Source organism: Lampetra fluviatilis, chromosome 3, assembly GCF_964198595.1.
Source record: "Lampetra fluviatilis chromosome 3, kcLamFluv1.1, whole genome shotgun sequence".
NCBI classification, from domain to species: Eukaryota; Metazoa; Chordata; class Hyperoartia; order Petromyzontiformes; family Petromyzontidae; genus Lampetra; species Lampetra fluviatilis.
This window is the reverse complement of record NC_136277.1, coordinates 10,338,330-10,410,418: the sequence shown is the minus strand read 5'-3', so window position 1 is coordinate 10,410,418 and position 72,089 is coordinate 10,338,330. Positions and strand designations below refer to the sequence as shown.

At 51.1% G+C, this 72,089-nt stretch overlaps 2 protein-coding genes across 2 annotated transcripts; one reads left to right on the top strand and one right to left on the bottom strand.

Moving 5' to 3' along the window:
- Positions 1-22,991: 22,991 nt before the first annotated feature.
- ATP2A2 (ATPase sarcoplasmic/endoplasmic reticulum Ca2+ transporting 2) lies at positions 22,992-61,260 on the top strand. Its single transcript, XM_078882497.1, has 23 exons — positions 22,992-23,532; positions 28,083-28,100; positions 29,331-29,413; positions 31,652-31,756; positions 34,984-35,122; positions 36,085-36,165; positions 36,762-36,847; positions 37,874-38,029; positions 38,695-39,003; positions 39,648-39,736; positions 40,371-40,473; positions 41,318-41,449; positions 42,428-42,553; positions 43,200-43,418; positions 44,872-44,994; positions 46,817-47,029; positions 47,792-48,012; positions 48,578-48,780; positions 49,660-49,745; positions 50,943-51,079; positions 51,743-51,860; positions 52,833-52,950; positions 60,162-61,260. Exons 1-23 carry the CDS (start codon positions 23,415-23,417, stop codon positions 60,185-60,187), a joined length of 3,009 nt encoding a protein of 1,002 aa, XP_078738623.1. The 5' UTR covers positions 22,992-23,414; the 3' UTR covers positions 60,188-61,260.
- A 168-nt stretch (positions 61,261-61,428) lies between these two features.
- Positions 61,429-70,169, bottom strand: ARPC3 (actin related protein 2/3 complex subunit 3). The gene is made up of 7 exons (XM_078882558.1): positions 69,975-70,169; positions 67,702-67,801; positions 67,455-67,531; positions 66,517-66,585; positions 65,508-65,634; positions 64,702-64,796; positions 61,429-62,148 (listed from the first exon to the last, which is right to left on the bottom strand). The coding sequence occupies exons 1-7, from the start codon at positions 69,978-69,980 to the stop codon at positions 62,086-62,088; spliced, it is 537 nt and encodes a 178-aa protein (XP_078738684.1). The 5' UTR covers positions 69,981-70,169; the 3' UTR covers positions 61,429-62,085.
- Positions 70,170-72,089: the final 1,920 nt, after the last annotated feature.

Below are 72,089 nucleotides of genomic sequence, written 5' to 3'. Positions count from 1 at the left end.
AGGAGTGAGACTGCAAACTTCAAATAAACAGCAGGCGTCAGCGTCCGGATCGAACCTACAAACCTCCTGTATACCACGCGAGGTAGTTAACGTCTCGCCCTCCGTAGCACAAACAGACTCGACTGTGACCATGGGATCGGTCCTCCCTTCCATCACGCTCTGTGCGTCCGAAAACCTCTGATTAGCACGGTTGGTTACGTACAGTGCGAAAGAAGTTCAACATATAGACGGAAGTTTAAAGGGTTGAGATTGCGCTCCTACCAGGACACCCCGCGCCCCATTGACAGACACGACGTGCGGATGGCCGACTTAGCTCAGCCAGTGGATTCACAAAGTACCGCCAATTATCCTAATTATTGACATCGTTATTCATGCATATCTGTCATGTGACACGCTGCTCCTGCTATGCCTTAACTCTCCTTTCTAGCCCCATCCAGGACCTGCTGCCCATGATTTCGCTGCCCGCGTTGCCTTCACTACCCCACATGGCCACGCGTCTGCAGAATAAACCCAAGAAGATGTCCTCTCCTTCTCAAACATCCCCCCCCACCACCACCACCCCCACCCCACCACGTCTCAGAGGGCGCTGATTGAGGCAGGGTGGGAGGGAGGTGATGGGAGAGGAGCAGAGGAGGGTTTTAGAAGCTTTAAGAGGGAGGGTGGTGGCGGTGGTGGAGGTCTAGGTTCCATGTGGAGGGGGATAGGATATTGATAGGAAACAGCCCCCCCCCATCACCATCCCCCCCAACCGCCCCCCCTCCCAAGGCTTCCTCGCCTGTCGACTCAGCATATTCCTTGGCCGCCTATTTTGGTCGCGATGAGGCGCACGAGCACCCTATTTGGCAGGGCCGCGCGCACAGGAGTGCGGGCACGACATGGGAGCCCCCCCCCATCACCCCCACCCCTCCAGCCCACCCCCCCCTTCTACCACCATCCTCCCACCGACCCCTCTACCCGTCCCCTCCCTACTTCTCACCCCCCATCACCCCCCCCTCCTACAATCGCCACCCACCCACCCCTCACCATCATCCCCCACCCCCTCCCCCTTCAAGCTGATTTTATGACTCGCGATTCGGTTTCTGTTTCACGCGACAGCGCGGATTTATTATTTAAACGTCGCTCGCCTTTTTTTTGTCCGCGTCGCGCGTTTCTCGAGTCGCGATGGTGACCCGTCGACTTGGGGGTTTTTTTTTCTTCCTCCCCCCAATCGGTTAACTTCTTACTAATTTGCGCGCGATGTGACGCTCTCCCCGTTACGTCCATAGATACAGAACGCACGGACAAGGATCGTGGTTTTAATAATTAAATCAAACGAGACGAAGGAGGCGGTTATACGACAAGGGCAAATAGTCAATGTATTGTTATTGCTGCTGTTGTTCTTGTTATTGAACGCAATCGCCCATCGTGAACCCGTGACAATTCATTGCATGGAACGTGGGTGGGGGTGCGTGGCGGTGAACCTTTACGCGTATTCGTGTTAACGAACGATAATGATCAGTTCCGTTTTGATTCGAAGGCTGCTTTTGACATAACGAGACCCGCGGGGTATCAAAGGGGAGATCGTAATCAGAATATTTATTTATGCTGGAGGAATCAGACGAGCTATATAAAGCTTTTTTTTTCCCAGATGTCCAGTAGTTTTTACAGATGTCTAATCGAGAGGTTATATCGTTAGCATACAGAACAACACATATTTTTTGTAAAAAAATGCGGTACAATTTGAAAAAATAAATCGACGGAAGGCGTTATCGTGATCAAATGTGTTGAGTTGTTTGATTTTTTTTTATCAATAAAACAAAACATGACCCCGAGTCGGTGTGTTCAATACATATTAAATTATTTTCGCGTATTAATCACCATCAGCCACGGTAAATGCATCCACTGCTGGATGAAGGCTTCCCCCAGCCACCGCCGTCCTCCATTATAATTCACTGCCCCACGATGCAACGATCCCATCACCATTTAGCGACTGCACACGCGGCGATATAGAACTTAATAGATTGTGTCCCAATGCGCCGTATTAATAACTGGGCGTCGGCATCTGCAACCGGAGCCGTGGCTTGAGCACTTAGCGAACACGCCCAGGTGCTGTGGGTGGAGTGCTCAATGCTCGCTGCTGATGATGATGAAGATGTATGGAGGGAGAGCAACATTCTACAGCGTGACGTTAAGGTTGGATGTCCATGCACAAGCTTTGGGGCGCCACGGTGGCGAGATGTTAACTCCCTCGCCTGGTATGCAAGAGGTTGTGGGTTCGACCTCGACCCTGACGCCTGCTGTATATTTGGATTCATATTCTCAGGTTTTTTCGGTAAAGTCACGTAGGTACCGTATTAATAACTGGGCGTCGGCACTTTACCGAAAAAACCTGAGAATATGAATAATTGCAGTCACGAAAGCTTCAAATCTGTATATTTGGAGTTTGCGTCTTTCTCTCCACGTGGTCGCGTGGCTTTTTCTCCAGGTCCTCTGGTTTTCCACGGCCACAATTTAGAATCAACGTCACGCATTTACAATATTTTGCTGCTATACATTTCCTCCGCGATGATAAGCCACCTTGTTGGGCTATCATTTGTGGCCAAGTCTCTTCTGAAAAAGAGCTACGTAGCTCAAGGGGCATCACCTGGTGAAGTAAACATAGGTGGATTATTATGGGATTACTGGATCGTGGGCTTGGGGAAACCTTCAGCAGTGTATTGAGAAATCTGATGATGGGAGTGACAGACTTGACTCCACGACCAACAAATGAACCTTCTTAATGCCGGTCACCCACAAGCCACCACTACTGCACCATTGGAACCTCCTTTGCCAGTAGCAAAATATGATAATTGTTTTTTTACCCCTTTATCTGGCAACAAAACTGACACCTTTACTGCACTCAACGATTTTGCGCTTCTGAAAATGCCTATATAGCTCAGTGGGCCTCACCCGGTGAAATAAAATAAAAACTAGCATATCAAATGGCTTGGGAGGTAGACGATGGTGACCCCTTGATGCCCCCCCCCCCCCCCCCCGCTGTTATGTCAACGAGTTACTACTCTCCGTGTGCGACCTCCTATGGCCACCGCTTCGGATTCCGAACGGACGTCTTACTTCTCGGTCAGAATAGCAATCCTTGCTAGGCCCCGCTCATGGGAGGTCACGAGCAGTTGTGTGCGAGACAGGCCCAGGGAACGTCCTGCAGAAACCAGGGGCCACTCGTCGTGTTTTATCCACCCAAAGCTCTGCGCGTTGTTGTGAGCGCCGTCTGCCCAGTGGCGTATTTCATGGACCTCATCTACAGAGGCCGATCTTGACACCACTTGGTAGCAGTCGTCGGCAAGGGCTTTTCAAATTCACACTGCCCTTTGTCAATTCACTGCTGGACGATGGCCTCCCCACATCATGTCATGTTTTTTTTTTGTATATACCATACTTCACCACGCTGGCCAGTATGGCTTGGTGAAGAGCCGAAGGAAGGAAAGATGGTTTGAAATGTCACTCGCCGCTGATGTTAGCTGTGACCGGAAATCAAATTCAACTGGCCAGGTTCATGGCGCAGTATGCTAATTGGAGCACCACCACCACCACCCACATCAATTCCAAAATATTCCCATACCGCATCAGCCCATCTGTTCTCTCGCCCCCTGCCGCACCCGTTTAGCCCCCCTCTGTCCGATAAAACAGAAGCTGCTTGGGCATGCGGTGGCTGAGCATGCGGGCTACATGACCCAGCCAACGGAGCCTCAGTCTGCTGGAGTTCATTGGAAGGGATTGTGTTCAGATCTCTCCGTGAGCTCCTCACACAATCCAGCCTGCGTGGTTAAACCCAGGATGGGTTATAGGTAGATGCCAGTCAAAACGTTTCAAGCTGACATAATAGGGGGGGTTCCTGTCGAGAGAGGGTAACGAGTTTCGTGGACTACAAGACCCCGGGAGTTTCCTTTGGAGCGGCAGTCCGGGGCTTCGTGCACACATCACGAGTCACACACCTAAACCCTCAGGCAGTGTCCTCTCAAGCATTGGCAGCAAAAATGAACGTGGTCTGGGGGGGGGGCGGTTGGGGGGCGGGCGCACATTTTTTTTGCAGTTGCTACAGACACGGAATGAAATTTTAGTTCTTCTTCTTGGTTCTTTCGGTAAAGTCACGTAGAAGGGAAGTAATAAAATAATAAAAATAAAACATAATAAAATAATTCTCACGACGTTTCGGCCACAACGCAAGCAGCCGTCCTCAGACGCTGTCTCCCCGACAGACCTGGTCTTCACCTGAGGACGGCTGCTTGCGTTGTGGCCGAAACGTCGTGAGAATTATTTTATTATGTTTTATTTTTATTATTTTATTACTTTCCTTCTACGTGACTTTACCGAAAGAATCAAGAAGATGAATCCCTGCAGTCACGAAAGCTTTAAATAGAAATTTTAATTGTTGGAGACTTCGATTGCTAGTCGAATCTGAGTGCATGCCCCTTTCGCAGACCCTTGCCACTTGAGCCAGGCGAGGATGAAGCGGGTGAATGATAAGGCAGACTCAGTCTATCAGAGTAAGAATATTGATATATTGCTGGGAGAATCCGAAGAGCTGTAAAGCTCTTTTCACAGATGTCAAGTACAGAGGCGCACAGCGCGCAGTCCCATAGACGACTTGACGATACACACGGACGGACGCCCTGGACACCAAACGAAAGACGGTAGAAATGACACGCATCTTCTTTCGTATGGTGGGGGGAGTTGATGGGCAACGTTTCTACTTTTAATTTACGAGATTAATGAGTGACCCAGTGGGCAGCTTTAAGGGTGAGTAGCCTGATTAATGTTTGAAAACACTGCTCGAATCGGCAAGTGGCCTCCTGTGTGGTCCATGGATTGCAAGGATTGTCCTGGATGCACAAACATGGGGATCGGTGGCCCAGTGGTTTAGTGCACTGCACGAAGAACCTGGCCACATTTCTGAAGTTTCTATTGAAATTTAGTTTTGACTATTTAAACTACTTTTTTATTTTACCAGGTAAGGCCCACTGAGCTACGTAGCTCTTTTTCAGAGGCAACGTGGCCACAAATGATAGCCCAACGAAGTGGCTTATCACGTGTAAATTTATAGCATCCAAATAAGAATCTAAACGCATGTTTATCAACGTGCATTGGGAAAAACCGGAGGACCCGGAGAAAAGTCTACGCGGCCACAGGCAGAGGGATACCGCAAACTCCAAATATACAGCAGGCGACAGGGTTGGGATCGAACCCATAACCTCCTGTATACCAGGCGAGGTAGTCAACATCTCGCCACCCGCCCACATCTCCCCGTTTCCCCCACGTGGGTAGGCTTTCATCGAGTAATAATTTACATGCGTCATTACATAAACACACATATCACATGAATGCACGGGTAGAAAATGGCATTGCCATGAACTTCGCCAAAAACGAAGATCCCCTGGGGATAGACTTTAACAGGCTGTTGGGGCAAGTGCCGTTAACGAGCAGGACCTATAAAAGGCCGGAACGGCACACGAGGGGGTGGATGGCCAGCACCACACCCGGCCGCCTTTGTCTCCCGACTGGTTGAGTCGACCTAAGGTTGACTACCACCACCACTACAACCATCTCTACACCACCACCTCCACCTCTCTCTTCCCCTGCTAGTACGACTCAACCATAAATGAGTCCCCGGTGCGGTGTGTCAACATCCGCAACTTTGGCGAGACAAATGCGGTTGTGGACGTGGTAGTTGGTCACCCAACACCCTCGTGTGCCGTTCCGGCCTTCGTAGGTGCTGCTCGCTCGCAGCACTTGCCCCAACAGTCTGTTGGAGGCTATACGGGGCATCTTTGTCCCATAAGCAACTCTCTCCCTCTCACACAGAGCCACGTGTCACGGTGTCAAGTTTCGCCTTGACGCGAGGATTTATGCGCGTGCGTGTGTGTGTACGTCTTTCATGTATGTACGTGTATGTACATGCGTACATGTGTGTTCGTGGGGTTCGGCGGTCTAGTGGTTCGCGAACTCGGCGACCCGAGGTTCGATTCCTGCTCACGGCCACCAATACCAGAGACGATTATTTAAACCAGTCCTGGGTCATCCCCCGGGTGGATTTCGCCTAAAACGAGTACCTGGTGCGGTGTGTAAACATCAGCACTGGGAAGACAAAGGCGGCTGCGCGTGCTTCTTTGACCACCTTGTGTCCCGTATCGGTGGCCTTCTGGTAAAGGTTACACGTGTGATGTTTTTTTCGGTGAGCGTGCGCACCGTACGTGCGCGTGCGCCTTATTTACACGCGAACGTTTGTGTCCGTCCGTGGGGTTTAACGTGCGCGCGTGTTACATATGCGTGCGTGTACGTATGGTTATGATGCGCCGTGCCGGCCTTCAAAGGTGCTACTCGCTGTTGAGGCTACACGAAGGCTGGAGGAGAGCGTTGACGCAGTGGACTCACGGCCACGGCTACCATCAGTGGCGAGACGTGATATCCCAACACCTGTCCCGTCCCTGGGTATGCCTAGATTGACCCAGCCTTACATGAGTACAGACACTGCCCAACTCCGAACCCCGAAATAAAACTCCGTCGCATTCACGAGCGTAAATCATAGCCCGGCGTCTAAGCAGGGCATGGCATGGCTCAGGAGAGACACGGACTCACATTGGGCACCGGGAGGCAGCGAGCGGGTGGGTGGGTGGGGGGTGCCAGTGGCATCCATATCTCTGCCATAGCAGCAACAGCCGCTGTTTCCACCAACACAAAGACAAAGATGCCCCGTATAGCCTCGCAAATGATCCCAGCCCTAACGAGTTGTGTTCGCGTGCGTGCGTGCGTGCATTTAGTTGTAGCGGTTAGCGAGCCGCGATTACTGCCAACAGCACTCGGTGATGGTTATCTGAACCGGTCCTGGGCCTCCCCTAGGTCGACTCAGCCTCAAAGGAGTAGCCGGTGAGAGGTGTAAAACATCGCTACTCGGGGAGACAAAGGCGACCGCGCGTGGTGTTGGCCACCCACCCACTCGTGTGACGCCGTGCCGGTCTTCACAGGTGCTACTCGCTGACGGCACTTGCCCCAACAGTCTCGTAAAGGCTTCTCATCTCAGCTCTCACCCTGTCCTGGGCCCGTCTAAAGCTGGACTGCACGAGGAGCTCGTAGATAGATGACATGTCTTTTGTTATTCGTGAAACTGAACACCGAGAAAGCATTCGCTCGTAAGATCATACCTATTTAAAGGAACACCTGCGTCAGCTTGAAACATTAAGGCGGTCCTGCCTACGACTCAATCGTGTGAGCTGGTCCTGCCATGCAGCGTTTCCACCGGCATTATAAAGTAGATCCTAGCCGTTCTCGGGGAGGACTTGCCTTGCAATCAATCAATCCGGGCTGGATTATGTGAGGAGCTTTAATATCATTGAGAGATCTTGACCCAGTCCCATCAGCGAGTAGATCCTACGCAGGCGAGGCTGCGGTTGGCTATGCCATGTAGTCCCGCATGCCCAAGCCACCGTAATGCCCAAGTAACTTTCGTTTGGTCAGATAGAGGAGAGGGGGGGGGCTCAAAGGGGGTTGGCATGGGCTGCAGAGGAGATGATGAGCTGACGTGGCACGGGAGGGCTTTGAAGCTGAGTGACACCACTGGAACGACTTGTACTCGGGATGTGGAGTAAGCTATTGAGCTGTTTAGTGCAGCCGCAGCATAGTTCACGTCTATACTGGTAGAAACCTCCTGGTTACACCAGCCCACAGAGGATTATTGTGTCCGTCGTGCAGGGAAGGGCTGGGTGGGGAGGGGCTGGGTGGGGAGGGTGGGGAGGGGCTGGGTGGGGAGGGGTGGGGCTGGGTGGGGAGGGGCTGGTCACCCCGTGGTGCCCTTATAAAACTCAACGTTTAACCTACTCACGCCGGCTTGTGGCCGCCCTCACAGTCGGGCATATTTGCGGAATAAACCACGCCGCCATTGACCCTGGCCATTGACCAAGCAACCCAACGTTCCTACCAGCTCCCTCCGTAGGAATGTGTTTTTGTTTAACCAGGTGAGAACTCGAGGGTAGGATGAGTCCCGCTTGCAAGTGTCTTGAAGCATTCGCCTGCTGCCAGTAAGGGACTGTGTATAATCCAAATTGTGTAATATGCCGTTAATTTTCGATTTTTGGGAATAAAACAATTGTCGAGCCGGATGCCGGAACACAATGGCCCTACTCTTGCGAATGACGTCAGGGGAGCTATGATCGACGTCCACTGTGAAGCAGACGGCTCGTAGAGTTGTTATATATTGCTATAGAAGGATACTGCATTACAACTGGCCACAAAGAGTTACCAACGTAGAAGTAAGTAAAATGTTGCACGTAAAATAAGACCTCATAATGCAGGCAGCAATGAGAAGGAAACTGGCACAATTTGGACACATATGTGGGATGAACAACAACATGAACATTAAAAGCGAGTTGTTTGGAAACAAGTAATATATTTTAAAACGTTTTTTTAAACACGCTTTTATGTAATGTACTAGTCATGGCAAAACTCCACGACTCCAGGAAGTGGCCCCGAAGCTTGCCATAACGTAAGGGACCGTTGTCAATTACAGCCAACGTCAGTTGACCGTGGACAATTAGACCCAAGCCGAAACATAACATATACATTTTTTTGAAATATATATATTTGTTATGATAGAATATAGTATTGCCATCAATATGACACAAGTATACCAAGTTTGCAGTCGATACCACATTGGGAAGTGGGTTAAAATTGAGTTACGAGATTTGAGGATACAACAACAACGACAACAGACAGAGTGAGTTAAATAAAAGCGTGTAAAATGGAAGGAACCGGAAAGACAGGACGACCTAACAGAGAATTGCTTGACCACAACACAAGAGATTGGTACCAGAAAGTTGTCCGCTGCTTGAGCATATTGGCAGAAGACGTAGGGAAGTGGAAACAAGTTACGAAATGTGCAGTGGACACTCTACGGAGCTATCCGCCCATGGATCATAATAATGATGATCTCACCCGCACTATTAAGCAGGGCGGCCACTTGATTCGAACCGTAAACCTCTGCAACAAGCGGCTGAGGCCCCCATGCCACCGCCCCTAGAGGAAGGTAGAGGAGCGACGCTCACAACAACAAGCAAAGCGTTGGGCGTCTAAAGCACTACACGTCTGTGTGTGTAGGAGAGGACAACAGAGATGGCTAATCTATCCGGGTTGGGACCCATTACCTCCCACACCACCGCTGAGAACACGGCCGTAGCGTGCACCTAGCCTGGCGCAGCTGTGATTTTGTGGAACAGTGTGTGAGTGAGAGCACACAAAGGCGTGATTGTACACGGGTGTGTTTGGGAATGCACACTTGTGTGAGTGGGTTAGGGTATAATGGTGGGTGATAAGAGTATAAGTGTGTGTATGCATGTATGTGATAGTGTATAAGTCCGTGTGATAGTGCATAAGTGTATGTATGTGTAATAATTGTATTGAGTGGGGGGAGCGGTAGTGTAGCTGTTAGCGTGCTGTTCTACGAACCTGGCGACCCGGGTTCGATTCCCGCTTACGGCCAACACCGGTGACGATTATCTGAACCGGTCCCGGTCCTGGGCCTCCCCCCTCGGTCGACTCAGACTCAAATGAGTACCTGGTGCGGTGTGTAAAAATATTCGCCACTGGGGAGACAATGGCGGTCGGGCGTGGTGCTGGCCACCCACCCCCTCGTGTACCATTCTGGCCTTCATAGGTGCTCGTTAACAGCACTTGCCCCGACAGTCTGTTAAGGCTATACGGGGGATCTTTGTCTTTTTGTGTGTGTGATAGTGTTTTCCAGCAAAAACAACCCCCTACCTCCTCGTTGGTTCCGGACAGCAGCACTGTGGTGAGCATTGCCGTGGGGGGTAAGGGCCAATTTAGATTGGCCATTCCCGTCATGGCGTTTATAACCATTACAGCGGCCAAAAGGGGGCTCTGGACGGGTGCGAGGTGCTGGTAACCTCTCCACCTTCAATTTATTACCACCAAACCACGATTTTAAAATGTAATAAAGCTTGTGCCGGAGGCCCCGGTGGGACAGGCGTCAATGACGTCTCCTGGCCAAACCCCATTTGGCGGAACCAGGAGACTGAATCCTTACCCTCGGGGCTCATCCATAAACAACAACAAAAACAATACGGGTGGCCACGTGGAATGTTCAAACGCTCACTGCAGAGGAAAGGCTGCCACTCCTCTGTCGGGAGCTGGACCGGTACCGCCTGGATCTCTGTGGTATTCAGGAGGTCCGGTGGACTGGCTGTGGCTCCTGTCATCACGAGGGGTGGACAGTCCTCTACTCGGGGCAGGAGACTGCCAAACAACAGGGAGTGGCTCTTCTTCTGAACAAAAGAATGAAGGGGGCGTGGGAGCGTGGCGGTGAGGTGTGGGAAGCTGTAAGCCCCAGGCGACTTTGGGCTCACCTTCCCATTAACCAGAGGCGAGGAGTGGTGGTCGTGGTTACTTATGCCCCCATCGAAGACGAACATCCGTAGAGGGATGCAGGCAAGGCTGATGACTCAGATGCCCCAATGCGGTTTCAGGAAAGGGCGGTCCTGCACAGATGCCATATTTTCTGTCCGTCTGTTACAGCAGAGGTGTAGGGAATTCCAACAAGACCTACATCTCTGCTTTATTGACTTGGTCAAGGCCTATGATACCATCAGTAGGCCTGGGCTCTGGGTTGTTCTTCGTGCTTTCGGAGTCCCTGACCCTCTGCTCACGATCATCACTTTCATGATGGTGAGCAGGCCCGGGTAAAACTACATGGCCAAGAGTCGGAGCCATTCCCTGTTCACCTTGGGGTGCGACAGGGATGTCCTCTGGCTCCCACATTATTTAAATCTATTTCGATCACGTAGTTTGTGAAGCCTTCAATGCTTGTACCGGAGGAATTTCCATCTGGTACAGATACAATGGGAGGTTGATCGATGCCCAGGTGCGGTCAAGGGATGGCTCCCTATCGCTCAACCATGTTATGTATGCCGATGATCTGGTAATTGCTGCTCACTCAGAGGAGGAGTTGGAGGCGCTGCTGCTGAACCTGGAGCTTGCCACTAAGAAAAGGGGCCTTACTATCAGCCTCACCAAAACTAAGCACCTGCCTGGGTATTTTGTACCATCGGACACTCCACCCCCACAACTCCCAATTGGTGATAGGGCAGTTGTGGAGAGAGTAGAGAATTTTCCATAGCTGGTCAGTGTGCTCATGACCGGCTCCGGTTTGACTGCAGAGGTCTCACTCCGAATCAGCCGAGCGGCATTATCTTTTCATCGGTTACGTAACGCTGTGTGGAAGCTACCTGGTCTGTCGCTCCGTACGAAGCTTCAGGTCTTCTTGGCCACAGTCATTCCCTCCCTTCTTTACGCTTGCGAAACGTGGACCACCTTAATGGAGCATCTTCGCCGGTTAGAAACATTTAGGCTGGCCTGCCTACGATCCATCCTGGGTTTAACCAGGCTGGATTGTGTGATCTCACAAATCCTTAAAAGATATGGACAAAGTCCCATCGGTGAGCTCCTCCGGCAGGCAAGGTTGCATTGGCTGGGCCATGTAGCCCGCAAGCCCAGCCACCACTTGCCGAAACAGCTTTTGTTCGGCCGGATCGAGGGGGCTAAACGGGCGCGGCACGGGCTAGATAAGAGATGGAGTGATGTGGTACAGGAGGACGTGGAGCTGAGTGGACTTGCTGATGACTGCTACCAGCGGTGTCAAGATCGGCCTATGTGGAGGAGGCTCGTGAAGGAGGCTACTGGGCAGTTGGAGACAGTCGACCTTCAACAACAACGGAGGGTGGAGGAGCGACGCTCACAACAACGAGCGGAGCGCCGGGTGGCTAAAGCACAGCAAGTTGTCACAGTCGGTGGCACAGGTGGTGCATCAGCCAGTCATCTCAGTCAGTCGACCCATTGCACCGTGACCTCGTTCCAGGGGGCGTTCGACACTTCACGTGGCCTCAACGTGCACATAGTCTGGCACAAGCAATCGTGGTGACGTCACCGCCATTGAGTGGCGAATGGCGGTTGTTGTATAAGCATGTGTGTAATAGTGCAAACGTGGGTGTTTATACAAGTGTGCGTGTGTGATAGTGTACAAATGTGTGTGTTAGTGTATGTGTGCGTAACAGTATATAAATGTGTGTGTTAGTTTGCGTGTGTGTGACAGTGTATAAGTGTGTGTGTGTGATAGTGTAGAAGTGCGTGTGTTGTTTCTTGTGTGGGATTTGTTGACATGGCAACGTTATGTGGACACCAGTTGCATAACACGCGGCGCGCGCGCGCACGCGCACGCGAACCCCCCTCCCCCCGTCACTCGCTACCCCTCCCCCCTCCATGCCGCCCCTCCCCTCTACCCTCCCCCCCCCACCTCCGCCCTCCTTCACCACAGGGGTCAGGACGAGCTGTCCATTCGCGCTGCTCACGTGACCGGGGGGGGGGGGGCAGCGAGGTAGGGGGTGAATTCTCATCATCATCATCACGAACACGATCGACATCATACATCATATTGGGGAGGGGGGAGGGACACCCCCTCTAATATTAAAATATGCTCAAAATGTCCCCCCCCCCCAATATATTGCTATAAATAGAATTGATATAAATATAATATGATTGTGGTTATGGTTGTACTTTATAAGTCCCTAATCTCTGTCGTTACATACAATGAAACAAGAACAGGTAAAAAATAAAAAAACAGAGCAATGTAATACAGTACACTATTAGACATTATTGTAAAAAAAAAGCCCATCCGATGTGTTAGTGATTTTTTTTAACATTTTAGGCAGGAAATTCGTTTTAAAATGTAGATTTTTTTTTTCTGGGGGGGGGACCCCCAGACCCCCTGGAAGATTTGGTCCCCCCCAATGTTGACTCCGTGGCTACGGCCCTGCATCACACCATCACGAGTCACATCAAACACGAGTCGTATCATCATTGTGAACCATATCAACAGCAAGAGCCAGATCGTCATCGTCACAAACCTCATTATCATCACGATGAACACGATCGGCATCACATCATCACGAACCACATCATCATCATTGCAGCCTACGGCCAAATCAGCCTTCCTGCCATCGATCTCGTAACATCTCGAATGCTAAAACCAGGCTACGAGTCTGGTACTGGTAGGAACCCACTGGTTCCACCAGCCCACAGGGGATTATTGTGTCCGTCCGTCCGTCGTGAAGGGAGGGGCTGGGTGGGGAGGGAGGGGCTGCGGAGGGAACTGGTAGGAACGTTGGGTTGCTCGGTCAATGGCCAGGGTCAACGGCGGCGTGGTGTATTCCGCAAATATGCCCGACTATGAGGGCGGGCACAAGCCGGCGTGAGTAGGTTAAACGTTGAGTTTTATAAGGGCACCACGGGGTGACCAGCCCCTCCCCACCCAGCCCCACCCCTCCCACCCCCCCACCCAGCCCCACCCAGCCCCTCCCCACCCTCCCCTCCCCACCCAGCCCCTCCCCACCCAGCCCCTCCCCACCCTCCCCTCTCCACCCAGCCCGACCCCTCCCATTTTTGGATGCACGACGGACGGACGCACACAATAATCCCCTGTGGGCTGGTGGAACCAGGTGGTTCCTACCAGTATAAACAGAGGCCATTGTTGCAAAGTCGCTTCTGAAAAGGAAGCTAATAGCTCAGTGTGCTTTACCTGTTACGATAAAAAAATGTTTTTACATTTTTATTGGAAAATATTTAAAGTGATTTATTACGATAAGATAATGATAATAGGGGGTTTCCCCTTTTCTTCTGGCGACATCTGGACCACCACCCTGTACATTATCATTTGTTTACGTTTCCTTTACTTTGCACTTGTATCGTGTTGTCTTGTTGTAACGTTCTGACCCGCCCCTACTGGACATTTGTGCAAAAAAAAAGCTTTATAGCTCATCGGATTCCTCCAGTGCAAATACACATTCTGGCTGATGTAAATTCTACCGATATTTCGAGAAGAGCCGAGGAAATGCTTATAAATATGAAAACTCACGAAGAGAATGCTTTCTTGGCAGTTTTTTGAGTGCTGAAATATGTACGGCTCGGAGGTCAATTAATTTTACTCATTAAAGGCATCGTCAGCCGAAATTTAGTCGACAGTTTACATTATAGACTGCCAGTACGCTCCCCGAGGTGAATAACAAGGCTCCAGTCTACATTATAGACTGCCAGTACACTCACCAAACTTAATAACCATTGCTACAGTCTACATTATAGACTGCCAGTACACTCACCAAACTTAAAAACCAGGCTACAGTCTACATTATAGACCGCCAGTACACTCACCAAACTTAATAACCATTGCTACAGTCTACATTATAGACTGCCAGTACACTCACCCAGCTTAATAACCAGGCTACAGTCTACATTATACACTGCCAGTACACTCACCAAACTTAATATCCAGGCTGCAGTCTACATTATAGACTCCCAGTTCACTCACCCAGCTTAATAACCAGGCTACAGTCTACATTATAGACTGCCAGTACACTCACCAAACTTAATATCCAGACTACAGTCTACATTATAGACTGCCAGTACACTCACCCAGAATAATAACCATTGCTACAGTCTACATTATAGACTGCCAGTACACTCACCAAACTTAATAACCAGGCTACAGTCAACATTATAGACTCCAAGTTCACTCACCCAGCTTAATAACCATTGCTACAGTCTACATTATAGACTGCCAGTACACTCACCAAACTTAATAACCAGGCAACAGTCTACACGAGTGTTTTAGTTATTTAATTATAATTTTATTTATTTTAGTTTTACTCACTTTATTTTTTATTATTATTTTTTATTCTATCTACGTGACTTTACCGAAAGAATGAAAGAATATGAAGTTACAAGTTCAACAGCAACACCACATCCGATTCAGAGTATCGGCGGACCAAGTCATTTCCCTCCCGTGGAGTTTGACGCTCAAGTCAATTGAAAGCAGACCAATACCCGCTGCTTGTGTGCTCGTCATAAAAAAATAGACAAAGCAGCCCCGCGGTGTTAGCGAGACTACATGTACTGTGGGGCCGTCCATAAATGACGTCACGCGATTTTGGACGATTTTTTACCACCCCCCACCCCTCTCGTCACACGGCGTCACAAAAAGTCAGACCCCCCCCCTGAAATATGACGTCACAAAGATTTTCCCCCCTTACCCCCCGCCAAAACCATATTTCCATTGTGAAAATAAAACATGCTTCAAATCGCTTTCAACTATTGTCATTGTAGTGCGTATTTAATGTGGCGCTGCACTCTAATGTTGTAGGAGTGTTGTTATAACATTTAGTGTTGTTATAACAATTCTATATTTCGGTAAAGTCACGTAGAAGGGAAATAATAAAATCATAAAAATAAAACATTATATTTTACCGAAAGAAAGAACCAAGAAGATGAATCCCTGCAGTCACGAAAGCTTTAAATCGAAATTCTATATTTATTTAAAGTTGCGCATTTTGATGTGACGTCACATTTCTCAAACACCCCCCCCCTCGTCACACATCGTCACAAATGTCTGACCACCCCCCCCCCCCCCAGGTGCGTGACGTCATTTATGGACGGCCCCTATTGGGGCAAGTCCCGTCAGTGAGCGCCATCGGTGGGGAGATTTGAGCTGTGTGATGTGACGGGTGGCAATGCGATGTGAAACGATACCGGGCGATGTAATGATCGTGTTTCCGTGAAGTGGAGTGAAGTGATTCGAGGGGGGATGCACTCCTCGTTGATGTGGGACGTTACAATAGTATGATTGTTGTTTAATTGATGGTGGTGCCACGTGATGTGTCGATGTGTTTCGAAGCGACTCTGCGTGGTGATGCTAGAGAATATGTAATGCGAAGTGATGCGATAATGTAATGTGATGATGTAATGCGACTAATGTCACGTTGCGGTATTATGATGCGATGGCGAGTATAATGAAAAGTTATTTATCCAGCAACGCTTCACTGGGCCTCAAGATTCCTTATCGGGAGGGAGCCACGGTGGCTCGGAGATGTTAACTTCCTCGCCTGGTATGCAGGAGGTCGAGGGTCCGATTTCCGACCCTGACGATGCCTGCTGCTGTATATTTGGAGTTTGCACGTTTTCGCCGTGATCGCGTGGATTTTTCTCCGTGTCCTCTGGTTTCTCCCCCCGCAGTTAGGAACACGCGTTTACTGCAATATTTGGCTTCTATAAATTTCCACATGATAAGCCACTTCGTTGAGTCTATCATTTGTGGCCGGGTCGCTTCTGAAAAAGAGCGAAATAGTTAAGTGGGCCTGACCCAGTAAAAAAAAATAATTGTTGCATTGCGATGTTGGGCAAATGCCACTTAATTAATATTTTATACTGGTAGGAACCTCCTGGTTACACCAGCCTACAGGAGATTATTGTGTCCGTCCGTCCGTCGTGCATCCAAAAATGGGAGGGGTCGGGCTGGGTGGAGAGGGGAGAGTGGGGAGGGGCTGGGTGGGGAGGGTGGGGAGGGGCTGGGTGGGGCTGGGTGGGGAGGGGCTGGTCACCCCGTGGTGGCCTTATAAAACTCAACGTTTAACCTACTCACGCCGGCTTGTGCCCGCCCTCACAGTCGGCCATATTTGCGGAATACACCACGCCGCCGTTGACCCTGGCCATTGACCGAGCAACCCAACGTTCCTACCAGCTCCCTCTGCAGGAATGTGTTTAAGCGTTTGTAAGGGGTGGTGGTGTAGTGGTTAGCGTGCTGCGCTACAAACCCGGCGACCCGAGTTCAAGTTTCATTTAATTAGGTAATAGCCCTGTGAGCCATGCGGCTCTTGAGTCGGGTGCAACCGCAACAAACAAAATATGAACAGAGAAGATCTTAAAGCGACGACGCGCAACAGAGACATCCTGGATAAACCCTGCAAATCTTCCAGAGAAAAAAAAGAACACCGCATTACAACGCTGTGTGCAAAAATCCCAGTTCAAGTCCCGCTCACGGCCAGCACGAGTGACGATTATTATGGATCCGGTCCTAGGTCGACTCAGCCTCAAGTGAGTAACCTGGTGCGGTGTGCAAACATCGCCTCTGAGCAGACAAAGGCGGCCAGGCGCGGTGTTGGCCACCCCCACCCCCTCGTGTGTCGTTGCTGGACTTCATAGGTGTTCGCTAGCAGCACTTGCCCCAACAGTCTGTTAAGGCTATACGGGGGATCTTTGTTTTTTTTGTATAGCTTAGTAGCAGTTACGTATTCATCCATCGCGGTGGATGTCAGTTCACAATTATCCATCGTATCCCCTTCGCCACCTTCCCTAACCACCATGGATGGCTTGGTAGGGGAGAGGGTTTTGGTGAACGCTGGGGTAGGGAGGGTGGGAAGGAAGGGGAGGAGGGGGCAGAAGGGGAGGGGCCGTACGCGGGGGGAGGGGGGGAGGGAGACACCACAGCAAGTGACGTCATATTGGGGAATCCCGTACGCACGTGGTCGCTCTCGATGGCAGTGGTGGTGGTGGGGGGACTTGAGGGGGGATCGGGAAGGACGACGAAACCTGTGCAGGTTTCATTGAGAATCTTCTACAAGGGAAATAATGAAATAATAAAAATCAAACATAATAAAATACAATTCTCACGACGTTTCGGCCACAACGCAAGCAGCCGTCCTCAGGTGAAGAACAGGTCTGTCGGAAAGACAGCGTCTGAATGAACACCACCAAGCTTGGCAGCTTAAATATACGGCTGCTTGCGTTGTGGCCGAAACGTCGTGAGAATTGTATTTTATTACGTGAAAATTTTATTATTTTATTATTTCCCTTCTACGTTAATTTACCGAAAGAACCAATAAGATGAATCCCTGCAGTCACGGAAGCTTTAAATCGAAATCTTCTACAAGTCAAATCTATATATTGTATTTCAGGAGCAGCAGCCATGACCAATCCACTGCTAGATGGAGGCCTCCCCAAAGCGATCCTGCAATGCGTTGATTGGCAGTGGCGTGGCGCTGTTAGCGAGCACCTGTTATAAGTTGCGTGCCTGACACAACGCCCGGTCGCCTTTGTCTCCCCCGCTGATGACGCTTTGACACACAGGCTGGGTCGACCCAATCTAAGTCATAGTTATAGAGCACCTTCGCTCAAGGCACTCGACGTAGCCTCCAACACGGTGAGAGAATCGAATGATTTAGCTTGTCCAAGGGCGTGCTTACAAGGATTGAGGGATGAGTGACAGCGATGGACGGGCACTTTAGGGATCACGAGTGTTGAAGAGTGAATCCACAACATTTACAAAAAAAAATACAAATAAAATTGTAAATGTTGTGGATTCACTCTTCAACACACCGGTGGGCTAAAGTAGTGAACTATTTGTCTTTTGTCAACGTGACACTTTTTTTTACTGTTTGGCCGTGTCGGGTGGTGGAAGGTTCCGCGATACATTAATGATAATAATAAAACCAATCATCATGGGACCTACTTTGCGAGTACTAAAATATGATAATAGGTTTTCCCCCTTTTTTCTGGTAACAAAACAGGTGTGAATATGTTAACACACCAAACTGAAACCTTTTTACAAGGAATCATGTCTGCATTTACCACAAAGCTTGTGGTCAGAATGCAAACAAAAAAAACATACTCTGATCATATATGCCTCGTCTCAAACGGTGTTAGACCAAAGGACGCCTTTTGGCTCAAAAGAAAGCTGTCTCTGGTGTGGACCAATCAGTTTCAAGGACAATGGGCTTCAACAAGCTGCAGATCACCTTTCCTGCCAGCAGCCAGCGCTATGCTACTTAGTGACCAATTCATGTCACTACATATGCCCTAGATAGTGAAATCACTGTGTAACAAAAAATAAATATATGTTTTTGTTCCTGGGTAGTAAGTGTTATTTCCTAACCGCGTATGCCTCAAAAGTACAAAACATGGCTATTATTCCCCACAAACTTTGCTTTTGTGACCAGGACAGTGGTATTTTGAAATGTACCTATTTTCAATGAGAAAACGTGTGCATTTGTGTAATTCCTTCACGCAAAGTCCCGGTCACAAAAGCAAGGTTTGTGGGTGATAATAGCAGCCATTTTCTATACTTTTGAGGCATAAGCAATTAGAAAATAACACTTACTACCCAGGAACGAAAATCGTGTTACAAAGTGTAATCACGCATACACAAGCATACGCTCATTCGTATATCGTGACATACACACATGCAAAGTGACGTGTCATAGGCTCGCCGGCGGGAGGTCACGAGAAAGACCCAGGCTATACGTATATATAAAGGACAAGACAAAGATCCCCCATGTAGCCTTAACAGACGCTAGAGGCAAGTGCTGTTAGCGAACAACGAAAAAGGCCGGCACGCCACACGATGGGGGTGGGTGGCCAGCACCACGCCCGACCGCCTTTGTCTCCCCAGTGGCGATGTTTTTTATTTTAAATACCGTACCAGGTTCTCATTTAAGGCTGACCGGATCGCCAGTTTAGTAGTGCAGTGCGTCAACCACCGTGGCACCGCTCCCCACATACGTGTATGCACATACATCATGACGTACACATAGATATATATTGACACAGACATACATGCTCGCATACGAATGCACAAATGCATATCTAATGACATACGCACAAACACAGACACACACATATCTATATACATGTGCATAGATGCAGCAACAAAGACACACACTGACAGCCATACATATAATTACACACACGTGTGTACACACACCCACACACATATCTATAGACTCCTACTGAAATATATGAATACACACACAATGATACGAGTAGGGTAAGCAAACACAATTACGTACATAATTCGGCGCAAAATTAGACACGAAAAATATATAATCAATCAACTTCGGATTACGATCTCCAAGCCATCGTCGTCTCTCGATCCAACCAACGCCAATCCATCGAGCTCGCTAACAGCACTTGCCCCCCCGCCAGTCTGTTGAAGGCTACACGGGGGATCTTTGTCTTTGAGCCACGTCTCCCCTCTTCACTGCCACTCCGTGCAATTCAAAACCTGCGTGTGCTCCTCCTGGGGTGCTTTCCTTGCGTAATTGTCAGACTCCGTTCCGCTTTCTTTTGCCAGTGTCCCATCGTTGAATGAACGCACATCGTGAGCACACAGCGCTTTGCCAAAAATGAACGGCAGTACCTCGGTGATCTCGTCAAGGGGCACGAACCATCACGCGAACTCCGTGTCATCCTCACAGCAACAACTTTTTTGGCTGCTGCCATCGAACGATGAGCGGCCGTCTGAAACGCTCTGCCTTCCGATATTGGGGAGCGCTATGCGCTTTTAAATCGTCTCGGTTGAAAACTATTTTGTTGAGAACTACCGTCTGTGTTTAGTTTGTTGGCCTTCCCCCGCACCTACGCTTAACACGGTTGGCTACGTACGGTGCGATAGAAGTTTAGCAGACATACATAACAGATTCAAGTTCAAGTTAATATACACACACTTGTACACAAATACGCACTTAGATACATACACGGTAGACGAGGGGGTGGTGTGGCCATAACCACCCATGCATCTGCCTCCCCAGTGCTCATGTCTACACACCGCCCCAGATACTAATCTAAGGCTGAGTCGACCTAGGGGAGGCACAAGACTGGATCACAAGTATTCGCCACGGTTATTAGTCGTGAGCGGTAATCGAACTTTGGTCGCCAGGTTCGTAGCGCAGTGTCTTAACCCTTGCACGAACGCTCCCCAATGCACCTATAGATGCACAACGACAAAGACCCCCCGTATAGCCTTAGCAGACTGTTTGGGCAAGTGCTGTTTTCGAGCACACGAGGGGGTGGGTGACCGACACCACGCTCGGCCGCCTTTGTCTCCGTCGTGGCAATGTTTACACACCGCACCAGGTACTCATTTGACGCACAACGCAGTTACACACACACACACACATCGTACACGTATACATGCATACATAAACACATTTACATATAAAGAAACATACACACGTACATGTGTGTATTATATCCACACGCGCATATAATATACATGAATAACCGACACGTATGCACACATAGACACGTAGACACGTATGTAACGTGAATACGTATTGCACACGCGTACACACACACGGTACACACACGTGACCAGGCATCTCCACGTAAGCAAGTGCACATTTATAGGACACACGTGCATGCCCCTTCGATTTTTACACGGTTGGTTACGTACGGTGCGTAAGAAATTCAACGTACATACACAATACAGCAACACCGTGTCATCGCCTGGAGTAAGGAAGAGGAAAAAGTGGGTTAAGAGAACATCCAAAAGTTGGATTTATCATCGTCATCATCATCCCATTGACCGTTCAGAAATAAAAAAAATTGTGCCGATGCAGGTCACGTGGCTGGAAGGGACGATGACCGAAGCGCTTTCGCGGCCGTCTGGAACGCCCTTCCTTCCGATGCGAGGAAGCACTTTGAAATTTAGATTGAAAACTAATTTCTGGATATAGCCTGATGTGGCTGGTTGTCATCACCAGCGAAACGTCGTAAATCGAATTGTAAATGTTGTCGATTTACTCTCTAAATACGCCGGCGTATTGAAGTCGTAATTGGCGCATTTTGGTTTTCGTGACAAACCTCGCTAATTGGCTGTGTCGGGTGGTGGCGGGTTTAACGACACATTTATTTTTACGCGATCTAACCCAAAACACCTTTATTATGGATTATTTATTTCCAACTGCTTTTTGTGTTAAGTCCGTTGCCCCCCCCCACCCACCGATTAGTGCGGTTGAGTTGGCTACATACGGTGCGAAAGAAGTTCAACACACATTCATCACCGGGTGGGTCGAGGAGCAACCATTGGAGTGGAACCCACAGGAGGAGGCGACCGTTCCCGAGAGGTCGTCCGCCGCCGACTGCGATGGAGCTGCGTCAGCGGCTCGTTCGCAAGAGCTCCATCATGGGATCGTCGCTTCGCGAGACCACGGGGGCGAAACGTCTCCTGCCCTACGGCCTATGAACAACAACGATAAGACGATTCAGATGTACGCGATTTTAGCCGTTGAAACATACCCGCGGGTACATACCGACACATACAAACGCCAACACACGCACGCACACGCGCACACACCACGTAACACGAAGATACCCCGTATAGCCTTTGTTGTTTGTTGGGGCAAGTGCTGTCAGCGGCGAGCACCTGCGAAGGCCGGAACGGCACACGAGGGGGGTGGGTGGCCAGCACCACGCCCGGCCGCCTTTGTCTCCCCAGTGCTAAAGTTCACAGGCTGAGTCGAACAAGGGGAGGGCCCGGGGTCGGTTTCAGATATTTGTCACTGGTGTTGGCCATGAGCGGGAATCAAACTGGGACCGCCAGGTTCGTAGCCGAGTGCGCTAACCACGGCGCCACCGCTCCCGATACAACACTCACGCGCGCACACACGAGTACATGCACGCTCATAGTCACACCGACACTCGCACACACAAACACAAAGATCCCACATATAGTCGTGGCCGACTGTTGGGGCAAGTGCTGTTAGCGAGCACCTATGAAGGCCGGCACGGCACACGAAGGGGTGGGTGGGTGGCCAGCACCACGCCCGACCGCCTTTGTCTCCCCAGTGGCGATATTTACACATCTCAACAGGTACTTCTTTTGTGGCTGAACAGACAAAGCAGAGTCCCAGGTTCAAATATTCGACGCCGTTGCAGACCGTGAACCGGAATCGAACTCGGGTTGCGGGTTGGTGGCGCAGCGCGCTGACCACTGCACTCCAGCTTCCCATACGTACACTCACTCACACTCACACGCACTCACACGCACACACAGACACCCCCGTCTCACATGCGTGCTCAATCTCGGAGCTGCGGCTCAGTTTTCTGCTCGAGCAGAACTTTTCTAAATTTAGGCTCCAACTTTTACCATCACACCCCCCCCCCCCTTCTGACTGCCCCCCCCCTCCGCACCCCACCTACCCACCCCGCGATCCCACCATCCACCACCATCAGCCCCCCCAAATCACCCCCCCCCCCCCACTCACCACCTCTCCCCCCCCCCCTCGCCCGCACCGCCCCCCCGCCACCGGTACCCAAAAAAGAAGAGTGGCGTTTATAAAGCAGGTCCGAGGTGCGAGCGTGCGTTGTGTGCGCGCATAGCGTGGAGTTCAGACACACACACACACACCCGCACACACCTCCCACGCGCGCACACGCACACGCACACACCTCTACACACCTCCCAGGCACCACACACAATACACCACGCACACGCGCGTGCACCCGGAGCACAGTACGAAGAGGAAGACGACGACGAAGAACAAGACAGAAGATAGGGGCCACCATCCCGGTGTGGGCTTATAACTGCAGCGTGCGCGCGCGCGGGACACAGCGGCCGTGGTGGACTGGGGGGGGGGTTGGTGGAGCAAGCGAGGAAGGGTCGGTGTGGGTGGTTGAGTGCTGCTGCTGCCGAGGAGGAGGAGAAGTTGGTGCCGTGTGGTGTGCTGAACCTGGACGGTGCGCGCCTGGAAAGAAGGTCGCTTTAAGGAGTCACCATGGATCAGGGCCACGCGAAGGAGGTCGCCGAGGTTGTGTCGTTCTTCAGCGTCGACCCGCAAAAGGGCTTGTCCCTGGAGCAGGTGCGGCGACTCCGCGAGAAGCATGGACCCAACGGTGAGCACGAGGAGGAGATACACGGGGAGGAGGTGGTCGTGGTGGTGGTTTGAGCGGTGCCCGGGGGCAGATGAGAGAGAGGGGGGGGGGGGGAGGCTGTAACATCGAGGAGAGAAGTGCGCATCGTAAATACGTGCATCACCATTCGTTGCAGAAGAGGAAAAAAAATCACATGCACACATTTAAAACTTGCGTAATCACCATCATCAGCACCATCACCACCATCATCACCATCATCATTACGCGCCAGAATGAGCAACGATAACATCATCACCACTACCACCACCACCACGACAAACATCATCAGCACCACCACCACCAGCGTCATCATCATTAACATCACTACGGAGCACGTGCAACCACCAAAAACACGAATAGCCACCACCATCAATCCGCACGTGCACCGGGCAGTACCGCCTACCAAGGGCACCACCACCACCAACCACCATCATCATCATCGGCATGCGCACCATCACCACCATCAACACGAGCCGCCCCCCGAACACAGCGATGGGCATGAACACGCCACTCGCTGTGACCGGTTATCGGGCGTGTCGCCAGCGGTGAGTTCCCGTACAGCCACCCACGTGGGGACGCAAACACGCGCCCTGCAGTTCGGGTCTGCGAGTCGTCGAGCATTCACATAGAATTGACGGGAATGGTAAATATGTTTTAATTGGAAAAATACTCTTCATTGGCAATCCCATACATTGTGCGTTCTGACGTATACATTATACGATGGTGACGATGGTGGTGGTGGTGGTGGCGACGATTGTCAATGTAAGTGACAATTTTCACGATCGTATTGAATTATTCCACTCGCGTTCCGTCAGATTGTTCTATTCCAAGTTGGGTTTTCGTAAAAAACAATTTTTTTGAAAATAATAATGATAATAATACAACGAAAGCGCGTGGTATGGAGGGCATTTAAACAAACATTTTGAACGGCGTCTCAAAAGCCATCAGCGCGCTCGCGCGATTTGATTGGTCCTCCGCTGTTTGGTGAGTGCCACGTGCAGCGCACAGATTAGCATGGTCGGCTACGTACGGTGCGAAAGAAGTTCAGCACGCACACGTACATACATACGGACACGGAGCAAATGGAGAGACGCGGGGAGACTTCGTTGACACTGAGAATAGCAACTGGCGGCAGCCCATGGAAGGCCACGTGGTCACAAGCGTTTCATTTATTTAGACCATTGAGCCCAGGGGTGTAAATTCTACATTTTCCTATGGTGGGTGGGTAGGGGATGGAGGATGAAGGTGGGAGTCAGTTAACTCACAGGGTTGATGTGCCCTCCAAAAAAAATCGCGGTACCTATTTTATCAACCCGAAGTAGATGATGATATGGTTGATAAGCGGAAGCAGTCTTGTATCACTGGTTGGGAAGAACAAACACAACAAGGGTAGCCACATGGCTCAGGATATTCTCAAGTGCAAAGAGTCGATGACTTCAGCCCAGCCACCCAGTCATTCACATTGAATATCAGGCTTTCAATGAATGACTCATAGGTTGTCAATAAACGAATGGGTCGATCAATCAATTGAATTGGATGATACAACCCAACTCTGGCATGCGACAAACGCAGCTCTCTCATGGCGTTTATGGAAGTTGATAATGATGACGACGACGATGATGATGAGGATCGCTCACAGGATGGGGGATCTCAACGAGGCGGTAGTCCTGGGGTGATGCGTTGCTCTGCTCTGCTGGAGTTTTCGATCGATTGCGTCCGTGTCGTGATAGCGCAACTGGCCTCGGAATTAATTGAAGTTGGTTGATCTCAGCGAAAAGTTTCCATGAATTGAAGGCCGCGCGTAGTGACGGCGCACACACACGTGGCTGTGATCCAGGCACCCGTTTTGGTGGATCATCTGAGCGAGGAGGATAATGTACGGCAGTAACAGCAAGAAGGTTCGCAAACTAGTATGTGCCAGGGGACACGTGTGAGTGTTTATCGCCTCCTATGCTCGTTTGGTGAGAGTTTTTTTTTATTCTCAGGTCGTGCGGCTTCTTCCCACACCAAACAATTCTCTCTCTCGCTCGCTCCCTCTTAAAAACACATTGGCAAAAAAATATATTATTTGCAGGACCATCGTGAATTTTAAAAAATACCTACGACTCACAGGGCATTTCCTCGACAGATATATGTCATCGTCATCGTTCTTTATTCATTCTAACGGATGGTTCCAAAGGAAGACATTTTTCAAGATGATTTAATATTCATATTTTATATTTTCTGCCTTTCAAACTCGATTACACTTGGGAAGCCGGTTTAATTTCGCGTGGCTGAGACCCGAATTCGAAGAACACAAGGTCTCTGCTGGGCATTTGTAAAAAAAAAAAGCCTTATAACTCATCGGATTCCTACAGTATAAATTAATTATTCTGATTGTGATAGAGTGGTGACTCGCCGCATTCTGAACTAAGTAAACGGCATGCGAATGGCAGGCGTTCGAAACTATAACCTCAATTGTGCCGGACTCAATGTCCTGACCGCAACCACCACGCACACCATATTTATTGAATAAGCGTATCACCACACTTTTGTCCGCGCTATGAAGAAGGGTCAATGCCAGAAACGTCGTCTACAGTGTTTTCCTTTTAAGGCCACCCACAATGTTATGATGAATATAAATACATTGCCAGAGGTTGTCCTCTGTGTTTGCGATTTGATCCTGGTCCTAAGGAATGAGGAATTTCCAGTCGCTTGAAACGGGAGATGCGGAGATTTAAATTTTGACTTCGACTGCACGCAGCCTTAATAGGTGTTCGCCAGCAACCACCTGTTCCTATAGATTACCCAGGGCTACACGAGGGATTTCTGGCTTATGTGTGCATCCTATTGACCTTGTAAATGTCACACTCCACAGGAGGGCAAAGAACTTGGTTCACCGATGATAATGATGATGCCGATGGACATCGTAGATACGTTTTAATTTCATGATCGAGAGGCTGAGATAAATTTTGGATTTTTATAGAGATCCTACCCTACAGGAAATAAAACAGCAAATGGTTTTGTAGTTTTTTTTGTCGGGCCCAAATCGGCATAATTAATCACAATTATACTTACGCGATCTAACCCAACACACATTTATTATGAATAATATTGGTCGCGACAGCCTGCGTGTTCAATATGCATAATTAATGTCTTTGCAAGTTTTTTTTTCTCTATCCTAGTGATAAGCCTTTGGGTTTCAGCGATATATATATTTGTCGCAGACGTTCACTTTCTTAAGCCCTCTGGAAAAATTCGTAGAGATTACGTCACACGTCCTCGGGATTCTCCTGAGACCCGCAGACCGACACGCAGAGAGAGACACCCGCATAGCAACCGAGAGATTCACAGAGAGACACAAACTCACACAGAGCCACACAGACGTACGTAGGGACACATAGACTTGCATAGAAACGCAGAGAGTTACACAGAGACATATTTAGATGAGCGTAACGGGATATGGGGTTGAGGTGTGGCGCAGCTGTGCAATGATTTGTTTGTGGCCCTACCCAATGAGTTCAATTTAACGAGTATAATAGGTTAATCTTACATGTCATTTTTTGTTTAAATTGTTGAGACGTTAGTGGTGATATTCGTTTACCCACTCGCGCTGACCGGCGTGGTGAAGTATGGTCAGAAACCTTCATGACTCAACGCAGCATGGGAAAACGCCTTCATCGTCCAGAAGTGGGTTAACAAAGGGTTGGGAATAATTATGGATAATATTGATGATAATAAATATGATTAATTATATTAAATTACCGATCAAACGCGTGTTTTACACGGGGGGGGCAGAGTGGCAGATGTAATCGAGCCACATAATCTGCGGCAACTGGAAAAAGTTACATAATAGGCGACGTTTCAGGGAATGGCACTTTTCACAGCGCATTACCGTGCGTCTCCTATTACATACTTGTAAAAAATCTATTTTAAGCACACAGTCTTGTTATTACCGAATGTGTTGAGTTCTTGTTAATTGTGCACACCGCTGCCAACGTATTATCAGCAGCAGCGAACTTGAGCAAAACGTTGCTCTCGAATTTAATCAACCACCGAGCTGACGGGGACATATATATGGAGGGACGCGTGTGTGGCGTGTGGCGACTGGCATTGGTTATCAGCCTCCAAATCAATCTCACTCGACCAGCAGGTGGCGGGTGATTCGACCTGCGAGATCAGCTTCCGTTGAGACGGACCGGCAATGGCCAATGCCGCGGCACAAGCCACCTCTCTCTGCACTTGAAGACTTTGAAACCAAAAATACGAGGAAATAGAATCTTCCCTTGTGGATGATCGGTGCTCGCCCAGGCTCCGTAGTTACCCCTCGGGTCCGTCTTCCCACAAGCGTGAATCTCCGTTAATTAGGAAACAAAACAACAAAAAACACTTTAAAGTTGCGCTCAATTAGCACCGCTGTGTTGTTTTTTTGTTACCCTGTCCATTAACCCCTGACCTTTACCCATTATAATTAACCCCGATCTTGACCTTGACCGTTTTCTCTGGAATCGTCGTTAATCACCTTTCCTTCTTTTTGTGTTTTGTTTTCGCAGAATTGCCGGCGGAGGAGGGTGAGTAGCAACTCGTGCAGCGCATGGTCACTACCCCCCTAGCAGACCAACACCGGGGTACAGCGTCACCCGGCAGAGAATACCCGGCCCGGTGTAGCCGCCCACTTAGCGTGCACATGGCAGCGAGACTACGATGTCCATGACTTGGCGGCTGCTATACACTTCCACGTGATAAGCCACTTCTGCTGAGCTATCATTTGCGGCCAGGTCGCTTATATAATAAAAAAGAAATCACCTAATAGCTCAGTGGGCTTTTACCAAGTCAAATTAAAATAGTTTTTGCTGTTAGCGATTTGCCTACCTTTCCAACACTTGTGCACTCCTATCGTGCTTGTGTATTGCTTGTCGTTGTAACTTTCTGACATCTGTGAAAAAGCGCTTCATTGCTCATCGGTTTCGTCCGGTACAAATAAAGATTCTTGATTCTAGAGGTCTGCAAGCCACTACATAGCGCCCCCTAACAGACACAGTCGGAATAGCACTCCTAATGGAGTACAGCTGGAATGGTGACATGGAATAAGCGCCTCCAGTTGGCACGAACGGAATAGCGCCGCCTAATGGACGCAGCATGAGACCATTCGTAGATACAACTGGAATAGCAACCCCCCCCCCCCCATGGTTTCAGATGAAATTGTGGCCTCGAGTGGACGCGCCTAAAATAGCGCCCCAGTAGTGACAGGTGACATCGCAACCCTATCGGTTAAACAGAGAATAGCACCTCCTCTGTGGGTTACACGTGGAACAGCAGCCCCTGGTGGACACGGATGGCATAGCACCATTGAACAGCACTATCCAGTGGTTAAAGAGGGAATATCACCCCCTCCTAGTGGACGCACGCGTTATAACATTTGCCGGCCCTTGGTGGGTTGGTGGTGTTGGTTGTGAGGTTGACGAGATGATGATGGTGGTGGTTCTAGATTTGAAGCTTTCGTGACTGCAAGGATTCATTTTCGGTAAAGTCACGTAGGTAAAAAAAAATGAAATTAAAATTAATAAAAGTAATAATAGAAATAATAGAAATAATTTTAATTTCATTTTTTACCTACATGACTTTACCGAAAAAACTAAGATGATGATGGTGGTGGTGTTGATGATGGTGGTGGTGGTGGTGTTGATGATGATGGTGGTGGTGGTGTTGATGATGGTGGTGGTGGTGGTGTTGATGGTGGTGGTGGTGGTGTTGATGATGGTGGTGGTGGTGTTGATGATGGTGGTGGTGGTGCTGTGTAGGTAAGTCTCTGTGGGACCTGGTGGTGGAACAGTTTGAGGATTTGCTCGTGAGGATTCTGCTTCTGGCTGCCTGCATCTCCTTTGTGAGCTCACATCACACCACAGCTCACATCACACCACAGCTCACATCACACCGCAGATCGCATCACACCACAGGATACATCACACCAAATGTGTATCGCCTTTAAGCAGACTGTTTGGACAAATGCTAAGCCCTGAACCTAGCCCCATAGCTCTAACACTGGTCCTAATTATAACCTGAGCCTCGATTTCCACCTTAGTATCACCCTAACATTATTATCATCAGGGACATTTGTCTTGGCAGTGACCCTAACCCTGTGACCCTGACCATGGTGACATTTGACCGTTTATACTGAACCAGTGACCCCTACTATCCACACCATGGCAATTACCTGGACTATTATAGTGGCCCTGATCCTGTTCCAATGTCCCTGAGCCGGGGGAACCTGGTAGTAACCATGACCCAGTGACCCCTGCCCCAACCAATAAACAATGACATTGACCATGACCCAAAAACAATGACATTGACCCTGACCCAATAACAATGACCCTGACCCAACAATGGCATTGACCCTGACCCAATAACAATGACCCTGACCCAACAATGACATTGACCCTGACCCAATAACAATGACATTGACCCTGACTGAGATAGACCCTGACCCAAAAACAATGACATTGACCCTGACCCAATAACAACGACCCTGACCCAACAATGACATTGACCCTGACCCAATAACAATGACATTGACCCTGACCCAATAACAATGACATTGACCCTGACCCAATAACAACGACCCTGACCCAACAATGACATTGACTCTGACCCAATAACAATGACCCTGACTCAACAATGGCATTGACCCTGACCCAATAACAGTAACATTGACCCTGACTGACAATGACCCTGACCCAAAAACAATGACATTGACCTTGACCCAATAACAATGACCCTGACCCAACAATGACATTGACCCTGACCCAATAACAGTGACATTGACCCTGACCCAATAACAATGATATTAACCCTTACCCAATCACAATGACATTGACCCTGACCCAATAACAATGACATTGACCCTGACCCAATAACAACGACCCTGACCGAACAATGACATTAACTCTGACCCAATAACAATGACCTTGACCCAATAACAATGACCCTGACCCAACAATGACATTTACCCTGACCCAAAAACAATGACATTGACCCTGACCCAATAACAATGACCCTGACCCGACAATGACATCGACCCTGACCCAATAACAATGACATTGACTCTGACCCAATCACAATGACCCTGACCCAACAATGACATTAACACTGACCCAATAACAATGACCCTGACCCAACAATGGCATTGACCCTGACCCAATAACAATGACATTGACCCTTACCCAATAACAATGACATTGACCCTGACCCAAAAACAATGACATTGACCCTGACCCAATAACAATGACATTGACCCTGACCCAATAACAATGACATTGACCCTGACCCAATAACAACGACCCTGACCCAACAATGACATTGACTCTGACCCAATAACAATGACCCTGACCCAATAATAATGCCCCTGACCCAACAATGACATTTACCCTGACCCAAAAACAATGACATTGACCCTGACCCAATAACAATGACCCTGACCCGACAATGACATCGACCCTGACCCAATAACAATGCCATTGACCCTGACCCAATCACAATGACCCTGACCCAACAATGACATTAACCCTGACCCAATAACAATGACCCTGACCCAACAATGGCATTGACCCTGACCCAATAACAATGACATTGACCCTGACCCAAAAACAATGACATTGACCCTGACCCAATAACAATGACATTGACCCTGACCCAATAACATTGACATTGACCATGACCCCAATACCAATAACACTGACCCTGACCCAATAACAATGACCCTGACCCAATAACAATGACATTGACCCTTACCCAATAACAATGACATTGACCCTGACCCAATAACAATGACATTGACCCTGACCCAATAACAAACAATGACATTGACCCTGACCAAGTGACCGCTGATTACACCTGATTGATCCAGGGGCTCTGACACAAGACCCTCTGACCCGAATGCAATCACCATGACAGTGACCCTGACCCAATGAATAACATACACCCTGACCTTGATCGAGCGACCCTCACCCAGGAACCCTGATCCTGACCCAGTGACCATGGCCGTGCCTGACCCAGCGACCCTGACTCTGATCGTGTTGCGACGCCTGACCCAGTGACCCTGACCCAGTGACCCTGACCCCGCCAGGTGCTCGCGTGGTTCGAGGAGGGCGAGGAGACGGTCACCGCATTCGTGGAGCCGTTCGTCATCCTGCTCATCCTCATCGCCAACGCCATCGTGGGCGTGTGGCAGGTACACACACACACACCTGTACATATACACCTCCACACACCTGTACATACGCACATTTGCACACATAAAGACAAAGGCCCCCCCGTATAGCCTTTACAGACTGGTGGGGCAAGTGCTGTTAGCGAGCACCTTTGTACACACGCACACCTGTACACACACACCTGCACACACACACACACCTGTACATACACACACATGTACACACACATGTACACACACACACACACACCTGTACACACACACACACCTGTACAAACACACAGCTGTACATACACCTGTACACACACACCTGTACACACACACCTGTACACACACACACACAGCTGTACACACACCGGTACACACACACACACCTGTACACACACACACCTGTACACACACACATGTACACACACATGTACACACACACACCTGTACACACACACACATGTACACACACATGTACACACACATGTACACACACACACACCTGTACACACACACACCTGTACACAACAACAACAACAACCGCCATTCGCCACTAAGTGGCGGTGACGTCACCACGACGCTTGTGCCAGGCCATGTGCACCCTGAGGCCACGTGAAGTGTCGAACGCCCGCTGGCAGGAGGTCACGGGGCAGACCCAGGTGCCATGGGTCGACTGACCGAGATGACCGAGATGACTGGCTGATGCACCACCTGTGCCCCCTACTGTGCCAACTTGCTGTGCTTTAGCCACCCGGCGCTCCGCTCGTTGTTGTGAGCGTCGCTCCTCCGCCCTCCGTTGTTGTTGGAGGGCGACTGCCTCCAACTGCCCAGTAGCGTCCTTCACGAGCCTCCTCCACTGAGGCCGATCTTGACACCGCTGGTACCAGTCATCGGCAGGTCCACTCAGCTCCACGTTCTCCTGTACCACATCACTCCATCTCTTCTCTAGCCCGTGCCGCGCCCGTTTAGCCCCCTCGATCCGGCCGAACAAAAGCTGTTTAGGCATGCGGTGGCTGGGCATGCGGGCTACATGACCCAGCCAACGCAGCCTTGCCTGCCGGAGGAGCTCACTGATTGGACTTTGCCCAGATCTTTCAAGGACTTGTGAGCTCCTCACACAATCCAGCCTGGTTAAACCCATGATGGATCGTAGGCTGGCCAGCCTAAATGTTTCCAACCGGCGAAGATGCTCCACTAGGGGGGTCCACGTTTCGCAAGCGTAGAGAAGGGAGGGAATGACCGTGGCCGAGAAGACCTGAAGCTTCGTGCGGAGCGACAGACCAGGTAGCTTCCACACAGCGTTACGCAACCGATGAAAAGATATTGCCGCTCGACTGATTCGGAGTGAGACCTCTGCTGATAAACTGGAGCCGGTCATAAGCACACTGCCCAGGTATGGGAAACTCTCCACTCTCTCCACAACTGCCCCATCACCGATTGGGAGTTGTGGGGGTGGAGTGCCCGATGGTACAAAATACCCAGGCATGTGCTTAGTTTTGGTGGGGCTGATGGTAAGGCCCCACCTCTTAGTGGCACGCTCCAGTCTCAGCAGCAGCGTCTCCAACTCCTCTTCTGAATGAGCAGCTATTACCAAATCATCGGCATACATAATGTGGTTGACCAATAGGGAGCCATCCCTTGATCGCACCCGGGCGTCGATCAGCCTCCCATTATATCTGTACCAAATGGTAATTCCCCCGGTACAGCTATTGAAGGCTTCACGAACTACGCAGTCGAAATAGATGTTAAATAATGTGGGAGCCAGAGGACATCCCTGTCGCACCCCAAGGTGTACAGGGAAAGGCTCCGACTCCCGGCCACGTAGTTTTACCCGGGCCCGCTCACCATCATGAAGGTCCTTAATGATCGTGAGCAGAGGCTCAGGGACTCCGAAAGCACGAAGAACAACCCAGAGCCCAGTCCTACTGATGGTATCATAGGCCTTGACCAGGTCAATAAAGCAGAGATGTTGGTCTTTTTGGAATTCCCTACACCTCTGCTGTAGCAGACGGACAGAAAATATGGCATCTGTGCAGGACCGCCCTTTCCTGAAACCGCATTGGGGCTCCGCAAGCCTCTCCTCAGCGTGCCTAGCAAGGCGATGTTGAATAATCCTTGCCAGGACCTTACCCGGCACACTGAGGAGTGAGATGCCCCTGTAGTTGTTACAGTCGGTACGGTCCCCCTTCTTAAAGAGGGGGACCACCAGGGCATCCTTCCAGTCCTGCGGAACCCGTCCAGTGGTCCAGACTGTTGTTATGATGTCATATAGGGCAGTCTGTGCACAAACGCCACCCTCCCTCAGCATTTCGCTTGGGAGATCATCTCTGCCCGGTGCCTTCCCTGGTCTCAGACTCCGGATCGCCCTCAGTACTTCCTCAACAGCTGGTACCTCAGCCAGCCACTCACAGGGGGTGACCTCTTCCAATATTTGAGGCACACCTGTACACACACACCTCTACACACACACCTGTATATAGTGCCGTGCACTTTGTGTGTAATGATGGGTGTTCCGCGTGCAATGCTGTGCTGGGTGTGCGTTGTGTGCTGTGTGTGTGTATATATACTGTGTGTGTACTGCGTGTGCTGTGTGTGTACTGCGTGTGTGTGTGTATACTGTGTGTGTGTGTACTGCATGTGCTGTGTGTGCGTGCGCTGTGTGTGTACACTGTGTGCTGTGTGTGTGTGCTGTGTGTGTGCTGTGTGTGTATATACTGTGTGTGTGCTGTGTGTACTGTGTGTGCTGTGTGTGTTTGTATATACTGTGTGCTGTGTGTGTGCTGTGTGTATACTGCGTGTGCTGCTGTGTGTGCTGTGTGTGTGCTGTGTGTGTATACTGTGTGTGTGTATACTGTGTGTACTGTGTGTGTATACTGTGTGTGTGTATACTGTGTGTGTACTGTGTGTGTGTGTGTGTACTCTGTGTGTGCTGTGTGTGTGTATATACTGTGTGCTGCTCTGTGCGCTGTGTGTGTGTACTGTGTGTGTGTGCTGTATGTATATACTGTGTGCTGCTGTGTGTACTGTGTGTGTACTGTGTGTGTGTGTGTACTGTGTGTGCTGCTGTGTGTACTGTGTGTGTGTGCTGTGTGTACTGTGTGTGTGTATATATATACTGTGTGTACTGTGTGTGTGTGTGCTGTGTGTGTGTGTGTGCTGTGTATACTGTGTGTGTGTGCTGTGTGTGTACTGTGTACTGTGTGTGCTGCTGTGTGTGCTGTGTGTAATGCCGTGCTGCGCGTGGCCCTGCGCACTGCCAGGAGCGCAATGCGGAGAGCGCCATCGAGGCGCTGAAGGAGTACGAGCCCGAGATCGCCAAGGTGTACAGGCAGGACCGCCAGGCCGTGCAGAGAATCAAGGCGCGCGAGCTGGTGCCCGGGGACCTGGTGGAGGTGGCAGGTAGGGGGGGGGACACGCGCGGCACGCACAGCCAAACGTCACCGTCCATCACCACCTCCATCATCACCTCCATCACCACCTCCATCACCACCTCCATCACCATCACCACCTCCATCACCACCTCCATCACCACCTCCATCACCACCTCCATCACCATCACCACTTCCATCACCACCTCCATTACCACCTCCATCACCTCCATCACCACCTCCATTACCACCTCCATCATCATCACCACCTCCATCACCACCTCAGCAACTCCATCACCAACCGCCTTGAACACCACCGCCACCACCACCTCCATCACCACCTCCACCACCACCACTGCCACCACCACCTCCATCACCACCTCCATCACCACCTCCACCACCACCACCACCTCTATCACCACCTCAGCAACTCCATCACCAACCGCCTCGAACACCATCACCACCTCCATCACCACCTCAGAAACTCCACCACCAACCACCTCGAACACCACCGCCATCACCATCTCCATCACCACCGCCATCACCACCGCCATCACCACGTCCATAACCACCTCACCAAGTCCATCACCAACCACCTCGAACACCACCTCCACCACCACCTCCATCACCACCTCAGCAAGTCCATAACCAACCACCTCAAACACCACCTCCACAGTCAGCTCACCAACTCCACCACCAACCACCTCTGCAATTATCTCCATAACCACCTCACCAACTCCATCACCAACCACCTCCATAACCACCTCAGCAACGTCATCACCAACCACCTGCATCACAACCTTCATCACTACCTAACCGACTCCATCACCAAGCATCTTCAATGCTACTCCGCCACCTCAAACAGGCCCTTCGACACGAGCCGCGGGCACCACCACCAGCAGCACAACACTCCACCAGGACCGTGAGCGTGACCACTAATAATCTCTGCCTTGCTGCTGCTACTGCTACTGCCGTCTGTTCCCCCCACCACAGTTGGAGACAAGGTCCCGGCTGATATCCGCCTCTCAGAGATCAAGTCCACCACGCTGCGCGTCGACCAGTCCATCCTCACCGGTACGGGAGTTCGCTCACCCACCGCTCACCACCGACTCAACACCACCATCGCCCCCACAGTGAGCCCCAAAAAAAGGCAAATATCCCCCGTTTAGCCCTCAACAGACTGTTTGGTTGGTGGGTGGAGCAAGTGCTGTCAGCGAGCACCTATGAAGGCCGCCAGCCAGTCAGCCAGCAACAACACTCCCGCACGCGCGCACGTGCACACTCCGTACGCGAGTCGAGTACGCCCGCGTATGAATGCACAATTATTCGCCTGCTGGCAGTCCAATAACCACTGTTTATAATACAAAGACCACCCCTCCACCCAGCAAAGTGCTGTCAGCGAGAGGGTGGATGGCCAAGATCCATGCCCTCCAGCTTCCCAGCGCTGATGTTTAAGACACCCCTCACTGGGTACTCATTTAAGGCTGAGCCGACTTAGAAGTGGTGGCCCAGATCCAGTTTCAGATACTTCGCCACTGCACAAAATTGGTTGTGATCGGGGTATCGAAGCGGGATTTTGCCGGGCTCGGTAGTGCAGCACCGCAGCTGCTAACCACTGTGCCACCGCTCCCCACTCACCTCTGGCCCCGTCGTCATCCGTGCGAGTGCAGGAGAGTCGGTGTCCGTGATCAAGCACACGGACCCCGTGCCAGACCCCCGCGCCGTCAACCAGGACAAGAAGAACATGCTCTTCTCCGTGAGTCTCGATGAACAATGCCTCATCGTCCGTGGGGGGGGTTGTTTGACAACACTTTATGGGTTCTAGATTTGAAGCTTTCGTGACTGCAAGGATTCATATTCTTAGGTTTTTTCGGTAAAGTCACGTAGGTAAAATATGAAAATTAAAATAAATAAAAGTAAAATAAAATAAAAATCACAACGTTTCGGAGGCAACACAAGCTTCCGTCTTCAGGTGGAACCGTCACAGCACGATTGCTGTATCAAGTACTTGATACTTACTTTAAGTAATTGATACTTACTTGATACAGCAATTGTGCTGTGACGGTTCCACCTGAAAACGGAAGCTTGTGTTGCCTCCGAAACGTCGTGATTTTTATTTTATTTTACTTTTTAAAATTTTAATTTTAACTTTTTACCTACGTGACTTTACCGAAAAAACCAGGTCGCTTCTGAAAAAAAGAGCTGTATAGCTCAGTGGGCCTCACCTGGTAGAATAAAAAGTTTCGTCTGAACTCCTTGCACCCAGGGGCCCGTGCCATTCACACGACACCACCGCCAACAGACAAGCCGGGGGCGCCCTGATGACTGGCTGCATTTATTTAACAAACCGAAAAAATATCACCAAATTTGAAGTTTTCGTGACTCCAAGGATTCATATTATTGGTTCTTTCGGTAAAGTCACGTAGAAGGGAAACGATAAAATTAAAAAAATATTAAACAATAAAATTCTCACGATGTTTCGACTGCAACACAAGCAATCGTCATCAGGTGTGAAAACCACAGCAAGAATACAAAACGTCGTGAGAATTTTATTGTTATATAATTGTATTCTTTTATTGTTTCCCTTCTACGTGACTTTACCGAAAGAACCAAAGAACATATAAAAAATATATCACGTTAAAACTCCCCACGCTCTCAAATCTGCACCGGAGTGCGTAATCGCACAACCTCCGGCTCGCACGTCCAGTGCGTTAAAGTGTTGCGCCACGACTGAGCTTGACCTCGTCGTCGTTTGACCCCAACACCCCCCCCCCCCCCACAGGGCACGAACATCGCGGCCGGCAAGGCCGTCGGCGTGGTGGTGGCGACCGGCGTGAACACCGAGATCGGCAAGATCCGTGACCAGATGGCGGCCACCGAACAGGAGAAGACTCCTCTGCAGCAGAAACTCGACGAGTTCGGGGAGCAGCTCTCCAAGGTGACTCCCCCTCTCCCCCCTCGCTCTCAGCCCCACCGTGGCCTCCTTCACCACCACCGCCACCAGCAGCAGCAGCAGTGTGACATTGCGTGGTCACCGGCAGCAACACGAAAATCGTCACTGTCACCACCACGAACACCTCCACCAGCGCGACCATCAATGGTCCATTGTCCCCTCTGTGCTCCTCCTCCATTGTCCCCTCCTCCTCCATTGTCCCCTCCTCCTCCATTGTCCCCTCCTCCTCCATTGTCCCCTCAGTGCTCCTCCATTGTCCCCGCCTCCTTCATTGTCCCCTCCTCCTCCATTGTCCCCTCCTCCTCCATTGTCCCCTCCTCCTCCATTGTCCCCTCCTCCTCCATTGTCCCCTCCTCCTCCATTGTCCCCTCCTCCTCCATTGTCCCCTCCTCCTCCATTGTCCCCTCTGTGCTCCTCCATTGTCTCCTCTGTGCTCCTCCATTGTCCCCTCCTCCTCCATTGTCTCCTCCTCCTCCATTGCCCCTCTGTGCTCCTCCATTGTCCCCTCCTCCTCCATTGTCTCCTCCTCCTCCATTGTCCCCTTTGTCCTCCTCCTCCTCCATTGTCCCCTCTGTCCTCCTCCTCCATCAGCTAACAACATCGTGCGCGCTCTCTCCCCCTTCACCCCCCCCCCCCCACCACCACCCCAGGTCATCACTCTGATCTGCATCGCCGTGTGGATGATTAACATCGGCCACTTCAACGACCCCGTGCACGGCGGCTCGTGGATCCGCGGCGCCGTCTACTACTTCAAGATCGCCGTGGCCCTGGCCGTGGCCGCCATCCCCGAGGGCCTCCCCGCCGTCATCACCACGTGCCTGGCGCTGGGCACGCGCCGCATGGCCAAGAAGAACGCCATCGTGCGCAGCCTGCCCTCCGTCGAGACGCTCGGATGCACCTCGGTCATCTGCTCCGACAAGACCGGCACACTCACCACCAACCAGATGAGCGTTTGCAGGGTGAGCGGAGCGCCTTCCCCCCCACCCCACCCCACCACCTTGCCGGCAGCGACGTTTGGAATATATGGGGGGGATCTCTGTCTCGCTTTAATAGGGAATGTAAGGGAGTGTGTGAGATATATTTTAGCTACAGTATTATCTGCCACTCGTCTCGGTCAGTCGACCATATTGGTGGCACCCGGGTCTGTCCCGTGACTTGCTGCCAGCAGCGAGGCCTTACACACTTGACGTGGCCTCAAGGTGCACCTAGCCTGGCACAAGCGCCCTTGTTGTTGTTGTGTGCGGGGCGCGGGGGGGGGGGGGGTATTTAGCGCGCTGCGCTATGATCCCGGCGACCCGAATTCCATTCCCGATCACGACCCCTCCTCGTGAACCGTGCGATCCTTCACAGGTGCTCGCAAAAAACAACAGTACCTGCCCCAACAGGCTACACGGGATAATCTTACGTATTTTGTTCTATTTGGGGAGGATGTGGAGGCGGTGGTGATGATGAGATGAAGGTGGTGATGATGTCTGCGGTGGTGGAGTTGATGATGCTGGTGATGATCGTGATGATGTTGATGATCGTGATGATGTTGGCAATGGCTGTGATGTTGCTGATGTTGATGGTGGTGGTGGTGATGTTGATGGTGGTGGTGCTGTAGATGTTCGTGCTGGACAAGGTTGAAGGAGACTCGTGCTCCCTGGCCGAGTTCCACATCACGGGGTCCACATACGCGCCGGAAGGAGACGTGTAGGCCTCACACCCCACGGCACACACAGAGAGACACCCCACACACTCCCCACATACACCCCGCGCACACACCATACACACCGTACACACACCGTGCAACTCGCTGACAACCATCCACACACCACGCACACCACTCCACGCACTCACGATCTACACGTCGCCTAATTAACCTCGGGCTACCCTCCTGACCTCATTCCGCCATGACCCCCCACGCCCTTTAGATCCCACGACTTCTTTGCATTCTAGATTTGAAGCTTTCATGACGGCAAGGATTCATACTCTTAGGTTTTTTCGGTAAAGTCACGTAGGTAAAAAAAAATAAAAAAAAATAACTAAATAAAATCACGACGTTTCGGAGGCAACACAAGTCTCCGTCTCACTTGATACAGTACATTTGGCTGTGACGGTCACACCTGAAGACGGAGACTTGTGTTGCCTCCGAAACGTCGTGATTTAATTGAGTTATTTTCATCTATTATTATTTCATTTCATTATGTTTTACCTACGTGACTTTACCGAAAACATATAAAAGTACGACTTCTTTGCACCCACGCGCCCATTGACCTTCACCCACAGATGGCCCCCGGTACCCCCCGAGCGACCCCATGAGCGAGTGAATTTGTGACCTCGGCAGGTACAAGAACGAGAGCAAAGTGCGCACAGGGCAGTACGACGGCCTGGTGGAGCTGGCGACCATCTGCGCGCTCTGCAACGACTCCTCGCTGGACTTCAACGAGGCGAGGAGACGCTGGGGACACGGGAAGATGCAACGGGGATTCAGTTTTGAGTTTTCAGTTTCATTTATTTGGTGTAGCCCTGTGAGCCATTCGGCTCTTGAATCGGGTGCAACCGCAACAAACAAAAAACATGAACAATAAAACATCTTAAAGTGACTACGCGCAAACAGAAAATCCAGGAAAAAACTGCAAAAAATATTGCAGAAAAAAGCACCGTACACCAACGCTGTGTGCAAAAATCCCAGTGGGATGCAAGTCAACCAACAAACAACCACAAGACAACTTAGATTAAAGCCATCATTCTAACTCCGTACTACAAGAAACAAACATGGCCAAACCAAAAAACAGTGATCATAGGAACTGTGACCGAAATTTCTCAATAAACGACATAAACAACATGTACCACCAAAACCCTGTAGCCATAGCTGGCTGCAGGGACAAGGGAACAAGGGGAGAATGAGGCATGGGGAGATGGGCGAGACTTAAGAGAGACACAGAGAGACACGGGTACACATTGAGTGACATGACAAGGCACGAGACGCATGCGGGAATACAAAGCGGGATGGGGACACGCGGGGAGACACGGAGGCATACGGAGAGACACGCGGAGACGCAGGGGGAGGCACGGGAGGACAAGGGAGGCATGCGGGGAGACACGAGGTGGGGGGGGGAGGGGGTCACAGGGGAGGCACAAGATGACACAAGGAACACGGTGAGACACGGGGACACATAAAGGGGACACGGGGAGACACGGGGAGACAGGAGTAGACGGAGAGAAGGTGGAAAAAGGGGACGCTTGGTGATGGTGGGGGTGACGATGATGGTGGTGTCGTGATGTTCTCAGGCCAAGGGAATCTTCGAGAAGGTGGGAGAGGCGACGGAGACGGCGCTCACGTGCCTCGTGGAGAAGATGAACGTGTTCGACACAGACGTGAACAGGCTCACCAAAGTGGAGCGCGCCAACGCGTGCAACAACGTGAGCCTCACTCACACCGCTCGCTCACACCGCTCGCTCGCTCGTTCGCTCGCTCGTTCCACTCACCCACCGATGTGGCCATCCTCGCGACGAACCAGTGAACGGACAAAGGGATTGAGCGGCGTCTCAAAGAATTGACTTGTGAAGGCAATTCATTGAAGGAGCCGGCGAACGATAATGCGGACACACCGATGGGCGAGGCGAGCAATTCAATAATCGGTGCCAGTCGATCGATCGATCCGCAGGTCGCTTGAGTGAACGCATGAGCGAATGGATGAGCCGGCGGGCGAGCAAGCGAATGAGAAAATAAATGTGAGACCCGGTGAACGAATGAACGACCGAATGAATGAACGACCGGGGGGGTCTGTATGGATGTTACACTTTAACACGTAGGCTTTGGCAACCGATAGTGTCCGTGGTAACGTGTTTTTTGGGGGGTTAGATGGCGTAAGCGCATATTTGTATTGACGCTATCTAACTCTAAGCAAAAACCTTCGTGATATTGAACTTAGTTCAGCACGATACGTAGCCAACGGAGCCCCTTCTCTCCTCCCCCCGCCCTCCTCCGCCCTCCTTCGCCCGCCTCCCCCCCCGCCCCCCCCCCCCGTCGCCCTCCTCCACCCCCCCCCCGTCACCCTCCCCCCCGCCCCCCGTCACCCTCCTCCGCCCTGCCGCTCCCCCCCCGCCCCCCCCCCCGTCACCCTCCTCCCCCCCCCCCGTCACCCTCCCCCCCGCCCCCCCGGCACCCTCCTCCGCCCTGCCCCTCCCCCCCGCCCCCCCCCCGTCACCCTCCTCCACCCCCCCCGCCACCCTCCTCCACCCCGCCCCCATACGCCCTGCCCCTCCCCCCCGTCCCCCCCGCCACCCTCCTCCTCCACCCCGCCCCCCCACCCTCCTCCCCCCCGCCCCCCCGTCACCCTCCTCCACCCCGCCCCCCACCCTCCCCCGTCTCGCGCCAACCCCACCCCCCGCCCCCAGGTGATCAAGCAACTGATGCGCAAGGAATTCACGCTGGAGTTCTCGCGCGACCGCAAGTCCATGTCGGTCTACTGCGTCCCCACCAAGCCCACCCGCTCTGCCGTGGGTCCCAAGCTCTTCGTGAAGGTCGGCACGGACCCACAACACCCACCCACACGCGCGCGCGCGATCCACACGATCGATCAAAAGGCGGTCACTGCATCGAAAACATCACGAGCACGAGGCCGCACTCAGCACACACACATTGTAGCGTCGTCTCTCGGTCCGAGCCCACTCACTCACGACAAGCGGATGACAGATTTACCCCCCCCCATCCTCCTCCCACTTTTTATCGATATTTATCCCATCGATTTCGAGGCTTAAACCTGACCCCAAACCGCTAACGCCACCTTCGCCTCGATCCTATTCTTTACGACGCTTTAAAGTGTCCGGAGAAAACACGCGCGTGCGAGGGGGAAACACTCTATCCCCCATACAGACAGAACGGGTGGAGTCCACATTTGTTTGCTGTTTCATCTTTCCGGCAAACCAGGATTACGGCTCATCCCTCAATTCTGAGCCTATCCTTATACTGGTCGGTCCTCTGTCCCCACCCCCCCGACCCCTCGTCCACCCCTTCCCTCCTCTTCCCACTCCCCCTCCTCCTTTCTACCCCCTACTCCCCCCTCCACTACCCCCTCCTTCCTTCTCCTCTCCGTCCCCCCTTCACCTCCATCCCCCACCGCAACCCCCTTTCTCCCTCCCCCCCTCCCCCCACGGCACGCACGCGCAGGGCGCGCCCGAGGGCGTAATGGACCGCTGCACCCACGTGCGTGTCGGCACCACCAAGGTGCCCATGACCCCCGGCGTGAAGGACAGGATCATGTCGACGATCCGCGAGTACGGCACGGGCCGCGACACGCTGCGCTGCCTGGCGCTGGCTACGCGCGACACCCCGCCGCGCCGGGAGGACATGGTTCTGGAGGACTCCACCAAGTTCGGCAGCTACGAGGTTTGCTAGCGCGCGTTTCTCCGCGCGCGTTTAAACTTAAAAAAAAAATTACGCGCGGACGGGTCTCGGGAACGAATTGGGTTCGTAAACCGAGGACCGCCCGTGCTGTTTAACGTCTGCGCCGCCACAGGGCTCTCACGATATGGGGCCGTCCATAAATGACGTCACGCACCTAGGGGGGGGGGGTCAGACATTTGTGACGATGCGTGACGGGGGGGGGGGGGTGTTTGAGAAATGTGACGTCACGTCAAAATGCGCTACTTTAAATAAATATAGACAACACGTTCTACTTAATTAAATAGACTTTTTAATAAATGTTTTCTCCTACAACATCAGAGTGCAGCGCCACATTGAATACGCACTACAATGACAATAGTTTAAAGCGATTTGAAGCATGTTTTATTTTGGGGGGGGAGGGGCAGAGCTTTGTGACGTCATATTTGAAGGGGGGGGCTGACTTTTTGTGACGCCGTGTGACGAAGGGGGGTGGGTCAAAAATCCTCCAAAATCGCGTGGCGTCATTTATGAACGGCCCCTATAGTTAAAACTATAAAAATTATTTTACCAAGTAAGACCCCATTGAATTCTTTTTCAGAAGCGACCTGGCCATAAATCGAAGTGGCTCATCACTTGGAAATGTAGAGCAGGCAAACACTCTAAACACACAATCTAAACCTTAAGTTTTCGTGACTGCAATGATCCATACTCTTTAGTTCTTTCGGTAAAGTCACGTAGGTATAATTTTTTTTTACATAAAAAACACTTTTTTCTTTCTTTTATTTTGAATTTATTTTATTCTAAACACACACGTTGATTCTAAATGCGGAGGTAAATCCATGTGACAACGGGGAGAGAGAGAGACATCCAAACTCAGGGTAGGGATTGAAACCCATGACCTCCTGCATACCAGGCGAGGCATTTAACATCTCCTAGCCACCGAGGCGCCCCATTTAGTTATCTTGATGTCGATTTAAAGCTTTCGTGACTGCAGGGATTCATCTTCTTGGTTCTTTCGGTAAAGTCACGTAGAAGGGAAATAATAAAATAATAAAAATAAAACATGATAAAATAAAAATTCTCACGACGTTTCGGCCACAACGCAAGCAGCCGTCCTCAGGTGAAGAAGCAGAGCTGTCGGAAAGACAGCGTCCCAATGAACACCGCCAAGCTTGGCAGCGTATATTTAAGCTGGGTCGATTATTATGTTTTATTTTTTATTATTTTATTATTTCCCTTCTACGTGACTTTACCGAAAGAACCAAGAAGATTATCTTGATGTCCTTAGCGCCTCTGATTTAGCACCATTGGTTTACGTACGGCGTCTAAAAGAAAGTTCGACGTACGTAAGTGTACATACCCCCCGCGCGTAACGCGGTATTCACGCGGTACAACAGCGTGCGAGCGGGTTGGAATATCCATGCGTGTGAAATGATCGGCCTCTTCCCTGCCACAGGCGGATCTGACGTTCGTGGGCTGCGTGGGGATGCTGGACCCTCCTCGCAAGGAGGTCATGGGCTCCATCATCCTGTGCAGGGAGGCCGGCATCAGGGTCATCATGATCACCGGCGACAACAAGGCGAGTGAAACACGCGCACTCAACAACAACAACAACCGCCATTCGCCACTAAGTGGCGGTGACGTCACCACGACGCTTTGTGCCAGGCCATGTGCACCTTGAGGCCACGTGAAGTGTCGAACGCCCGCTGGCAGGAGGTCACGGGGCAGACGCAGGTGTCACGGGTCGACTGACTGAAATGACCGAGATGACTAGCTGATGCACCACCTGTGCCCCCTACTGTGCCAACTTGCTGTGCGTCGCTCGTCCGCCCTCCGTTGTTGTTGGAGGGCGACTGCTTCCAACTGCCCAGTAGCGTCCTTCACGAACCTCCACAGAGGCCGATCTTGACACCACTGGTACCAGTCATCGGCAAGTCCACTCAACTCCACGTCCTCCTGTACCACATAACTCCATCTCTTCTCTAGCCCGTGCCGCGCCTGTTTAGCCCCCTCGATCCGGCCGAACACACACACACACGCACGCACACGTTACACGGGCACACACACACACGAGCGAGTGCGTGGGCACATGAAGACCCCCCCACCCCCATGTAGCTTCCCTTTCAAGGTTAAGTGCGCACACAAAAGACAAAGATCCCCCGTATTGCCTGACTAGCCTGTTGAGCCAAGTGCTGTTAGTGAGCACCTACGAAAGGGCTGCACGGCGAACTAGGTGCCGCCTTTGTCTCCCCAGTGCTGTTGTTTACGTGCCGCATCGGGTACACGTTTGAGGCTGAGTCGATCTAGGGGAATTCCCAGGACCGGTTTGTAGATAAAGTATATATATATGCCACTGATCTTGCCTGTCAGCAGTAATCCAATTCAGCCTGCGAGGTTCCTGGCACAGTGCGCTCAACCACCCCTAGGTCGACTCAACCTCAAACGATGTGTAAACATCGCCACTGGGGAGACAAAGGCGGTCGGGCGTGGTGCTGGCGACCCACCCCCTCGTGTGCCGTTCCGGCCTTCATAGGTGCTCGTTAACAGCACTTGCCCCTACAGTCTGTTAAGGCTACACGGGGGATCTTTGTCAGCCACCATAACCCAGCTTGGCCAGAATGGTCCTCTTCCCGAGTGAGGTGGCTCTCCTGGGAAATCTCCTCCGAGGGGGTCATTGCACATCTAAGATTTTGTGTATGTCCTGTGACGAGTACTCTACAACTATTTAAAGCTATACATGTTTGTTTTATTATACCAGCTAAGGCCCAGTGAGCTCTATTTTTCAGAAGTGACCTGGCCACAAATGATAGCTCAACGAAGTGGCTTATCGTGTGGAAATTGATAATAGTGGATGGAAAAACCGGAGGAACCGGAGAAACCCCCCCCAAATATTCAGGTGTCAGGGTCGGGTTCGAAAACCTACGACCTCCTGTATTGCGGGCGAAGTAGTTGACATCTCAACATCGCGGTGCCCTCACTGGCCTCGATGCGATCAGGAGACATTCCTCTCCTTCCCGTGACGGGTCCCGTTGTTTTAAAATCCTTTATATTAAGTTTGCTTGCTTGCTTAGGACCGTGCAAATCTTTCGGTCGTTTTTTAGCCCACTTCCCGTGATCCAATCGAGCTGACATTTTGCACACAGACTCGTTGTGCGTGACAATGCATTTTCGTGAAAAAATGTTTCCAAAATTTTACACTGTTTAGGGAATTTTTTAAACATATTTAATTACCAATTGTTTAATGCTGCCAGACAATCATCTGACCCATAGGTGGCAGCCATCTCAAGCCAGAGGACGAGAGGACTCTAACCGCCCCGATGCCACGCATATAAAGGATTTATAGTGAAAAACTTTGTTTTTACGGGTTTACTTGTTTCCACTCCCCTCCCTCCCACGCGCAGGGCACGGCCGTGGCCATCTGCCGTCGTATTGGCATCTTCACGGAGGACGAGGACGTGGAAGGAAAGGCGTACACGGGCCGCGAGTTCGACGACCTGCCCAGCTCCGACAAGGGACCCGCCACCATGCGCGCACGCTGCTTCGCCCGTGTCGAGCCCTCGCACAAGTCAAAGATCGTGGAGTACCTGCAGGGATACGACGAGATCACCGCCATGGTGGGTGACGTACCGGTGGTGGCGGTGGGGGCAGTGGTGTTGATTGTTGAGCTACTGGTGGTGGTGGGTGCAAATTGCGAGGCTGGTTTTGTCGTGGTGGTGGTAATGGCTGTGATGATGATTGTGGTGGCAGTGGTATTAATAATGATGGTGGCGGTAGTGGAGTTACCGCTGCTGGCTGTGGTGATTGTGAGGCTGCTTGTAGTGGTGGCGGTGGCGTTAATGGCTGTGATGACGATTGTGGTGGCAGTGGTATTGATGATGATGATCGTGGTGGTAGTGGAGTTACCGCTGCTGGCGGTGGTGATTGTGAAGCTGCTTGTAGTGGTGGCGGTAATGGCTGTGATGATGATTGTGGTGGCAGTGGTATTGATGATGATGATGGTGGTAGTGGAGGTACTGCTGCTGGCGGTGATGATTGTGAGGCTGCTTGTAGTGGTGGAGGTGGCGTTAATGGCTGTGATGATTGTGGTTGCAGTGGTATTGATGATGATGATGGTGGTGGTAGTGGAGGTTCTGCTGCTGGCGGTGGTGATTGTGAAGCTGCTGGTGGCGGTGGCGTTAATGGCTGTGATGATGATTGTGGTGGCCGTGGTATTAATAATGATGATGGTGGTGGTAGTAGAGGTACCTACTGCTGCTGGTGTTGGCGAATTCCACCGCACTGGTGCTCCCATCGTGCCAGCCGCTTCTCCCCATGTCCCGCGTCTCACGCTCCGCAATTCCCCGCACTCCCCGTCTCTCCCCCCTCCACCCCATCAGACGGGCGACGGCGTGAACGACGCCCCTGCGCTCAAGAAGGCCGAGATCGGCATCGCCATGGGCTCCGGCACGGCCGTGGCCAAGTCGGCGTCCGAGATGGTGCTTGCCGACGACAACTTCGCCTCCATCGTGTCCGCCGTCGAGGAGGGCCGCGCCATCTACAACAACATGAAGCAGTTCATCCGCTACCTCATCTCCTCCAACGTGGGCGAGGTCGTGTGGTGAGGAGCACACTGCCGAATGCGACCCCCGTGTGTGCGTCTCTCTCTCTCTATGTCTCTCCGTCTCCCCGTGTCCCTGGGGCGTCTCTCTGTCTTCCTGTGCCCCTGTGTCCATGTGTCCACGTCTTTCTCTCTCTCTGCGTCCCTAGCTGTCTCGGTGTGCCCGTCTCTCTCTCTCTTTCTCACTGTTTCCTCTGTTGTGTAATAATTTCCACTGTCCATCTCTGTCCTCGGCTCTGTGTGTCCCTGCGTCCTCATGCCCCACTTTCCCTCCTTGTCCCCGTGACCTTGTCTCCTCGTGTCCTATGTTCTCAGTGTCCTCTTAGCATCCAAATGTACCTTCCCATATCTATCCCTTACGTCCTGTTGTCACATCCTCGCCATATCCCTCCTGCATATCCAGATCTCTCTCATATTCCCCGTCTCCATATCTCAGATGTCCTCACCATGCCCCATCACCTGCAACACAGCGACTCCATGCTTCTATACTTCGAGTTCTATTCACAATCTCTTTCCCTTCTCACCCCCCCCCCCGCCTGCCTCTCCTCCACCCGTACCACTTCAGCATCTTCCTGACGGCCGCCCTGGGCTTCCCCGAGGCGCTGATCCCCGTGCAGCTGCTGTGGGTGAACCTGGTGACGGACGGCCTCCCGGCCACCGCCCTCGGCTTCAACCCCCCCGACCTGGACATCATGAACAAGCCTCCTCGCAGCCCCAAAGAGGGCCTCATCAGCGGATGGCTCTTCTTCAGATACATGGCCATCGGAGGTGAGGGCGTACCGTGGGTCGTCGGGTCGTGGGGGGAGGGTCCATTGGTACTCTTAGGTTTTTTCGGTAAAGTCACGTAGGTAAAAAATAAATAATAATAATAAAAACCAATAATAAAATTATAAAAATAATAGGCCCTGTCACTGTCCATTGGTGTCTCGTGACAGGGCCTGAGCGGTGGTGGGTTTTGCTCTGCGTTGTAGAGACTCCCTGTCTCCCTCCTTCTCGTACTCCCCGTCTCCCTTCTCCTCGTCCTCCGTGTTTTCCTCCTCCCCGTCCTCTTTCCTGTGTCTCCCTCTTCATCCTCCCCCTCCTCCACTGTCTCCCTCGTCCTCCCTGTGTCTCCCTCCTCCTCGTCCTGCCTGTGTCTCCCTCCTACTCCTCCTCCTCCGTGTTTTCCTCCTCCTCGTCCTCCTCCCTGTGTCTCTCTCTTCATCCTCCTACTCCTCCACTGTCTCTCTCCTCGTCCTCCTCTTCCTCCCTGTCTCCCTCGTCCTCCCTGTGTCTCCCTCCTCTTCGTCCTCCTCCCTGTGTCTCCCTTCTCCTCCTCCGTGTTTTCCTCCTCCTCGTCCTCCTCCCTGTGTCTCCATCTTCATCCTCCTACTCCTCCACTGTCTCCCTCCTCGTCCTCCTCCTCCTCCCTGTCTCCCTCGTCCTCCCTGTCTCCCTCCTCCTCCTCCCTGTCTCCCTCGTCCTCCCTGTGTCTCCCTCCTCGTCCTCCTCCCTGTGTCTCCATCTTCATCCTCCTACTCCTCCACTGTCTCCCTCCTCCTCCTCCTCCCTGTCTCCCTCGTCCTCCCTGTGTCTCTCTCCTCCTCGTCTTCCTCCCTGTGCCTCCCTCCTCCTCATCCAACTCGAATGTCTCCCCCCGTGCACCAGGCTATGTGGGCTGCGCGACAGTGGGGGCGGCCGCCTGGTGGTTCATGTACGCCGATGACGGGCCCCACCTCAGCTACTACCAGCTGGTGCGTGGTGATCGGCACACACACACACGCGGCCACGTACAATCACACAGAGTCGAGCACACAGCTCACACACAGTCAACCACACAACCATAGAGTCAACCACACAGCCAGAGTCAACCACACAACCAGAGTCACCCACACAGCCACAGAATCAACCACGCAGCCACACACAACCACACACAGTCGACCGCACAACCACACACAGAGTCAACCACACAGTCAACCACGCTGCCACACAGTTAACCACACACACAACCACACGGACAATGCACACACAGTCATACACACAAACGGTCACAAACAACCACACAAGCAGTACTGTTGTTAATCACGCGCAGTTAACACAGTGCGGTTAAGAGGGGTGAGATTGGTGTATCTATGTATGTGTGGCGAGATGTTAACCATCTCGCCTGGCATACAGGAGGTCGTGGGTTGATCCCGACCCAACGCCTGTATATTTTGAGTTTGCGGTGTCTCTATCTCTCACCGTGGCCGTGTGGATTTTTCTCCGGGTCCTCTGATTTTCCCCCTCCGCATTTAGAATCAGCATCACGCCGTTCAGAGTATTTGGCTGCTATAAATGTCCACCTGACGATAAGCCACTTTGCTGGGCTATGATTTGCCGTAAGGGAGCTTCTGAATAAGTATAACCCGTAAAAACAAAGTTTTTCACTATAAATCCTTTATAATGCGTGGCGGCTAGAGTCATCTCGTCCTCTGGCTTGAGATGGCTGCCACCTATGGGTCAGATGATTGTCTGGCAGCATTAAGCAATTGGTAATTAAATATAATTTTTTTGTCCTAAAAAGTGTAAAATTTTGGAAAAAAAAATTTTCACGAACATTAATTGTCACGCACAACGAGTCTGTGTGGAAAACGTCAGCTCGATTGGATCACGGGAAGTGGGTTAAAAAACGACCGAAAGATTTGCACGGTCCTAAGCAAGCAAGCGAACTTAATATAAAGGATTTAGAAAAGAGCTACATAGCTCAGTGGGCCTTACCTGGTGAAATAAAAAATTGTTTAGTTCGTGTTTAACTTCTTTCGCGCCGTACACAGCCAACCGCGGTGAGTGCGGTGTGCCCAGCGCGGTTGATGGGAGCGCAGTCGGTGTGATTTGGACAGTGCGGCGTGACCGGCGCGGTTAATGGGAGCGGAGTCGTTGTGACCGGCGCGGTGCGGTCAATGTGTTTGCAGAGCCACTTCCTGCAGTGCGGCCCGGACAATCCGGCGTTTCACGACGTTGAGGACTGCGAGATCTTCGAGTCTCCGGTCCCCATGACCATGGCGTTGTCCGTGCTCGTCACCATCGAGATGTCCAACGCCCTCAACAGGCGAGCAAGCACAGGCACCGCTCACCAGCAACTACAATAACGACGGCCACCAACATCGCCATCACAGCTACTAATACCGCAATAATTACAACAACCACCACCGCAAACACATTCCTGCTGTGGAGGGAGCTGGTAGGAACGTTGGGTTGCTCGGTCAATGGCCAGGGTCAATGGCGGCGTTGTGTATTCCGCAAATATGGCCGACTGTGAGGGCGGGCAGAAGCCGGCGTGAGTAGGTTAAACGTTGAGTTTTATAAGGGCACCACGGGGTGACCAGCCCCTCCCCACTCAGCCCCACCCCTCCCACCCCCCACCCAGCCCCACCCTCCCCACCCAGCCCCTCACATCAAAATGCGCTACTTTAAAGAAATATAGACAACACGTTCCACTTAATGAAATAGACTTTTTCTTAAGTGTTTTTTTTCTACAACATCAGAGTGCAGTGCCACATTAAATACGCACTACAATGACAATAGTTTAAAGCGATTTGAAGCATGTTTTTTTTTATGGGGGGAGGGGGGGGCAGAGCTTTGTGACGTCATATTTGAGGGGGGGGGGGTGGTCTGACTTTTTGTGACGCCGTGTGACGTACGCATTTGGGTTAACCCCCCCTCCCCCCGCCATGCTTACGTACTAAATGGATGATGGCCTTTGTCTCTGCAGTCTGTCGGAGAACCAGTCCCTGGTGCGCATGCCGCCATGGGTGAACCTGTGGCTCCTGGGCTCCATGCTGCTCTCCATGTCCCTGCACTTCCTCATCCTTCACGTGGAACCCCTGCCGGTACGGACACACGGCGGTGGTGGTGGTGGTGGCGGTGGTGGTGGTGGTGGTGGTGGTGGCGGTGGTGGTGGCGGTGGTGGTGGTGGTGAAGGCAGTCGTGGTGGCGGCGGTGGTGGTCAAGGCAGTCGTCGTGGTGGTGGTGGTGGTGAAGGCAGTGGCAGTCAAGGCAGTCGTGGTGGAGGTGGTGGAGGTGTTGGAGGTGGTGGTGGTGGTGGTGGTGAAGGCAGTCGTGGTGGAGGTGGTGGTGGAGGTGGTGGTCGTGGTGGTGGTGAAGGCAGTGGCAGTCAAGGCAGTCGTGGTGGAGGTGGTGGAGGTGTTGGAGGTGGTGGTGATGGTGAAGGCAGTCGTGGTGGAGGTGGTGGTGGAGGTGGTGGTCGTGGTGTTGGTGAAGGCAGTGGCGGTCAAGGCAGTCGTAGTGGAGGTGGTGGTGGAGGTGGTGGTGAAAGCAGTGGCAGTGAAGGCAGTGGTGGTGGTGTTGGTGGTGGCAGTGGTAGTCAAGGCCGTGGTGGTGGTGGTGTTGGTGGTGGCAGTGGTGGTCAAGGCAGTCGTGGTGGAGGTGGTGGGGGAGCGGCAGCTTAGCGGTTAGCGCGCTTGCCCTACGAACCCGGCGATCCGAGTTCGATGCCCGCTCACGCTCAACGACACCCAGTGACGATTATCTGAACCGGGGCCTCCCCTAGGTCGACTCAGTCTCAAATGAGTAACTGGTGCGGTGTAAAAAAGAGACAACGGCGGCCGGGCTTGGTGTTGGCCACCCACCCCATCTGCGCCCGTGCCAGGCCGTCATGCGGTGTTCGCTAACAGCACTTGCCCCAACAGTCTGTTGAGAATATACGGGAGATCTTTGCCTTCTTTGTAGTAATCTAGTCTGTACGGTGTTTGTATGTTTGTGGTAGTATAGTAATGTTTGTACGGTGTGTATATAGATGGTGATGTAGTAATGTTGTCTGCACGGTGTGTGTGTGTGTACAGATGGTGTTCCAAGTGAGTCCTCTGGACCTGACGAAATGGCTCATGGTGATGAAGATATCCCTCCCCGTCATCCTCATCGATGAGGTTATGAAGTTCTTCGCACGAAACTACCTGGAGGGTGAGAGCACAACAAAGACAAACACATTCCTGCTGCGGAGGGAGCTGGTAGGAACACGTTGGGTTGCTCGGTCAATGGCCAGGGTCAACGGCGGCGTGGTGTATTCCGCAAATATGGCCGACTGTGAGGGCGGGCACAAGCCGGCGTGAGTAGGTTAAACGTTGAGTTTTATAAGGGCACCACGGGGTGACCAGCCCCTCCCCACCCAGCCCCACCCCTCCCATCCCCTACCCAGCCCGACCCTCCCCACCCAGCCCCTCCCCACCCAGCCCCTCCCCACCCTCCCCTCCCCACCCAGCCCCTCCCTGCACGACGGACGGACACAATAATTTCCTGTGTGCTGGTGTAACCAGGAGGTTCCTACCAGTATAACGTTGACGTTATCTATATATGTAAACGTTGACCGAGCTCATCTCTCTGGCCAATTGGACTAAAATTCTGCGGGTTGAGAGGCGCATGGCTCTAAAGGAAGAAGTTCAACATGACGGAGAGTCATTGAACACAACAACAACCGCCATTCGCAACTAAGTGGCGGTGACGTCACCACGACGCTTTGTGCCAGGCCATGTGCACCTTGAGGCCACGTGAAGTGTCGAACGCCCGCTGGCAGGAGGTCACGGGGCAGACCCAGCAGGTGCCACGGGTTGACTGACTGGCTTGAGATGACTGAGATGACTGGCTGATGCACCACACAACAGACACACACACACGGACATTAACACACGCAAAAAAACCTGGAATGGATCGTACTCCGTGCCCGGATCAATCAGTGTAACCGCAAGTGAATTATTTTTTAGTTTTTTTTTTTGTGTCTATCACCTCTAACGTCGTGCATTAAAAGCAGAACATCAATAATCGGCGACGTTTCGGCCAAGAGCCCTTCTTCATATCACATAAAGTTGGATAAATCTGGTCTCACACACACAAAAAGACAGATCCCCCGTGTAGCCTCAACAGACTTTTTGGGGCAAGTGCTGTTAGCGAGCACCGCATGAAGACCAGCACGGCGCACGACACGGCCGCACCACGCCCGGCCGCCTTTGTCTCCCCAGTGGCGATGTTGATAAACTGCAGAGGCCCAGGACCGATTCAGATATTCGCTGCCAATGTTCTTGGCCGTGAAGCGGGAATCAAACTCGGGTCCCCGGGTTCGTAGCGCAGTGTGCTAACCACTGCGCCACCGCTCCCCGTATAGCACGCGTTGTACAACAACGACCGTCCTTCACCACAAAGTGGCTTGTGCCAGGCTATGTGCAGGAGGTCAGGAGACGGACATCCAGGTGCCGTGGGTTGACTGACTTGAAATGACTAACAAATGTGTGGTAGGTACCACGTACGAACAGGAAACCCACACACGTGGATGATTATTAATCTAATGTATACACCCCGAGGTCGTATACATTACGTCTGTGTGCGTTCCCATCCCAGCCATTAAACGGTGTGTGTACATAACCACGCGTACTGTGTGTGTGTGTACTGTGCGTGTGTACTGTGTGTACATAACCACGTGTGCGGTGTTTGTACTGTGTGTAAACATCACCACGTGCACTGTGTGTGCTGTGTTTGTACATAACCACGCGTACTGTGTGTGTACTGTGTGTGTACTGTGTAAACATCACCACGTGCACTGTGTGTGTGTACTGTGTGTGTGTACTGTGTAAACATCACCACGTGTACTGTGTGTGTACTGTGTGTGTGTGTACTGTGTGTGCTGTGTGTGTGTGTACTGTGTAAACATCACCACGTGTACTGTGTGTGTACTGTGTGTGTGTGTACTGTGTGTGTACTGTGTAAACATCACCACGTGTACTGTGTGTGTACTGTGTGTGTGTACTGTGTGTGAACTGTGTAAACATCACCACGTGTACTGTGTGTGTGTACTGTGTGTGTACTGTGTATGTACTGTGTGTGTGTACTGTGTAAACATCACCACGTGTACTGTGTGTGTGTACTGTGTGTAAACATCACCACGTGTACTGTGTGTGTACTGTGTGTGTACTGTGTAAACATCACCACGTGTACTGTGTGTGTGTACTGTGTGTGTACTGTGTGTGTATGTACTGTGTGTGTGTACTGTGTAAACATCACCACGTGTACTGTGTGTGTGTACTGTGTGTAAACATCACCACGTGTACTGTGTGTGTACTGTGTGTGTGTACTGTGTGTACTGTGTGTGTACTGTGTGTGTATGTACTGTGTGTGTGTACTGTGTAAACATCACCACGTGCACTGTGTGTGTGTACTGTGTGTAAACATCACCACGTGTACTGTGTGTGTACTGTGTGTGTGTACTGTGTAAACATCACCACGTGTACTGTGTGTGTACTGTGTGTGTGTGTACTGTGTGTGCTGTGTGTGTGTGTACTGTGTAAACATCACCACGTGTACTGTGTGTGTACTGTGTGTGTGTACTGTGTGTGCTGTGTGTGTGTGTGTACTGTGTAAACATCACCACGTGTACTGTGTGTGTACTGTGTGTGTACTGTGTGTGTACCGTGTAAACATCACCACGTGTACTGTGTGTGTGTACTGTGTGTGTACCGTGTGTATGCTGTGTGTGTACTGTGTGTGTGTACTGTGTGTGTGTACTGTGTGTGCTGTGTGTGTGTGTACTGTGTGTGTGTGTACTGTGTGTGTGCGTACTGTGTGAAACCCTAACCTCACCGCGTGTCCTCCCATTCCACGCGTACGTTCTGCCATCACAGCCTAACCACCTCCAAAAACATCAGTTCGACTCCAGGTACCGAACCCCCAGCCACCCCCATTGCCTGCAATGCCTGCCACATTGCGTGCATGCAATTCCTGCACCCGGAGGACCCACGGGGGGGGGGGGGGTCTGGATTTGCGAACCTGCATTTGTTGAACCGGCCACGTTGGGATTGCCGCCTGATTGCCCGCAACGTGAGTTGGAACGCGCTTTATGACGACATGCGTGGCTCGTGGAGAGGAGCCCTTGGAGGGAGGGAGGGGGTGGGGGGGTCGTCTGCGTTGATCGCCTGCGAATGTGTCTGCGTTTACCACGTGGGCGTCTGCCCCAATGCCTTGATGCTGCACGTTTGAGAAATGCCTGTCGTGTATCAGCCGCGCAATTGTCAGGTTCCAGACACGCTGGGTTCGACCGTGCCTCGGCTCGGTTCTCTCTCTCTCTCTTTTTTTTTCTTCCCGAAGTTTCTTCGGTTGCTTTTCCTCTCTCTTGTTGGCGAAGGCACCGGGATTGCTTGCACAACAACAACAGCAGCAGCAGCAACGAAATCTGGAGGAATGGAAATGTGCCTGTGGTTTATTGTCTGCGAGGAGGGGTTTTTGGGGCAATGGCTGTTTGAATCCCTCGAAGCACGAGAGGGATGGTTGTCAGTTCGGCTCCTCTTGATCCTTGGGGTGGAGTCCACGTGAGGCACGAACAATTGGCTGAGCGTGGCTCTATGATATTGCCCGGTGTGTGTGTGTGTGCGCTTTAAGACATCGCAGTTAAAGCCACGATCAACAGCTACAAGTCAGAAGATCTCTCTGCCCATCTTATTCGAAGCGGGCAAATTGTCCGCAATGTCAGTCCGCTGTAAATAATGTATTTTTTTTTATTAAATAACACTGGTCAACACACTTTTTCTGGCATAAGATTCCAAATCTGGCATCAGTTTTTGTCTATCACATCAGGTTTTTGAGATATCAAATATTGCATTTTCAATAAAAACTGCAGAAGAAAAATATTTTAAAAAATGTGGATATCTACATAAAATGAGATTATGAACACACTATCCTAAAAGTGCAGCACCATATTTTAACACTAAAGCAGTCACTGACTCGCAACAACTTGCAGTCATAAGTGACAGAGTTAATTTCGGGTAAAATCAATGAAAATAGGGTATGCTAATAGCATAAAAATGAGATGTGATAGAGCAAATCTGAGATCAGATTTGGAATCAGCACCCTGAAATTAGTCTAAAACAGCTGCAAAAGTCCAGGCCAGAAAAAAAAAATGTTGTTGTTGACCAGTGTAATTAAATAAAATTTACATTTTCAATAATAAATTGAGGATAATAAAAGCAAAAAAACCACGCGCGACGTTTCGATCGCAACACGAGCGGTCTTCATTCGGCGGAGAGAAAAGAGGAGACAAAGCCTCCAAATGCAAGAATATGAATTCCTGCTGTCACGAAAGTCTGAAGTCAAAATCGATACTTATGGTACAGCGCGATCCATTTATAGATACCCCACCGAAATAATACAAATATGGAGAAATATATTGCGGAATGGTGTTTTTTATAAATATCAATCTCGGAGATACGCTCATTAAATATGTCAACGCTCTCCCCTGTGAGCAGAGGTCGCAACCGGGTACCCGATACCCGTACCCTACCCGATACCCGGCTACCCGTACCCGGCCAGGTACGGGTACCCATTTGCGACCCTGGTGCGGCCGGGTACGGGTACGGGTAAGGAATCAAAACCCGTTTGCGACCTCTGCCTGTGAGGCACGGAGCCATCGCTTTCACGACATTCAGCCGCACGTTTGGACATCGGGAGGAGGAGCTCGTCCACTCAAAATCACTGGGGTGTCTGTAAACGGATCGCCCTGTGTCGCTCGTGTAAGGCAACGTTATTCACGATGTTCGCGGTGGGTTGTTTCTTTTGTATTGGGAGGGATAAACCGGGGGGACCCGGAGAAAAATCCACGCGACCACGGGGAGAGTTGACACCGCAAACTCCAAATATACAGCAGCAGGCGTCCGGGTTGCAATTGAACCCACGACCTCCTATATACCAGGCGAGGTAGTTAACATCTCGCCACCGTAGCACCCCCCCCCGCCCCTCCTAAACAATTTCCCCACTTCTTAGCCCCGGGCCCGATGTAAACCAGTGGTCGTGTAGCATATTCAATAGACACACCACCACTTTCCTTTGACATGCACCCCGATGTGGGCCAATTGTGAGAAAGCATCGAGATGTGATGTCACGCGTTCTTCACCTGTAGGCTTGTTTCCGCCCTCCCCCACCCCATTTAGTTTTTTTGCTGTTCGCAAGGCGATTGTTTATATTGGAAGAATTGCAAACGCATGCGTCGCACGATGCCTGCAATCCCCCTTCTTATGGGATCCCTCGTATTCGAGTATGATGTCCCTCCAGGCGTCACTTGTCTGTGTTGTGAGGGTGGACCTGGCTGTCCATGGGTCCGGAGATGGCTGAGTAGGCCAATCCGTGACCTGCAGATCTTGGCACAGTGGGGGCACCAGGATGGTCCATCCTAAAGCTTCCACTCGTTATTGTCTCTGTCTCTAGTGTTTGTGTGCTCTGCGGCTATCAACTCTCTTCGCTCGGCCTCAAAATGCTGAGTTTCATCATTAGACCTCCTTTGCCAGTACCAAAATATAATAATAGGGATTTTCCCCCTTTTTCGATGTATATGCTTAACCCGAGCCCTCATTACTCTGATAGTGCATTGTCCTTGAGCTGTACGCCTTTTGGCGTCCTCTGGTCTAGCACCAATTGAGACGAGGCTCAAGAGAAAGCCGTCTCTGGTGTGGACCAATCAGTTTCAAGGACAATGCTAATATTACCAGAGTGTGTTTTTGGTTTGCATTTTGACCACAAGCATTGTGGTTAATGCACACATGATTCCTCGTAAAAAGGTTTCAGTTTGGTTGCCAGGAAAAAGAGGGGGGAAAACCCCTATTATTATGCTGAGTTCCATTGTTTATTTTCGCCCTCCATGATGGTCTACCAAGAGCATAGATTTCCCAGTTGTTTGCATCTATCTATATGGTGGAGGCAGCAGCGAGGGTTGATGGATCACACAAGTGTTGTGAAACTCCCTTCCCGTGAGCGTCAAGGTGCCCGTACCCTGGCTCGCCAGGGGAAGGAGGCACAATGTGGACTCTACCTGTTCCGTCTGTACGGGATGGAGTGTTTCCCCCCACGTGCAAGGCTGCAGATGATTTCGCGAGTTGAGGACTCGACGTGTATTCGACACACGCGTTGCTTTTCCCTGCCATCATTGGCTATCGCTGAGGTGCGCGTGTTAAACTAAACCGTTTTTTATTATTTTGACGAGGTAAGGCCCACTGAGCGATACGGCTCTTATTGCAGAAGCGACCTGGTTATTGCAATTCATAGCTCAACGAAGTGGCTTATCAATTATGTTGACATTTATCGCAGGCCAAATGCTCTAAACGCATGTTTCTAAATGTGGAGGGAAAAAAAAGAATTTTTCCACTCAGGGTATATGAAAGTCCTATTGTTGGCCTAATCCAGAAAAAAGTATCCCCACCACTGATAGAAATGTTAGGAACCTTGCGTTGTTTCACCAAGATCCTGAACATAATCACAACTGGCAGGAAAACTAGCAGCAGCATCTCCGTGTGGGAGACGCTCATGATAATGGCACAACGCCGATATACAACGAGCGTTGGGCACCAGTCGTCTTTACTAAGGGTACCGAGCTCGTGGAGGTAATTCCACCTTTCTATGGCAGAGGACGTTTATTTTTAAATTTAGAATGCAAAGTGGTGCTGCATTCTACTGCTTTATTGACACCGCAGTGGGATGATGATGGCCTCAGTTGGCAAGGGCTGGATTACTGACTGAGAAGTAACAGCGCTTGAGCCATTTCCCTCACTAAGATGAATGTTTCCCAGTTGACATCGGCGTAATAAAACAAGACGGCACTGGGCCGCACAGCCTTAATTCTCACCAAGACTCGTCAGCACGGTGGTGGCCATGTTAATCAATAACCACTGGTCTGGCAATAATGCTGGAATCACTATTGGAAGGTTTCTAGTTGAAGCACAGGCCCTTGGGACGGTTCGACAAAATGAGCAAGCACTTTTTGGGGGATGCCATAATAAATTGGTACGATGGGAAAACTTGTCCCGCCATGGAAACGTGGAATTTCCACCACTGGCTGCAAATTGCCAGTGGAGATGAGTGCGACTGCATCCCTATTCTTTGTGAGACTGCTGCATCCTTGTTTGCGCAAATAAACGTCGATTGTTTGTGACACGAGGTGTCTCTTAAGACTACGGGATGGACACAGCTGGTGTCGGATTAACAGCAGTTACCCTGCGAACGTCACCACAGGAACAGCCACACGGTGACTACCGGGGGAATGGAACTCTCGCCCCCCCACGGTCGTGGGCCCCGGCGGCGAGCCGACCTACACAGCCTAAACTGCTGCCACCCCTGACTGCATGTCCCCCCTTTCTCTCTCTCTGCAGGGAAGGACCGAGGAGTGGAAAACTGAGGTAGGGCGAGGCCTCAACCCGGAGCCTGGAATCCGGAGCCTGGAGCCTGGGAAGACACTGGAAGGGGAAGAGGGAGGGGGGGGTGGGAGGGATCAGACTTGCGTCGGTGATTCCGCCCATATTTATTCATCAGGGAAAAAGCACAAAACGTACAATTCGATACGAATCACAAAATAGGTAATTATGTAAAAGGGCAGATTTGTTCAGTTGCTAAATGGGTAAAATATCATCTCTTCTGGGTTAATATTTGCCCATCAGGAATTTGATATCTAGTTTGCTGGGTTTCATCAGCAGGGTGTGGGTCTCGTGTAAGAAAATGCTGAGAAAAGTTAAAGCATTTTTCATGCAAATCTCTCAAACTTCTTTCCTGCCCCCAACCCAACCCCGATCCCGAACCCTAACCACCTCGCACTCTACGCACGGTCAACGTGGGACAAACAGCTACCCCTCTCCCACTGTGACGCCGTGCCATATATTCTTGGCGGGCGACGGTTAAGGGCCCGGAGAGTTTCGCCTTCTCAGTTTCATGTCCACCGATGACATAAAAAAATAAAAAAAAATCCCACGTTTCTGTTTCTCCTCTTTGAAACAAACCAGACAATATTTATTTATTTAAAAATCATCGCCAGCACCAAACTGAAATGCTAGAGAAACCACGCAAAATGGGCGTTTGGTCGCTGCCAAAAAAATAAAGTTTTTGTTGCGAGAAATTTTATTTTTTTTCCGTTTGTTTTAGGCGAGGGGGGAGGCTTCTAGTTGACGTCGGGGCGACACGGACCCCCGGCGTGGCCGATACCGCGTTCAAACTCCCCGCCAGGAGACCCGAGACGTCTTAAAGCGCGCGAGTGCGAGTGCGTGTGTACGCGTGTGCGCGTGTCCCTCCCGGCTTATTCATAATGGCCGGCTGTCGCTCGTTGTGGACCCACGCTTTGTTCCATGCTGCTTGCCCTGTAGTTTTTTGCGTTTTTTTTTTGGGATGATGATTTTAAAAAAGGTTTAATGGATAAAAAAACTAAAAAGTTAAATTCACGAACGGTGGAATTGATGGTTAATAAAGAAGTGGAATGGGAATGTTAAACCTCGGCGAGGTGTGTTTGTCAGCGAGCATCGCACCACCACGATAACTAACCGCTGTGGTGCGTTTTTAAAACAAGTGCACGACTACCACGTTGACAGCACCGACGACTGCCCCCCCCCCCCCACCACAGTAGCACACAAGGAACATGTCGGTGAATCGAACTTTGTGAAACGAGCTGACGAGTTTATTGAAAAATTGTTCGCAAGTGTACAAAGATACAGACAGGCACACCAACACACACGCTGGATGAACATCATGTCCTGCGAGACCTCTCTCATCGCCGCCCCACCTTATCGCCCCATCTCGTCCTCCTCGCCCGATCGCCCCTTAAACCCCACCCCAGCCGCATTGGCGGAGAGGGATGGGACTTGGGGTTGGTGTTAAAGACAGATTTTAGGGCTGTTTAAGGTACATTTAGGGTTGATTTATTTAGAGCCGAGAGGTTTAAAGCCAGGTTTTGATGGCTAAAGTCTGTATGAGCTGCGGTTAACACTGGGCAGAGCCAGCGTAGGGGGCTGGGTGTATGTTTCAATATAAACCAAGTTAGAACCAGACATGCGTTCAATTGGCATTAGCACCAGGATTAAGGTGTCAGCAAAGGACTGGGTTGAATGTTAATCCAGGTTCATTGGCTGTGGTTAGAGCTAAGCTAGATCGAGTGGCTGGTTTAAGATTAAGCCAGGTTTATTAGGGCTGGGGTTAGGGTTAAGCTGGGTTGAGTGCAGGGTGTAAGAGTCGTGTGTGAAACCAGGCTTCGGGGTTTGTCGTAAGCTTCGGTGTGACGACCGAGCCGGTATCCGCCGTGCTGCCTGGATTTCGCTACTGTCCCGGTGCGGACAGCGACTTGTTCATGAACTGCCTCTTCACGAAGCACATCCACCACTGCAACACCGATAAACACGCGCGCGCGCGCGCGCGCGCGCGCATACACACACACGGATACAAACGTACACATTGATGCGCACAAATGCGTATAACACAAGCACGCACAAGAACACAACAACGACCGCCATTTACCACTAAGCGGCGGTGACATCACCACGACGCTTGTGCCAGGCTATGTGCGCTTTAAGGCCTCGTGAAGTGTCCAACACCCCGCTGGCAGGTCAGAGGACAGATCCAGGTGCCATGGGTTGACTGACTGACTGAGAAGACAAAGATCCCCCATACAGCCTTAACAGACTGTTTGGGCAAGTGCTGTTAGTGAGCATCACGCCCGGCCGCCTTTGTCTCCCTAGTGGCGATGTTCACCCGACGCAATAGGTACTCATTTGAGGCCGAGTCGACCTAGGGGAGGGCCAGGACCGATTCAGATCATCGTCACTGGTGGTGTTGGCCGTGAGCGGGAATCGAACCCGGGTCACCAAGTTCAGTGCAGCGCACCGACCGCTAGACCACCACTCCCTCCAAATCCGAATAAGCACGCGCACAAAATCCAGCCGACCGCTCCCCACACGCATGCGTACAAACGGAAACACGCACGCACACTCGCATGTATGGACGTAGAAGCACGCATGGACATACACATGAGCACTCATGAAAAATAATCTAGCAGACGAATGCACAAAATGCTTGCACAACACAAGGGCCTAATGAAGCACACACATGGACAAACGAGACAAAGCTCCCCTGTATAGCCTTAACAGACCCTTGGGTGAAAGTGCCATTCAAAGAGAAACTGGGGATCTTTGTCTTGTGTGCGCCACAAACCTCTGATCTAAGAAGTTCGATTCTTGGCCGTGTATACTACTGGTAGGATTATTGTGTCCGTCCGTCCGTCGTGAAGGGAGGGGCTGGGTGGGGAGGGAGGGGCTGGGTTGGGAGGGGAGGGTGGGGAGGGGGTGGGTGGGTGGGGAGGGAGTGGGTGGGGAGGGGGTGGGTGGGTGGGTGGGGAGGGGGTGGGTGGGTGGGTGGGGAGGGTGGGGCGGGGAGGGGAGGGTGGGGAGGGGGTGGGGAGGGTGGGGTGGGGCTGGGTGGGGAGGGTGGGGCTGGGTGGGGGGTGGGAGGGGTGGGGCTGGGTGGGGAGGGGCTGGTCACCCCGTGGTGCCCTTATAAAACTCAACGTTTAACCTACTCACGCCGGCTTGTGCCCGCCCTCACAGTCGGCCATATTTGCGGAATACACCACGCCGCTGTTGACCCTGGCCATTGACCGAGCAACCCAACGTTCCTACCAGCTCCCTCTGCAGGAGAAATGTGTTATCAGTGTGGAGTGACATCTGAGCTCGTCTTGGACCCAATTATTCACCAACCAGCATTGTCCAGCAAAGTGAAGTATGGTCGAACAACTCCCTTGCCCAATACGGAATGGCAAAGCCTTCATCTAGTCATGGTTTGAAAGGGGCAGTAATGTCTGTGTTTTATGCGCATGCATGATATGTATGTGCAGTACATATTATTTATGTGTATGTGCAAATAGGTGCGCGTATGTATAGGACTCGTTGTGCACGAGCATATATTGTGCGTGTGTGAATGTGTGAAATAATGTATAAGCGTCGTGTGTGTGTAAGTACGTGCGTGATTGTGCATGTGATCTGCATGTGTGTACAAGTTGGATATACCACGTGTGTATCGTATCAACATGTTGGCTGCATACGGTGTGAAAAAAGTTCAACATACATACACGTTTATGAATGAGCAATATACGTGCGCGCGTATGTTTTAAAAGGTAAAGGGGCAGCCCTGCAATTGCGTGCTCACGCCCACTGCAGGGTGAAGGTTCTCCGCTAGCGGGACCTCCAGAGAGGCCCTCCAGGAGGTATACTGTATCACTCTTCCACACTGCACAGACATTTCGTAAGAGGTGGGACGACCCACACTTGACCCCACCATACGCGACCTGCCGATCGACCGAGTGTGGAGTACCCGTTGATACTGCTGGGTAAACACATTCCTGCGGAGGGAGCTGGTAGGAACGTTCGGTTGCTCGGTCAATGGCCAGGGTCAACGGCGGCGTGGTGTATTCCGCAAATATGCCGACTGTGAGGGCGGGCACAAGCCGGCGTGAGTAGGTTAAACGTTGAGTTTTATAAGGGTACCACGGGGTGACCAGCCCCTCCCCACCCAGCCCCACCTCCACACCCAGCACCTCCCCACCCACCCCCCCACCCAGCCCAACCCTCCCCACCCAGCCCCTCCCCACCCAGCACCTCCCTGCACGACGGACGGACGGACACAATAATCCCCTGTGGGCTGGTGTAACCAGGAGGTTCCTACCAGTAACACGCAGTGAATGGAGGGGGGGGGTGTATTTATGCAACTTGCTCCTTGCTTCAACTGCCGTGCCAGGAGATGAAATCGAACTTGCTAACTGTGGATTTCAAGTCCACGGTGTTCACCATTTCACCACAACAGTTTCGCTGCATATTTGTGTATCGGTGTGTGTGTGTGGGTGCGTATACTCTGTGCGTGTGTATGTACTGTGCATGATCTTACCTTGCTGGGTTTGTCCGTGGCCGGGTCAAACACGCGCTCACACAAACGCAGCCCCGTCTCCTGCCTCAGCTGCTGCAGGTAGCCCCTCATCATCTCTACACAGACAGCACACAGGTAACCTCTCAACATCTCTCCACACAGCACGCAGGTAACCTCTCATCATCACTACACCCAGCAGACAGGTAACCTCAATCTCTACAGAGGTGTCGGAAAGACAGCATCCTAATGTTTATTATGTTTATTAGGACGCTGTCTTTCCGACAGCCCTGTTCTTCACCTGAGGATGGCTGCTTGCGTTGTGGCCGAAACGTCGTGAGAATTTTATCTTATTGTGTTTTACTTTCATTATTTTATTGTTTCCCTTCTACGTGACTTTACCGAAAGAACCAATAATATAATCTCAGCACATGTTTGTGAATGTGGAGGGCAAAACCGGAGGGACCCACAGGGAGAGCACGCAAATTCCAAATATACAGGCGTCAAGGATGGGACCAAACCCACGACCTACTGCGTACCAGGCGAAGGAGCTAACATCTCGTCACCGCGGCGCCCCACGCTGTGTTCCGTGGCGTCCTGTCCTGACGCTATGATGTGTTACGTCACATGTCCGTGTGTTACGTGACATGTCAATGTGTTGCGTGGCATCGCGTTGCCACGTGGTGTCATAACACCGTGTCCTCGTGTCAAGCCGCCCTGCCACGCTGCGTTCCCCGGCATCGTGCCGTGACGCGACAACGCGCCCCAAGTCGTTGCGCAGCGCGGGGGGTTGTCGGCTGGTAGTGCGGCCGCGCGCGGCGTTGCCTCACCCTCCTCGGCGCGCCCGCTGGGCTTGGCGTACATGGCGTTGAGGGGAAAGCCGCCTTCTCCGGGGATGGGGAAGTTCGTGATGCCCAGGGAGTACATCTCCTTCTCTCCCTGGCCCTTGGACGTGCACTGCACCAACACCATCAACAACGTCAACACCGTCAGTGGGCAGCATCAAGACCAATACAAATAATAACAGCACAACAACACTGATTGACGACCAACATCAACGGGATCAACACGAACGTCATCAGTATCAAGACTGTGAACGCCGTCACCACCAACATCACCTCAATGGTAATACAGTAAAACCTTGGATTGCGAGCATAATTCGTTCCGGAAACGTGTTTGTAATCCAAAGCACTCGTATATCAAAGCACTCGTACATCAGTTGTGATCACGTGACGCTCGGCAGAAAAAGCGTAAACACGTACTGCTCGTATTGCAAGACCTCGCTCGTTTATCAAATTAATATTTATTTAAAATGTTTGCTCGTCTTGCAAAACACTCGCAGACCAAGTTACTCGCAATCCAAGGTTTTACTGTAATCCGATATCATCGCTACCAATATCACATCAACTCTATCAACTTCCACTCCATAAGCATCGTCGTCGTCATTATCACCAACATGAAAGATCCCGCGCATAGCCTGTAACAGATTGTTCGGGAAGGTGCTGCTAACGGGCACCTATGAAGGCCGGCACGGCACACGAGGGGGTAGCTTGTAAAAACCACGCCCGGCCGCCTTTGTCTCCCCAGTGGTGATATCTACATACCACACCAGGTACTCATTTGAGGCCGAGTCAACCTAAGGGACACCCAGGACCGGTTCCAATAATCGTCACTGGTGTTGGCCATAAGCGGGAATCGAACCTGGGTCATTGGGTTCGCAGCGCACCAATCGCTACATCACCACCATCAACACCAACATCCCATCAACTAAGCCAACATTAACAAACTATCAACATCTTCACCACGACCAACATCATCACCAACATCACCATCACGCACCTTCTGCAGTTTCTTGAGGCACTCGGTGATGTAAAGAGTCACGTAGATCAGAGTGCGGTCTGCCTCATTCTGAAAGCGCACACAAAAACAAAGATCCCCCGTATAGCCTTAACAGACTTTTGCAGCAAGTGCTGTTAGTGAGCACTTGTGAAGGCCAGTACGGCACACGAAGGGGTTGGTGGCCAGCACCACGCCCGGCCGCCTTGATCTCCCTCGAGGCAACGTTTACACATCGCACTAGGTACACATTTAGGGCTGAGTCGACCTAGGGGAGGCCCATGACCAGTTCAGATAATCGTCACTGTGTTGGCCATGAGCGGGAATCGAATTCGTGTTTCCAGGTTTGTAGCACGGAGCACTAACCACTACACCACCCATCCCTCCGAATCTGAACACGCATACACACACACAATCCAGCCGCAGATGCGATATATTACTGGTAGGAACCTCCTGGTTACACCAGCCCACAGGGGATTATTGTGTCCGTCCATCGTGCAGGGAGGGGCTGGGTGGGTGGGGAGGGGCTGGGTGGGGAGGGGAGGGTGGGGTGGGGAGGGTGGGGAGAGGCTGGGTGGGGAGGGTGGGGAGGGGCTGGGTGGGGAGGGGCTGGTCACCCCGTGGTGCCCTTATAAAACTCAACGTTTGACCTACTCATGCCGGCTTGTGCCCGCCCTCGCAATTGGGCATATTTGCGGAATACACCACGCCGCCGTTGACCCTGGCCATTGACCGAGCAACCCAACATTCCTAACAGCTCCCTCCGCAGGAATGTGTTTTACAATAGATGCTGATTGAGTTGATGTGGACATATAAACTGGTGATGGCGATAAAGGTTGGGATGATGGCGATGTAGATGGTGATGGGGTCGATGGCAATGCCATTGATGGTGATAGTGATGCAGGTGAGGATGGTGATGGCAAATGTGGTGGACGTATCACCTTGATCTCGTAGTTCTTGAAAAACACATTCGCCTTGAAGTACATGATGGCTTCATCAATGATGTCCATCTCCCTAGCTAAGTACCACACGCAAACACACACAGAATCACGTACACATACAAGTCAATATCAAACCTCCAATGAGCCGCTGTGACGTCATCAGCACCACCACCATCCGGCTTCAAATCTTCAACCATGATCACCGACCTCCCGGTGCCACACAAATGCCAGGATCTCAGAAACTCACTTTCTCTGGGAGCAGGGCCCTTGAACTGGGTCTTCAGCGGGAGTAAAGCCATGTTCCCCACCATCCGGTTATCGGACTCCTGCAGGCTCGAGTGGTAGGCCTGAGCACACAGCACACAAAGATGTTAGCAAGCGACTAAAATCGCCACCGATGTTGGCCGTGAGCAGGACTCTTACTCGGGTCGCCGGGTTCGTAGCGCAGCGCGATAAACACGACACAACCGTTCCCCATAGAGAATACGAAAAGATAAAGATCCCCCGTATAGCATGAACATACTTTTGGGACAAGTGCTGTTAGCGAGCATTGTGCTGACCACCCACGAGGGGGTGGGTGGTCCGCACAACGCCCGGCCGTCTTTGTCTGTCAAGTGGCGATGTTTACACACCGCACTGGGTACTCATTAGAGGACGGGTCGACCTAGGGGAGGCCCTGGAGCGGTTCAAATATTCGCCACTGTCTGTTGGTCCTGAATTCTGGCCGTGCGGGGTTCGTAACGCAGTGCGCAAACCACTACATTACCGCTCCCCACAACACACAAGCATGTGTACCATCACAAACACCGCATTCGCGTGAAAAGATGCCAAAACCTCCACCAACACGTCCACACACACATACAGGGCACACTCCCGACCCTGACGACGCCTGCTGCTGTATAATTGGAGTTTGCGGTGTCTCTCTCCCCGTGGTCGTGTGGATTTTTCTCAAGAGTCCTCCGGTTTTTTCCATCCATATTTAGAATCAACATGCGTTGAGTATTGGGCTGCTATCAATTTCCACGTGATAAGCCACTTCATTGGGCTATCAATTGTGGCCAGGTCGCTTCTGAAAAAAGTAATATTTAAACAACTTTTTTAAAAACACGTTTTAATGAAATGTACCGTACTCGTAATGGCAGAACTCCACGACTCCAGCAAGTGGCCCCGAGGCTTGCCATAACGTAAGGAGCCGTGGTGATTTACAGCCAACGTCAGTTGAGCGTGGACAATTAGACCCAAGCCGAAACAAATCATATAAAAAAATTAACCCGTAAAAACAAAGTTTTTCACTATAAATCCTTTATATGCGTGGCATCGGTTTTATTTTATTAATCATTTCTGTTTTTCTTGAGTAAGAGTTTCATTTTTATCACATTGGTATTTTAAATTAAATATGAATTTTTTTTTTCCCTAAAAAGTGGAAAATTTTGGAAAAATTTTTTCACGAAAATAAATTGTCACGCACAACGAGTCTGTGTGCAAAATGTCAGCTCGATTGGATCACGGGAAGTGGGTTAAAAAACGACCGAAAGATGTGCACGGTCGTAAGCAAGCAAGCAAGCGCGCAAGTGAACTTAATATAAAGGATTTAAAAAATAGCATATGTAGCTTCAGTGGGTCCTACCTGGTAGAATTAAAATAGTGTTGTTTTCCTCAATGCTTCCTCTATGCCCCATGCATTCGTCAATGCTCCCCCCGTGCCTCCCCATACCCCCCCCCTCCTCTAGAGATTGGTGCCAGAGAGATGTGGCACTACTTGACCATATTGGCACAATTTCGAATTAAAGCTTTCGTGACTGCAGGGATTCATATTGTTGGTTCTTTCGGTAAAGTCACGAGGAAGGGAAATAATAAAATAATAAAACATTATAAAAATTCTCACAAATAGTGAGAATTTTTATTCAAATTCTCACATAGTGATAATATTTATTATGTTTTATTATTTCATTATTTCCCTTCTACGTGACTTTACCGAACCAACCAAGAATATACATATTGGCACAATGCAGAGGAAAGTGGAAACTAATTACGAAATGTGCAGTGGGATATCGATCTGCCCATGGATCGTGATGATGACTCCCTCTATGCTTACCCATGCGCCCACTATGCATCCCTCTACTCCCCCATGCTTGGCCTAGAACTCCCCACGCTCCCTCGAAACCTCCCCTGCACTCAACCTGTGCTCCCTCCTCTGCGCGTTTCTCACGTCCCGTTGCTTCCCTCTGCTTTTCCGCTTTGCGTACCAATCCCCCCCCCCACCACCCCCCATTTCCGACATGCGGTGGAAAACCTAGGTCCAACATACAAACACAGCACGCCATTACACTCGTCTCCCTACATGTCTAACCCAGACGTCGTCAGGCTGTCCCCATGCTCCCCCCTTAGGGCTCCCTGCACGCTCCCCACGGCTGCCCCCCATTCTGCCAAGTGGCGGGGCCCGGGGCGTGGCAGCGTCGATCACCGCCGTCACCCCGCGACCCAGAGACGGCGCTCCATCTCCCGGGCTCCCCGTCTCACCGGCATGATGATGACGGCAAAGGGGGCGAGACAACGAGGAGGAGATGGAGGAGACGAGGAAGAGAAGGAAGAGACGAGAAGGAGGAGGAAGAGACGAGGCGCTGTACGAACGACGGCTGCTGCTGCTGCTCGGCCACTTCCCCACCTCTTCACTTCCGCGTCTCTCCGTGACGTCACGCGTCAGGTCTCTACTTCGATTCCACGATATCGATTCCGTGCACTGCGATCGATTCCACGGCCGCGGTTGCTGCTTTGTGTGCGTACGCTTGTTGGTACGTGCCAACTCAACGGTTGGTTAGAGAGTCTCCCAGGTACGGGATCAATCACGGCGTAGAATAATCGAAAGTAAGCGAATACGTGATTCGATGTACGTTATCTTGAGAGTAGTAATCGATTACTGCTCTGGAATCGAAATCGATTCTTGTCCCCCCCCCCCCCCGCGGTTTTTTCCTGCCCCTGACTCGGGGCTCCGTGACGTCATTTCCGGGAAGCACGCCCCTCTCGCTCTTAAAAAACGACATGACGTCACTCCAGGGTGAGCGCGAGCCAACGCCCAACTCTACAGATATAATGACGTCATCGCTCTAGCTAGGAATACGTCACGCACTAATCGACGGTGACGGTGGTGGGGGCCCTGGGTCGTCTGTAATGTATGGATCACACAGCGGCTGTTGTTGCTTGATCATACTTCACCGCCCTGGTCACGGTGGAGTGCAGCAATGCGTGTGGCTCAAGCGCCCTCTGCTGTTCACTCTTCGATTAATGACATTATGTAACACGATTTTTATTCCTGGGTACTAAGTGTTATTTTCTAGATTTGAAGCTTTCGTGACTGCAAGGATTCATATTTTTAGGTTTTTTCGGTAAAGTCACGTAGGCAAAAAAATAAAATTAATAAAAGTAAAATAAAATAAAAATCACGACGTTTCGGAGGCAACACAAGCTTCCGTCTTCAGGTGGAACTGTCACAGCACGATAGCTGTATCAAGTGGTACAGCTATCGTGCTGTATCAAGTGATACAGCTATCGTGCTGTGACGGTTCCACCTGAAGACGGAAGCTTGTGTTGCCTCCGAAACGTCGTGATTTTTATTTTATTTTTATTTTACTTTTATTAATTTTTTACCTACGTGACTTTACCGGAAAAACCCTAAAAATATGTTATTTTCTAGTTGATTATGCCTTAAAAGTATAGAAAATGCCTATTTTCCCCACAAACTTTGCTTTTGTGACCGGGCTTTTACGTGAAGGAATTACACAAATGCACACGTTTTCTCATTGAAAATAGGTACATTTCTAAATATCACCGTCCTGGTCACAAAATAAAAGTTTGTGGGGAAAAAAAAGCAATTTTTCTGTATGTTTGAGGCATAAGCAATTGCAAAATAACACTACCCAGGAACAACAATTATTTGTATTATTACACAGTGTGATGCTTTATTTCACATTCGTATGGCCAGGTCCCAATAGCATAACTTAATTATCAGCTCAGGGGGTGCGCAATCGGTCAGGGATATTTGATTCGTTAGGATTAATAATACCACGGCTCCTCTTGCCTATGATCACATCTTATCACAGAGGTTCTCTGCAAGCCATCTGGCTACCATGAGAGATTCGTTCATGAGGCTATCCACATATACAAACACAGAGACAATTTTAACCGAGAAGATGGATTCTGGCTTAGCAATCATTGGAAGGATTTGATCAACCATTTCGGGTCTTAATTGATTGTGTTCACGCTTACGGTGACTTTCAGACCGCATTCCATTCTACTTTTCTCCCCCCTCCTCTTTTCCGAACATAGATGAACAACTTCCAAATCGCTGTCCGTGGTGCTGACGTTAAGAAAAAACCGCCACTTTTTTCAAAATGTCTTGATGTGGATTTCACACCTGATGATTATTGCTTGTGTTGCAGTCGAAACGTCGTGAGCATTTTATTGTTTTATATTTTTATCATTTTATTATTTCCCTTCTACGTGACTTTACCGAAAGAACCAAGAATCTAATATAATCACATCATCGTTACGCTCACGGTCTGGAACATTTTCCGCTGGAGGGGTGCTCCCTATTCGTAAAATGCAGCCACTACACTTCCGTTTCAGACTCTGTCTTCT

Excerpts from the sequence above, each read along its gene's own strand:
- ATP2A2 (XM_078882497.1), top strand. The coding sequence starts at position 23,415 with ATGGATCAGGGCCACGCGAAGGAGGTCGCCGAGGTTGTGTCGTTCTTC. Across the intron at positions 35,123-36,084 it reads GGACCTGGTGGAGGTGGCAG|TTGGAGACAAGGTCCCGGCT; the intron begins GTAGGGGGGGGG and ends CCCCCACCACAG. Across the intron at positions 49,746-50,942 it reads ACCTCAGCTACTACCAGCTG|AGCCACTTCCTGCAGTGCGG; the intron begins GTGCGTGGTGAT and ends ATGTGTTTGCAG.
- ARPC3 (XM_078882558.1), bottom strand. Across the intron at positions 67,532-67,701 it reads GGGCCCTGCTCCCAGAGAAA|CTAGGGAGATGGACATCATT; the intron begins GTGAGTTTCTGA and ends TGTGGTACTTAG. Across the intron at positions 64,797-65,507 it reads CAGCGGGCGCGCCGAGGAGG|AGATGATGAGGGGCTACCTG; the intron begins GTGAGGCAACGC and ends CTGTCTGTGTAG.